The sequence below is a fragment of the Pinus tabuliformis genome, chromosome X, assembly GCF_031772625.1.
Source record: "Pinus tabuliformis cultivar Carrire ecotype Pingquan chromosome X, CPIR1, whole genome shotgun sequence".
In the NCBI taxonomy this organism is placed as follows: domain Eukaryota; kingdom Viridiplantae; phylum Streptophyta; class Pinopsida; order Pinales; family Pinaceae; genus Pinus; species Pinus tabuliformis.
The window spans coordinates 548615575-548687663 of record NC_142308.1 but is presented as its reverse complement, the minus strand read 5'-3'; positions in this window follow the sequence as shown (position 1 = coordinate 548687663).

The window sequence follows — 72089 nt, the reverse complement described above, 5'->3', positions numbered from 1 at the left end:
TTCTCATATCTATTTCTGTCACAACAGGCATCGTAGAAAACATCCATGTTAGAGTAGATTGAAATCTTGAGGAAATCGCAAGCTTCACCTGTCTTTTTAAGGAATTCTATGATGTATTCACTTGGTCTTACCAGGAAATGCCCAACATAGATCCTTCTATTGTCAAGCATGAAATCAAGATATACAAAAATGATAAACCTGTCCGGCAAAGGCTTCGACCAGTCCACCCCCGCAAAATAGCAACCATCAAGATCGAGGTGGAAAATTTGTTACGTGTTGGTTTCATCTACCTCATTCCCTTAACAGAATGGGTTTCCAATCTAGTTCCTGTCAATAAGAGACAAGGAACCATCAGCGTATGTGTCAACTATCGAGACTTGAATTTCACATGTCCAAAGGATAATTATCTGACACCGTTCATCGACCAAATCATCGACGACTGCGCCAATGTGAATCATTCTCATTTATGGATGGTTTCTCAGGTTAAAACCAGATTGCTATAAAACCCAAAGACTAGTACAAAACTACCTTCGTTTTCCCATGGGGAATCTTTGCCTATCGAAAACTCCCATTCAGTTTAAAGAATGCTAGAGAAACATTTTAAAGGGCCATGGACTACGTGTTTCACGATATCAAACATATCATTCAAGCTTACTTGGATGACCTTCCAACCCATTCCAAGAAGCGAGCGCATCACCTAGATCATTTAAGAGCTATCTTTCTTATGTGTCGATTTTATAACATACGTCTGAATCCTCATAAATATGTTTTCTTTGTCGAGTCTGGAAACTTACCTGGATTCATTGTCTCCAAGTACAGGATTAGGGTTGATCTCGATAAGGTAAACCCAATTACTCAATTTCCCAAACCATAATCCATTCTGCAGCTCCAACATTTGCAAGGGAAAGAAAACTTTTTACGAAGGTTCATCATAAACTATGTTGAGTTGACAAAAGGATTTATGCGCCTACTTAAGAAGGGAGTGTTTTTTATGTGGGATGATCAAGCTCAATGATCATTTGATGCCTTGAAAAGGGTGCTTATATCAGCCCCACTCCTTAGCGCTCCCAACTATGGGTGTGACGTTTATCTATACCTGGCAGCCTTGCCATCCTCTCTGGGGTTTGTCTTGATTCAAACTCATAATGACCGGAGTGAACATGTGATATATTATCTATCGAAAGGCCTGGCTAGGCCCGAACTCATATATTAACATGTGGAAAAGTTGTCCTTCACACTTGTCTTTGCTATCAACCGCTTCCGGCATTACATATTACTGTGACAGACTATTGTCATCACCTTGGAGAATACCATGAGACACATTTTGCCTCGTCAAGTAAGTGGAGGGAAATATTCAAAATGGATCATGATCCTCCAACAGTTTGATTTGGTTTTCACTACTTCCAAGGTGAAAAATTCCTTGGTCTTCGCCAAACTTTCGTCGGATCTTCCCATTGTTGATCCTAACAAGATAGCCCACGATCCTCTTTCGGATAAAGCTGTCTATCTTATCGACACTACTAACCCTTGGTATGGTGACATTCGTGTCTACCTCCAAGCACAACGTTTCCACCCTGAGCTATCATCAAGTGATCATTGTCGCATCCACCGCCAAGCGCAACACTATTTAGTGCTTAACGATATGTTATATCACCATGGTGTGGATACAGTTCTTTGACGTTACCTCTCTCATGAAGAGGCGGAACATGTTTTAAATGACTTCCATGCTAGGGCATGTGGCAGTCATCTTTTTGGTATATCTACTGCTCAGAAAATTTTGCACGCAGGCTACTACTGGTCGACCATGTTCAAAGATTGTATCAAGGCTATTCGGCAATCCGAGCCTTGTCAAGTGTTTACAAAGAAAATGCACACTCCTCTGGCCCTACTGCACCTAGTTATCTATGTTGGTCCCTTTGCCAAATGGGGGATAGACTTCGTAACTTGCAACCCCATTTCCTCTGCTAAACACAACTATTTTATTATAGTTGTGGACTATTTCACGAAATGGGCTAAAGCCCTTCCCACCCTTCGAGCCAATGGAGAAACCACGACACTATTCTCGTTTAATTAGGTCATCTGTCGCTTCGGTGTGCCCCGCACGATCTTTATAGACCATGGGTCTCATTTTCATAATCACATTATGTCTGACTTAACACTGCTGCTAGGTTTTCACCAGGATCAATCATCCTCCTACTACCCCCAAGCTAATGGTCAAGTAGAGGCCGTCAATGGTATCTTAAAAACCATGATCCATAGGTTAGTAGGAAATCATAAAACCCATTGGCATCGAATGTTATATCCTGTGCTATGGGCATATCGAACTTCAGTTAAAACTGCTACAGGCTTCACACCTTTTCAACTAGCTTATGGCCTAGAAGCAGTTTTACCAATCGAGTGTCAGATTCCTTCCTTACAAATCACCGTTGAACTCTTGCTTGGCACTATTACTGAATAAGAGCACCTGCTATACCTAAATAAACTGGATGAAACTTGTCGAGATACCAAATTGGCACTCGAATCCCACAAGCATCGGGTCAAATCCTAGTACGACAAAAAGGTCAAACCTTGTTCTTATGAAGAGGGAGATCTTGTTTTAATCTATGATAAAAAAACATGACCTCTTGGGGGCAGGAACACTTCAACCCTTATTGCTCAATCCATATGTCATCAAGAAAGCCCTCCCAAAAGGTGCATATTAACTTCAGGGCTGGGAAGAAGTCCCTCTCACTGAGCCCCAAAATGAGCTCTATCTAAAAAAGTATTATGCCTAGTATTGCACTAGGCATGTGCTTTGTAATTTTATGTACTTATAAGTTTTTCTTCTTTTTTGATGTGACTGTATTTTTTGGTTTTTATTGAAGTATTTGTCTCATACATATTTCTGGTAATGCAGATGTCTTCATTACCCTTAGGATACGTAGGATACATGGATGTTGCCAGTCGTCACAGACGACACATTACATCATCCGCTTGGGTCATTTACACACCCGAGTCAGAACTATTTTGTTCCGGGGGAGTCTTTCTTGGTATTGCCACCAACAATATTGCTGAGTACATGTCCGTAATTTCACTTCTCACTCAAGCATCATCAAGGGACATCTCCAATCTAGTGGTCAGGTTAAACTCTCAGCTTGTTGTTATGCAATTGACAAATCATTATCACGTTCGTAATCCAATCTTGTTACGTCATTATTTAAGGGTACGACTCTTGGAACATCAATTTGAGGTTATCACATATGAACACATTCCTAGAGAATTTAATACAGTTGCTGATTCATTGGCAAACTATTTGTTAGATTGGCATTTGTCTCATTCACTATAGATACATGTATGAAAGTAAATATTTACACAGTGAAATTTTTTACAAAAACACTTAAAAAACATTTACATCATAAATACCAAAATATTTGTAGATATCTATATCTATATATATATATATATATATATATATATATATATATATATATATATATATATATATATCGGATCCAATCTGTTACATCAAAATATTCCAAAACTTGGGTGTTTTAAGTAAAAATTGGCTCCTAAACCTAGCTATAAACACTTGTTGGCTATACAAAAGTGCCTGCTAATAGAGCCTATTTCTCATGAAATGATAACATTACTCTAGCTATCCTTTGAAGAGGAACCAGAAACTGCTCAGGCACACCGACTGTGTGCCACTGCATATGAGTGGGGATCTCCCTGATAGGAAGGGGGGGCACACCCATGCTCAAGCCCTCTAGGTTCCTCAGAACCTCATGACAACTGTCAGCATCACACCCCCCATGACGTAGTTGGCCTGCCCACCTCACTTGGCAAGTTTTTCCTGTAGGTCATACCGGTGCCACATCTGTGTCAAGAAAAAATCTTCATGTCAGTACTTGTTCACCCATAAAACAAAATAAAAACATAACATAAATATTCAAAAGATTAAAGATACTTTAAGTACTCTCAAAATCATTCTTACCTTGAGGCCCCCAATTGGTTCGAGGAGGCAAGTCGGGCTCAGCGGTGAAGTCCATGTCCTCATAGGCATAATCGTCGATCATCACAATGTGGCCACTAAGCCATTTGAAGAAATCTTGTTCGAAAAAGTTTCGGATAGGTCCTCCTCTTGTGTAAGGATCAAGTGATGCCCATCGCCCCCATCTCAATGCCCTTGGATCAAGGGGACCTAAGCTAATCCGCAGGCACATAACAGGTACCCTCTCAGGTATGAATGAGACAATGAGAGTGCCATACCCAAAACTCTGTTGGGTTTGAGTTTTGCATGCGGTCAATTCTGCCTTCAACTGATGAAGCACTACTTTGCACCAATTGAACATCTGAGGCTGGACACAGTCAATTGCAAGCAATAGTTGGGCCTTTGTTGCAATATGGGGACTCTTGGACCCCACTAAACGCACAATCAACCATAAAATGGCCCTCATAGATCTGGACCTAATCCTCTCTATAGGGACTCTGTTGCTGACGAGTCCGTTCTCAGGGATACAGTAGGATTGAACCATCTCTAGGGTGGATCAAGGATCAAGCCTACCCCAGTCAGGTTTGCTTGTGCTCCTCTACATGACAAACCGGTCAAAAGGTATATATGATCTTGGTCAATGGCCAACTCATTATCTCCAATCCTGAACACCTGCTCGTGTTCATCCCAGCACTGAATAATCCAACTCAAAAGGTCCTCCTGACCTTTCATCAAGTCCAACTTAGCATACTTCATCAAACCATAGTAGCGCAATGCAAGTATGCAAGCAGGATCATTTTTCATCAGCAATTCTTGTCGGTCATGGGTCCATTCTTTCCATAGACTCATCATAATGGCTCAAAACCTACACAAATCAACCCAAAAATTTGTGAAAACGGGGAAACATTTCTTATAAAATCACTGCCTGGGGTTTTGGGGTGCACCCTCATGCACAAACTCCCTCCTAGTGACATACAAGGAGGATTAACACCATCTAATAGGTCGTAAAGGGTGTTTAACACTCCCTACATGCCTGCTAGAGGGTGTTAGGCGCAGTTAAGTAACTAGGGCTCCCCAGTTCTACAAAAAATCACAACAAAAGTTGACAAAAAAGGTTTGAATAATGCAAGATCAATGTTTTGTCACCTACCTCACACTGACGGCACGTCGAGCGGTCGCCCGAATCTCCCGCAATCATCCATGGAAAATCTGCTCCTCTTTAGCTCCAAAACACTCTTATAGCTCTCAAATGATGCAAATGGTGAAAGTGGAGGCTCAAGAACTCCCTTATAGTCACTTTGGAGACATGACTTATCTTAATTGAAGTCCTTAAAGTAGAAGTAGTCCATTTCCAATGATAATTATCATGCGTCATGACCCCATATTGGTAGAAATTTCTCATGTTTTAATGAAAGAATTTTCAAGATTGAATGATAGACATGACCATGTGCGATTCTATATGAGAACTTTCTTTTATGGTATGTTTTCTCACTCTAAAACAGAAAAATCTCTGAGTTTTTCATTGTCGGGCTCATTAAACAATTACGACGATGGTCCAAGCAACTCTTTTTCCCTCTTTTTCTAGCTCACTGAACTGAAAAAGATCGATTGAGCATTCTTATTTGGGACTTTTTTTTCACTCATAAAACTGAAAAAACCTCGAGTTCCTTCTTCAAGATCGTTAAAAACTTACAAAGAAGCTTAGAGCATTCTTTTTAGGAACTTTTCCCGCTCGTTAAATCGAAAAAACCCCACATTTTCATCATTGGGCTCATTAACCATTTACGATGACGATATGAGCACTTTCTTTTTTGGGACTATTTCTTTCTCTTAAATCGAAAATCCCCGAGTTTTTCCCTTCTCTGGGCTCATTAAATCTACGAAGAATGAATGAGCAGTTCTTTTACCTCTTTTTCCTCGCTCACTAAACTAAAAAAGATACCTTGAGTTTTTTTCATTTCACTCGTTAAAATTTCACGAGTTGAGTTTGTCATCGTGTGACTCATTAAAATTTGACGAAGAATAACGAGTTTAGTCCATCTCCTCGTACTCATAACAAAATGAGGTAAACATCTATTGAGCATAGGTTTCTCTTTATCTGGACTTAGTAGATTAACTTACGGAAAAGGAACTGTTCCAGGTATACCAACAAACTTTTGTCACACCCAGTTAAAAACTATGACAAAGGGACCACCTTGGAGTCATTCTTTACAATCTCTTCAGACTCTCTAAATATGAAAAGACCACCAAGTTGTCTTGTTTGGAATCATTAAATTACATAGACGAGGTATAGAGTCGCTGTTTTTATGATCCTTTTTAGACTCTTAAAACATGAAAAGATCGACGAGTTTTCCTATCTAGACTCATTAAACTAATCAGATAGGGCATATACTCACTCTTGTTACGGTCCTTTTCAGACTCTTAAAACATGAAAAGACTGATGAGATTACCCATATGGACTCAATAAACTAATCATATGGGGAAAGTGGACATTACAACTGCGTTATGTTTCATATTTTGGAAGAGTTTTTTGGCAGTAGTCACTCCCTTGAACATGGCACTCCCTCAGATAAGCCTTCCTTGTGATGGCCTCTTAATATGAATCTTACAATCCTATGAGTTTAGCCTATATACCCTGATGTTCTTGCTTCTCTATATCCTAACACTCTTTGGCATTCATGAGTCTAGTGCTGCATGTTTAAAACCATTGTCGTGCCTTTTATTGTTTAAGGGAAAACCTTTAACTTCTGTTTCCTCCATCAACCCATCAAGCATATTCTACCATCATGCCCTCTGTTGCTTTGACCCAATGCTAAAAAGATTCCTCAAAAAGCAATCATTCTTGTCCTGTTTCGTGTCGATTCATGTAGGAAACCTTATTTCCTACCTTTCGATAGGTCTCTTCCTATCGTCTTCAACAGTCTATCTAGGAAAAAGACCCAGAAACACTTCAATGCCTTGGTACTTGCAGACATCAGTGGCAGGTCACCTTGTGTTTGATTAGGGGTTTTCATTCTTGGCTCCTGGTTAAATGATTCTATCAGTGTTCGACGACAAAAACATATTTCGCACTCCTTAGATTGTATCGTGCATCTTGGAGACCATCACCATTATCGATGGCCATCCTCGGGTCTGTTAACAGTCTCCATTATTGACTGGTAATCAGATGATTTCATGCATGTTCGACATCAACGCATATATTCACATGTATTGATCTATGCTGTTTGGTGAAGCGGAAATCAAGACCTTGGGTATAGGTTTGCATCACTCAGCCTTGTTTCCTCTCCCAAGTTGCGGTTATTGTTTTTTGGAGACAGCTCACCATAATGATCCTATTATGACACAGGTTCTGCATTGTGCTTATCGGTGGCCAGCATCGTCATATCTCTTTTCTGAGAAAATCACTCTGACATAGCTACTGAGGGTGGGAATTCCCAACTCAGGACATGATTTTAGTTGTTTTATATATATGTGTTGTATCAAGTTTCCCATACCGCCCGAAGCTCCGATCCTCTCTCTTTTTTTTTCCAAATAAAATGACATTTAAATATAAATTATTTTGGCCATCGTCCCAGCCTCTGATCTCACACTTTAGGGGGAATCTGTTATACACGAAAATGACCTCCTCATCAGCTCAAAGGACAAAGACATGATGACTAAAGGACTGACCAAATTCATAGGCCCAGTTGTCAAGCTAACATTGTCTAGACACTATCAAACATCTTTATAAAGCTTCTCAGCAAGCCTAAGGGTGCGTTAGTGCCTAGGGTAACTCTACTTGTCACCTCAGGAACAACGTTAATGACTCTGCATCAGTTTCTATGTGTCAAATGAGTGAATTGATTGAGAAAATATCCCTAGATTCTCTCCTATGTCAGCTCATAAAAGCAGGAAAACATCAGAACTCAACCAATTTGGGGGAATTACTGACTCCTAATGGAGTATGCAAATGGGAAAGAGCACTAAAGCATGGAAATATCACTGCTTTTGCCTAATGGAACTCATGAAGGACTTGGCAACCCTAACCCTACATGCTATATATGTAAGGCTTGGGCCGTTGTGAAAGAGGTTGAACCATTTGAAAGGATAACCTATTTGACTGTCGAGTAGAGGCTCATACTAAGGCATTAGAAGAGGTTAATAAGGGAGAGAGATAGAGGAGCTTGAGGGGTAAGGGAGGGTTGATGCAACTGATGGTTGTAATCACTCTTTCTACATCAATATATAACTGCATTTGTGTTGTCCACTCCATGATGTTGGTAGTATAACTTGTTTATATGCTGATCTAATATCTTCTAGCATGAGTGGCTTAGTTATATGCAACTAGATATCTTTTATATGTTCGTGCATTTTTCTATCAAGGTTTTATGTTGTGATATTACACTTGTCTTTGCTATGTGCAGGTTTTGATCTGGAGCCAGCTCAGGCTTCTTCCGACTAGCTGCATTGCCCTCTCCAGCAACACCACACTAAGACTCGAGGTAATAAGTCCTTATTACTTTGATATTCGTTTGTTAAACAGAGATATGCATGTATCTTTGTGACAGCTGCAACTAATCTGACTATCTTCCAAGGATCTCGGGAAGATCCTTGAGGGTTTTCTACATCACCAAACACCCATGCATTAATCCCTATAACAGATTTTTTTGGAACCAAGTTGGATGTAGGCAAGAGACTTAGATTTCAAAGGACATTTTGTAGAGAAATTAGACTCATTGGTGAACATGTTGTTTATTTATTCTCTAAAATTAAGTTTGCAAGAAGATGAACTTGTGTGGTCCCAAATCCCTAGAAGGGTATATACAATAGGCACTAGTTACAAACGCATGTTCCTAGCAAGAGCCTAAAGGAGAATGGTGACAATGGAAATCATTGTGCAAAATTAAAGCTCCTTTGAAGGCGTGTTATAAGTGTTGATTGTTGGAGTCCCACACCAAATTAGTGGTCTAAGGTCTCTCAGACGTGTAATGTGAGATTACGTAGAGGGAATTTGATAAGCCCACAAAGCAACACATTAAGTGACATGTGATGATCAACTTATGAGTTGTGTAATATACAAGAATCAGTGAAAAGTGTTGCTAGGCCATGTGGTTTCCAATAGGTGGACCCCATCATTGTTTCATAGTTTTAGATAATTGATGTTGGGAGGAAAAGTAAGGAGCATGGGGATTATCATTCATACTCACAGAGAAAGGAGGATATAGATATATCTCATGGAGAAGAATAGAGAGTTCTCATAGTGAAAAGGAGACATAAAGCTAAGCTAAGAAGATTCCTTGTTTATTGTATCCAAGCCAATACTAAGATCGACTAGCACCTTTGAATATATTTTAATGTTTTGAGAAGGTGATAATCTCATGTTTTGTAGCTACTAGTAGCCCATGGAGGCATATATGTAATATTTTGAACCTTTAATTTAATAGAGTAGTTAAATAATCTTTCCAAAACAGAAGCTTTTGAGAAAATCAAATTTTGATGATTCCATCTAGCTGGATATCTTCTTTCGTCTGGCTAGATTTTACAGGTTCAATTTGATCAATGAATTTCCTCAATTTGAATAATTCATTCAATTGGGGTTCTGTAATTATTATTGAGGTTGTTTGTAATCATGGCGAACCACTCGGCCCCTTATCAGTTGCTTAATGCATCGTTTAATCATGATAACGGGGTAGTGCCATAATTGCACTCTTAGTCCATGAAAAAAATTCTTATGTATAATAATTGTGGGGAGTTTTAACCAACGGAAATGGTTCAACAACTCAAATACTTTTAGATGGATGGCAAGTAAGTTTTAAATAAAAAGAAGAAAACAAGACGGTTCATATTGTTACTCTGCAATGAATACATTGCTTATGGGTATGCATTAAGATGACTTCAATAATCAATATTGAAGCTCTACATTGAATTCAGTGAAATATTCTTTGACTATTATTGAATTTTGAACTCCCTCTAATCATCATCCTGTAGGCATTTTTAGGTTTTTTCAACCAAGTACTAGTGTAGTTTAATGTTGTAAACTGTATTTTATGTGATCGAAGGTATCATTGCACTCACTAGTCTGGTGTATATTGTCATGCTATGCTTTTTTTGGTAACTGAGAGGTACTAACTTTATTAATAATAATAATAGCTTAGGCAGTGTGTAGCTTGCCTTATAAAATATGGACATGGCCTCAATATATTTTTAGGTTTACTATGGTCATTCTAGTAGTATGGATATCATCAAAAGTATTTAAAACATACATTAAATTATTGATTGTAGTCATGTCAGTAAGACATTGCACTAAATATTTCACGAGTTGGAGTATGAGACCCTGAATTAATTAGAAATTCTCCCTTCACGTTTTTTATTTTCTAGATATTTCTTCCTTATTTTCCTGACTTCCCTGTGTCTGTTATTGATTGACACCAATGTTGTGAGTTATCCATTGATATGATCCCACCTATGAGTATTTTCCTAGGTCTTGGGTCTTTTCCTCCACCATGCCCATTCCTCAACTATTGAGATATACTTTCCTTGGTTATTTAAACCCAAGGGTTCACCCTTATGTCTAATTATCAGCCTATCTTGTAAGTCCATTGCATTCATTATTGGATCCAATTAGTTATAAAAATTTGATACTTGACCAACTACCTCTTTCCTCCCTTTCCCACCACTTCAGAAACTGTTTTCTTTTAAATTCAGGTCATTGCTTAAACAAAATGTACATACACATTGGAAGAATATGTGTGGAGAGATAAGAAAGATACATTATATTACTTAAATGTTCAATGACATAGAAAAGTGTTGTATGTCTCCCTTCTTCCTCTCTCACCAGCATAGATCCATCTAAAACTCAGAGTTCCCTGAGAGGGATCAAAAGAAACATAGAGTTAATTTTCTTGGCACTTAGAAGATCGTGGGTTAATATGGATTTGTGGAGATTTTTTTTTTTTTAAATATGTCTTATAATTCAGAGAAGTATTTACAAATAGAAGAACGAAAAGTCGAAGGGTATACACAATTAAGACCATATCTTTTTCCACAGAGAAACTATAACAAAAGTGAAATCAAATTATGTTGTGGGCTTAAAGGCCTCAGTTTCTTTGATTAAAAAAGTGTTGTTATGAAAAAAGATGATGGCATATTTCATCAGAGCATGAGGGACAAAAGTCAAATGATGAACTAACTTGATTCTCAAAAATAGATATACAACATATCATTCAATGATAAAGCATAAATCCTCAAGAAATTATAGCCCTAAAATGGAAGAATGGATAAGGGATTGACAATCTTCAAAAATGGTGGCCCTCCAATGAATATGTCCCTGAAGAAGCTCTCAGTACAGATTCTACAAAATTTCCCAACAATTTGGGCAAACCAAGAGTCCTAGAAGATATGTTTCACAGTCTCCAACTGACCACATACTGGGTAAAGGCCATCTGAAAACACACTTTTGATCAAACATGCCTTGAATGGAATCCTTGGGTACATCACTGGCTAGGAAAAAAAGTATAGCTTATATGAAATCTGGATGGACCCAATACTACAATGTATTTGTACCCATTTTTCCTCTATATAATTGAACATTCATCTCACATTGAGTACCAGTGACAAAAAATGATGGTGGTGCAAGAGTGAGTAGAATATCTATGTCATATTGCTGAAGGAGGTGCCTCCATCTTTAGTTCTTCAAAAATATACCTAGCATCCCTATACTCATCTTGAATAACTTGGCCTTCGGGATGAGCTCTCTCAACTCCGTAACTAAGAGGGGATCTGAGGCCATAAAAAAAAAACTCATGATCAAGAATACACTAGTCCCTTAAGGAGTGTGAGATGAAATCCCACATGTTCCCCCCGAAAGAAAATATCCTTTCTACTCAATTTCGAGGTTGAAAATGGGTCATATCAACAAAACATTGACCCAGAACCCTCTAACTCCAAATGAGGTGACTAGCTAAGTTCCAGTTTTCCTTTTTGTCATCCGAAGGCCAATGAACCAAACTAATAATGGCTTTCCAAGCTTCCCTCCCAAGACCAATGAATCGAACTAGTCATGGCTTTCCAAGCTGCCCAAGCTACCCATATACTTTGGAAGATGAATGAGCTTGAAACTTGAAATAAGTGAGGCATGAAAATAATATCACACGAGCCAAATGTGGTAACAAAAGTATGTAGAAACATCAATCAAGCTAATTCCACTACCATATTTAGGCTTGGTGCACACATCGTGAGGAGCCATCAAGGTACTCCTCTCCCCAATATACTTAGATCATATCCATAGTTATGATTGAAGAATTTGCTCCAAGTGTTGAAATTGAATTTTTCTATGAGACCAAAAAATGACATAATAGGCATGTCAAACTATTACACATAGGTTATTTCTCCATATGATATGCATTCTTCATCTTGATTCAAGCCTATTACACTTCAAATTTTATTGGATGTTAAAATCTCTAATCCACAAGGCACAACCCCATAGGGAACTACTATGAATATCACCATTGTCACTTAAGAAACATATCTCCACTGACTAACTCTCCTATGGCTCAATAAGGTTATCCTTAAGTGTCATCTATATTCATTAAGAGCAATTTAAATTTGAATACTTTCAATTTTATCATTTCAAATTTGTTTGGTTCAATTTGGAATTATAATTATTTTTTAAATAAAGTTTTCGCTAAATACAATATATATGATTAATTTATGTTTATTTGGATTTCAAATTCCAAATTTAATTATAACTTTAGTTTTATTATAAAATTGGCTTACACAATCAATTTGAGTTGAAAATTTCTTGAAATTTTGTGAGCATGGCAGGATTTCCATAGAATTCTATTGTGAAAATGTGCATGAGGAAGAATGGAATAAACACTTTATCCTTTGTAGCCTAGGTACAAGCCCCTCTCCTTTAAGCATCTTAGCATTGTTCTCCGTATAAAAATTCCCACAACAACTTCATGTATTCACATTTATTAGTTATATTAGACTTTTCATGCGTGAGAAGCACAAGCAAACTAATGGAAAGTTATTAAAATCCATAAGGTTATTATGTTTTTGCCTGATTTATGCTTATGTTTTTGTTTTTAAAGTGAAAAAAACTCTTTTCAAAAATATATGATATTGTAATAATAAGGGTATATAATCATAATTATATAAATAATATAAGTAGGTTTGAAAAGTGATTGATCATTCAAGGACATCAGAGGAGGACCATTACATCATCATGGGTCACAATTCTATTGATTTTTAATGTAACTCTTAGTTCAGGAGATGAGTAGCTCAATTTTTTTGGAGTAAATTTAATGAGTTTTATTATATTAATCTTATTGAATTTGATTATGAATCTTTTAAATGTGGGAAAGAAAATTTATTACATTTGAATGCTTCTAATTGAATATACATAATGATTGAATCATGATGCCACTTGCTACCTCAGTTGAGTCATTATCATGTGAATGAGAGGAAATACTTGCCTTTGTTTGGTATAAACCAATTCCATAACAATTGCCAAATGTAGTAGACAAATTTATTGTTTTGGTTATAGATGATTTTTGGAAGATCAAATCCTAATAATGATTTTTTGTTAATAATGATGTTTTGGTTAATAATTATTTTTGGGTTGTTGATATCATCAATTAAAAGGGCTTTGGTATCCTACTCTAGATTCATAGTCCTTTCTACGATTTAAAGACCAAATTTGTTGATCTTGATTATTCAAATTTACCATACTTGTGGTAGAGTATGGTAACTTGAGATTTTCAACATCTTTGAGTTCAAAAGTTCAAATTTTGGCTTCAACTTGATCTTCTTATAATTCATTCAAAATCATTCAATGCAGGTCACTATGATCCAATCCAAAAACTAATCAAAAAGAGAATGATACAAATGTTGCTAGAGTTTTAATTGGGAGAACAATGTAAATGGATGGGAATGGAACCTAAGAGAGTTATATCAATTGCAAGAAATCTTGAATCCCAAATAAAATTGGCATATAGAAATAGGGTGTGTATAAATTCCAACCATTCAAGTAGGCAAATACTTCAAAAAAAAGTGTTTTCAGTGCAAATACATATGGATGTTTAACCAAAAGACCAAATCAATGTATCCTGGTTAATAATTGCTAAGGATAGAGATCTTTGTTATCTCTATAGTGCATTCTTTGGCAACTACACTAAATAACCAAAAAGAGTGAACTTGATACCGTGGACACTCTTGTCATGTCAATGATGTGATTCCTAAGACCTCCTCTTTAACTAAGATCCAAAATTTCACTTGAACTCTTTGGCAACTACACTAAATAAAAAAAAAAGGAGATAACCTGATACCGTGGATACTCATGTCATGTCAATGATGTAATTCATGAGACCCCATTCTTTAACTAAGACCCAAAATTCCACTTAAACTCTTTGGCAACAAATGGTGACACTTTCCTTGTTTATCATGGAAGAATAAAAATTTAATGTTACTCTTTCCTACACTACTGTGTTCCGGTGTTTCCTTTGCAACATCTGGTGCAATTTATTGTTTATAAACATCCTAGATAGATCTTATCTCTGGATCTTAAATCTTTCCCTTGAGGTGCAGACCTGTTTTACAACAAAAAGAGATTTGATCCCTCTCGGGTTTGGTAGATCTGGAGTTAACATGGATATAGGCTAGTTTAATTATTAGTCTTTAAATAGGCCACATTAGAGAAAAATACCGTGGGGAAAAGCCAAGGGTTAAGAATACCATGGGTTGAAGAATTTTATGTTTTTTTTACTTTATTATATATATATATATATATATATATATATATATATATATATACTATATATCAGTGAAAATGTTAAACATTACAACATCGTGCCCATACTGGGTTAGAAAGCACCTCTGGGTGCAATAATTAAATATTAATTAATTTATTGTAGTTAATCAGCATAAATATAAATTTAATAATATTATTATAAATAATTATAAATGATTGAATTTATTAATTATAATAAATTATTAATTAATTAATAATATTCTACACTCCAAAAAGAATATCTCAATGGATTTGATCCCTCTGGTCGCATTATACATATGGAACTAAATGGATATAGCCTAGTTTTACACCATATTCAAATTCATGTGGGAGTACTTCTTAACGAATTGTTATTTTTAGATGTTTACATTGCCTCTAATGAGTTATTAGAGTGTAACATTAACTTGAACCAATTGTTGTTAATTGAGAAAGATGAAATATGGAAAAACTTATACATCTCCTTCACACGTAGCAATACACCATTAAAATATTTTATCCATAAAAAAATCAATTTTATTTTTATGTGATATTGAAATATTTTACATAAAGAGGGCACGAAAATATTTTATTTATTGTGGAGAAGGAAATAATGTTTTATTAATATTTTTTAAATTATAAATGTCAATACCAATTAAGGATAAATATAGAATAAATTACACATATTTTATAATAAGATGTAGGAAACACCTATTTATAAAATCAGATTTTTTTTACTTTTAATTACTTTTTTAGATATAAAACTAGTATATATGTTTTTTTTAGCCATGGTGAATCCATGATTAGTTGGAGTAATTTGGAATAGACTTACGAACAAACTTACCATCTCCTACTGTAACACCAAGACTGGGGGAGGTTACTCCTTGAACCTTATCACAATGGGCCCATGATGTCCCGAGGTGGGATTTAAAACCAAGTGGAGGGGATAACATCCCATTGTACCAAGAAACACACACATATATTGTTAGGCCAAGAGTAACTCCTAAAAATGAAATTTATTTATTCACTTAGAATGCTCATAGTTATATGCATGAGGGAGTGATTCTTGGGTTTCATCTCCCGATGACTCTTCCTTTTCCATTATTTATTATTTACACTATTTACAATTGTTCACCCAATCCCGTGATTAGGTGTCAACATTCCCCCCCTTAATCTGAAGGGATGTTGGTGAGTCCAAGCATCGTTCTAAATCTTTCAAGATTTTCTCTTCCAAGTGTTTTGGTGAAGATGTATGCAATCTACTCATTAGTGGAACAATGGCATAGATGGATTGTCTTAGCCTCAACGTGATGTCGAATCAGATGGTATTTTGTATTGGTGTGCTTTGTTCGATCATGCAACTTTGGGTTCTTGGCCAACTTTATTGCAGAGGTGTTGTCAATCATGAGTGGAGTCGAATGTACTTGTTTTACTTGGAAATCTTCCAATGTTTTCTTGAACCACACAATTTCTTTTGTTGCCTCAGGTGCTGCCACATATTCAACCTCTGTTGTGGAATCTTCTAGAACTGATTGTTTGCGTGGTCTCTAGGAGATAGCTCCTGATCCAAGACAAATAACATAACCAGAAGTAGATACCCCAGTTTCTTTGTCTCCATCGAAGTTTGAATCAGAGTATCCAATCAAGCTGAAGTCACCCACCTATGTATACATGAGTCCAAAGTCTTGAGTTCCCTTCAAGTACTTTAGAGCTATTTTTACAGCAGACCAATGTCCCACACGACGATTTTTCATAAACCTTGAGAGTATTCCAACAAAAAATGAAATGTCTAGTCTAGTAGTAGTCAGGTATTTGAGACTTCCTACAAGCTTTCTATACTTGGTTACATCTTCAAATTATTTTCCTTCAATGGATGTGAGCTTTAAGTTTTGTTCCATTGGAGTAGATAGAGGATTGCATTCAGTCATGCCAAACCTATTCAACATATCTCCAATGTACTTCTTTTGAGAAAGGAATATAGAATTCGGATGTTGAGTTACTTCAATACCAAGATAGTAATGAACATATCCCAAATCAGTCATTTCAAAACCTTTCCTCAATTCCTTCTTTACTGATGCAATGTAGCTCTCATTATTCCTTTTCATCAAAAGATCATCTACATATACCCAAAGATATACAACTGTTTTTCCAACTTTCTTGAAAAACAAGGTTGCATCATCAAGATCATAATGTTTGAAATTGAGTTTTGGAAGATGGTCAGTTAATTTTTCATACCAGGCTTGCGGTGATTGCTTGAGGCCATACAAGGATTTCACAAGTTTGCATGCTTTATGTTCATGTCCTTTCACAGCAAATCCTTCAGGCTAGGACATAGAAAAACTCTCTTTTAGATCTCCATTCAAGAAAGTAGTTTTTACATCCATTTGATGGACTTTCCAACTATTTTGAGCTGCTAGGGCAAAGAGTGTCTAGATGGTAGCCCATTTTGGTGTGGGGCCAAAAGTCTCCTCATAATCGACCCCTTCCTTCTATGCAAAATTGATCTAGATTTAACAGGAACGTAACAAATTACAGAGATAACCATGAATATAGAGATGCAATAGAAATAATACTTCATTTCATTAATGTAAAATATTGGAATGTTCTTACAAATAGAAATGGAAATAAACTAGCTCGGGCGATGGTAGCTTATCTCTGAGGAGAGATGTGGTGGCTACATGCCTCTGAAATGTCTTACAATGAGGCTTGAAGGCCTATTTATTGTTGAGAAATAGTGAAAAACCCTAAACATACAAAAACCTAACCCTAGGAAATGAAGCGCCAAACTATGGGCCCCATTTGGATAAATTGGTACATCAACTACCTGGGGTTGTAACATTGCAATACGATCTCCATTTGACGCGCACAATACCTCATTGGAAAGATCTATCTGAGGACTACAACTTTGGGATGAGAAACATCAATCCATGGTCACATGCTATTTCCAATTTTCCCAAAAGAAGTCGTTTAGGGCCTCAAAATAGTTGCAGAAGTTCAAGACCCGAAAAACTGCTAAAAATAGTAAACTATGCTACAATTAAGGAAACTGAAAAACTAAAAGAAACAATGGTGGAGGGTCCAAGTGGAATTGGCGGGTGGCCACCAATATCCACCTGGATTATTCCTCCCCCCTTAGGAAGCAATGGTCCCCATTGCGTTGAGTCCCTCCATGAGATGAGGAAACTTCTGCTAAACTTTGTCCCTAGTGAGCCACATGCCCTGGTGAAGGAGTTGGCCTGCTTTGACAACTCGATACAATTGTATCTTCTTCTGGCGAGTGTTATTGTTCTGCGTGTCCATGATCTGATCAGTTGCATCTTGTTCCATGCAATCTAGATTTAACTCTGTTGGTGTGAGTTGTTCTGCAACATCGGATGTGTCTAGTAATGGTGGAATGTATAGCTGAAGGCGATCCACATTGAACACTAGGCACAGGCCAAGGAATGGAAGAATGTTGAGCTCAAATGCATTGTCTCCCACAACCTTGGTAATGGTGTAAGGACCATATCAGGGTGGTCTGAGTTTTTGATAGGCTCCGGTAAGGCGTTCCTTTTGCAAATGCAACCAGACTTTGTCGCCCACCTGAGACTTGTGTGGCACCCAATGTTGATCAAGTCACTACTTGTACTTGGCATTTGATTTGTCCAGAATGTCGTGGACTTGCTGGTGGATATGTTGGATGTGCTTAATGAAGTTGTTTTCCTTATCTGTTTTGGACTGGACATGAGCTGAATCTGCCTGAGTAGCTGCAAATGGCATGGCAACATTAATGGGACATAGTGGCTGGAATCCTAAGCCCACCTGAAAAGGGTTGTGGCCAATTGAGTTGTGGAGAGTCCGGTTATAGCTATGATGAACATAGGGGAGGCTCTTATCCTATGTGCGTGGATGCTTTGTGTAGTATATCTAGGGGGACTAATATGGGGTATAGAGGGAGGTACCCAAGGGAATAATGTAATAATGCGATGGGCCATAGTAATAAATAAGGTGGTTAACTTGTATCATGGAAGGGACCACAAGTAGTTATCAATAATGTAATGGGCCCATGGTATTAGATAGATGGTATTGAGGGAACCATGGTAATGACCCATGGTATTGTATGTATGAGGCCTATATAGAGGCTAGAGACTCCCCATTGAGAGATGTCAAGGATTATTGTATGAACAGGCATATGGCTTGTGGAGTGTTCTCTTTCCTTAAGGAGTGAATGTATGGTGTTGCCCTACCTTAAGGGTTTGATCAATAAAGAAGCATTTCTATCTATATTCAGATCTTGTTATTTCTTGGGTTTATTTCTATTATCATATATTTTTAGATCAGATCTATAACAAGTGGTATCAGAGCACTTTCTTGGGCAAAGCAAAGTTTTTTTTTTCAATTTTTGCAGGAACTTTTTGGGGTGGCGAGTTTGAAGATCAGATCTGTATTTTATGGTGAAAATTTTTTAGAATATAATTGCATAACTAGGTTCCTTGCACAAAAATACCCAATTAAAAAAAAAAAAAATTGTCCGAATCAGAGTCTGGATGAAGAAGATATCGCTGATTTAAAAATCAGTGGTGTTACAGACATTTTTCGGGGCTGCGAGTTTGCAGATCAGATCTATAAGATTTGTGGAAAAATATGTAGAATCTAATTGTAGATATGGGTTTTTGGTGAAAAAATACCCAATTTGAAAAAAAAATCCGCTGAATCAAAGTTCGGATGAGGGAGATATTGCTGATTTAAACAAATCAGTTGGGTTGCAGAAATTTTTCGGGGAGGTGAGTTTGCGGATCAGATATGTACGTTTTGGTGAAAAATATGTAGAATATAATTGCAGATCTAGGTTTTTTGTGAAAATATACCCAATTTCAAAAAAAAAAATCAGTTGAATCGGAGTCCGGATGAGGGAGATACCACTGATTTAAAATCAGCTCCTTTTTTAGAATTTTTTGTGAGGGCGGGACAGCTGAAGCGTGAATATGACATTCCAGTGCAAGAAGCACAAATTTGATGGCTCTGAACTGGAAATATGGCTGGCACAAATGGAGCAATATTTCAAATTGAATCACATCAGAGATGATGCGACTCAGCTAAGTGTGGGAAGCATGTACTTGGACCACGAAAGATGGCAATGCTGGCAGTGTCATAAAAAATGCTATCTAAGGACAACTACTTGGCAGATGTTCGCAAAATATATTTGTGACCACTTTGACCATAAATCTAATTTTGTGGGTCCTCTTACTAAGCTCACACAAACAGGCACACAACCTAGCAAAGATTTTATTTTTACAAGAAAGAAGGGAACCAAGAAACCTAAAGGGTTATTTTCTGCTGGTATCTCCTTATTGCAGGTTCATGGATTGATTCAGAAGGAGAAGATCATTGTGTGTATAAATTATAGTTGCAAGTATAATTTTATCAATGTTAATTTGGCAAAAAAATTGCAAGTTCCAGCAAAACACATTGAAAACACACATGTTGATAATGAGGATGTTCAAGTTTATAAAGATTTGAATTCTTCTATGGATAAGTATGTGTTGCATTGTGATTTTTATACTTTAGATATGGATAACATGGATGTTGTTTTGGGATATCCTTGGATGGAATCTATGGGTAAGGTCAATATTAATGTGCAGAAGAAATTCCTGAAGCTTTGGTATAAAAAGAAGAAAATTACATTGCAGGATATTTCCATCAAGACCGGAGCAGAGACTATGGAGGCTGAAGCAAAAGATGTTCCAGGGATTGACGCATCAGATGATGAGCCCTTGATGGTCGAAAACCAAACAAAAACATCAAACTAGGTACAAGAAAAACAAGTAGATTCCAAGGAGGCTGAAGCAGAAACTGTTACACGTAAGGATACATGAGATGAGGACTCAGTGGTTGAAGTAATGTTGAAAGATAAGAAACAACAGCAGGGACAAAAACACGTACCAGCTACCAATCAGGCTCCATTAGGTGATGAATTAAAGAAAAAGACATCATGGGTTAAAACATCAGCATATTACCACCCACATCACCCCGCAAAAAGACAACCAACAAGATGGCAACGAATTAGCCACAAGGACAACAACCCCCGTATGACAGATAGAGAGGAGTGATGATCCACCTAGTACACATCAACACATAAGAGTTTCCAGGGTCAACTTCCATCTCAAGTGAGTGAGGCACGAGCTATATCAAGGGTTCACCTATCTCGTAGATGGCTAGATGCACATGCATGGTACCAGTGGACTACTCTTTTGAGTAGATCTTATTATTTCTTTTCTTCGTATGTTTCGGGGATGAAACATGTTAAGGGGGGTGGAATGTAGTATACCTAGGGGGGATAATATGGGGTACAGAGGGAGGCACCCAAGGGAATAATGTAATAATGGGATGGGCCATAGTAATAAATAAGGTGCTTAACCTGTAGCATATAAGTGACCACAAGTAGTTAGCAATAATGTAATGATCCCATGGCATTAGATAGATGGTATTGAGGGAACCATGGTAATGACCCATGGTATTGTATGTGTGAGGCCTATATAGAGGCTAGAGACTCCCCATTGAGAGATGTCAAGGATTATTGTATGAAAAGGCATATGGCTTGTGGAGTGTTCTCCTTCCTTAAGGAGTGAATGTATGGTGTTTCCCTACCTTAAGGGTTTGATCAATAAAGAAGCATTTATATATTCAGATCTTGTTGGGTTTATTTCTATTATCATATATTTTCAGGTCAAATCTATAACAAGTGGTATCAGAGCTATAACAAGCAGTATCGGAGCTATAACACTTTGAGTTGTACATGCACAAAATGTGTAAAATCATGTTGTTGACAACCTCTATCTGGCCATCAGTTTGGAGATGGAAGGTTGTGAGCTTAGTGAGTTTGGTTTCCAGCATCGACCAGAGACTAGACCAAAATGTACTGAGGAACCTGTTGTCTTGATCTGAGATGATAGATTGTGGGATCCCAAAGTATACCCACACTCATTCAAAGAAGACTTTAGCAGTGGCTTCCACTATGATATTCTTCTTGCAGGCCGCATAATGGCCATCTTTGATAACCTGTCGACGACCACAAAAACACAGTCGTTTCCATGCTTAGCAGAAGGAAGATCTGACATGTAATCCATGGAGATGGATTCCCAACATCAACTAGGGTTAGTCAATGGAGTATAGAGGCCTTGCTTCTTGATGGTTGGTTTGGCAATGGTGCAAGCAGTGTAGGACTTGATGTACTTCCTGACATCTTGTTGAATATTCGACAAATAGAAATACTTCTGCAGTACTGCCACCGTTTTCTTGACCCCAAAATGCCTAGCAGCCGGCCTGTAGTGTGCTTCGAAATCATCTTGGCATGCTCGCTTGAAGGAACATAAAGGTGACCCAGGTGGCATAATAGGGCATCCTGGAGGTGAAAATCTTGAACATGCTGACCCTCCAAGAGTGTCTAGTATCTGTAACGGAATTCTGGGTCACTTTTGAAGAAAAGTGGCCAATCAAAAGTCTTGTGCCCACAAGAGTTGAGCACAGTGATTAATGCCATGATCGGTGGTTGACTAAGGCAATTTGCAACATTATTGGTGTTGGCCTTCTTATACTTGACATTCAAATGGAAATGTTGTAGGTATGTGGGCCACTTCTGATGGCGATCATTCTACAACTTCCCTTGGGTCTGTATGAGCTATAGGGGTCGGTGGTCCATGTGGATGACTGTTTCCTTCCCCAAAATGTAATTCTTCCATTATCGACAGGCCTGCATGATGGAATACATCTCTTTGTCATAAGTGGGATACTTCCAGACTGTGTCTGAAAGTGTCTCACTGTGATATGCCACTGGATGCCCGTGTTAAGTAAGGACTGCCCCAATGGCATAGTCAGAGGCATCTGTCTCGATCTTAAATGGTTGTTGCAAGTTTGGTAATGCAAGCACTGGTGCTGAGCAAAGGCGATGTTTCAACTTTATGAATGCCTTATGTTGAGATTCATACAAAAAGAATTTTGCTTTCGCTCCTCCCTTGGTGACTTGACTCAAGGGCCAAGTGATATGAGAAAATCCCAACATGAATCGGCAGTAGAAGTTGGCAAGGCCCAAAAAGCTGCAGAGCTCTTTCAGAGTGGTTGGAGATGGCTAATCCTGAATGACTTGGGTCTTGGCTAGATCCACATGCACCCCTTGTTCATCAATAATGTATTTCAAATACTAAGCTTGGGTCATGCCAAAAGTGCATTTATCCAAATTGGCACATAACTTGTGTTGTTGCAGTGTTTGGAGAACCTGTCAGATGCGGTGGAGGTTCTCTTCCCAACTCTCGCTGAATATCAGGATGTCATCTAAGTATACCACTACAAATGAGTTGATGAACGGCCGCAAGATGTCATCCATTAGCCTCATGAAGGTTGTAGGAGCATTCGTTATCCCGAAAGGAATAACCAACCATTCGAAAAGGCCCTCCTTGGCTTTGAAGGTAGTCTTCCACATCGGAGGGTTCGATTGGTACCTGGTGATATCCTGAATTAAAATCGATCTTGTTGAAATATTTTTCCCCCTTTAGTTGGTCCAGAAGGTCATCATTCTATGGGATTGGGTACCTATTCCAGATAGTGACCTTCTTAAGTGCTCGATAGTCAATACCGAGTCTCCAAGCCCTAACCTCCTTCTGTACCAACACGGTCGGGCTCCCACAAGGCATTGAACTTGGTCGGATGTGACCTTTCTGCAGCAACTCTTGAATCTGCCTCTTCATTTCATCGTTCTCCAGAATGGAGCATCAATAGATTGGTCCATTGGGAAGTGGTGCGCCTGGGGTTATATCGATGGAGTGCTTGACTTGACAATGCAGAGTAACCCTTGCGAGGGAGGTGAAGATGTCCTCGTACACCTCCACAACCTTGTCCATCTGTAGTTGTCATTCGAAGGGACCCTATCTGGAGGTTATGGCCACCATCTTTTTCTTTCCTTGAGGGCGTATCATTAGGACAAAAAAATTCCTTGTTTTGGAAATGAGCTTACTACATTGTTTTACAGTAATAAAAGAGATGGCGGTAGGCGCTGCTATGTACGGTATCCTGTACAACTTATTTCCCAAAGTAACAATAACAGCATGAGGCCTTGACTCATACACAGCATGTTGCTTCCACAAGTATGGTTGTCCTAATAATACATCACAAACACTAAGGGGAGCAACGTCACACAATACCTCATCTATGAAGGGCTTGATGTTGTATGGAAGGCGACACAGTTGGCTCACGCGAAGATCCCATCCTTGGTGAAGCCACCCGATGGTGTACAATTGTGGATGCGTTGTGGTCGTTAATCCTATCTGCTTCACGACCTCTACCAAATTGAGGTTCTTTTAGCTCCCGTTGTCGACAATGAACTGTAGCAGGGAGCCCTTTACCCGCATCTAGGAGTGGAAGAGGCACTCCTCCTCCTCTAGATCTTCGGGTTCCTCCTTCTAGATCTTCATGGTAGCAATGGTGGTGTTGGGCTCCGCATCGATAATCTGCTTCCCTTTTTTATTCCCCTTATTGGGTTCTGACTTAGAGTCGGAACATGCATTTGATTTTGAAGACTTTAGTTCGGCCACCAGTGACTGCTTGGCCCGACACTCACTTTTGTTGTGAGTGGAGCTCTTATGGAGCTCACACCACTTTCCCATGTCCTTCTTCAGCTTCACGGTGTTGTTCTTTGCTTGTGGATTTGGCAGGTTGTTCTGGGCCACCTTGCCTTGGCTTTGTCCTTTATTCAGCGGTTTGGTGGCGCCTTGCCCTTGCTTCAGATTTGCATATCCAAAGTCTCTCTTCTTCTGTTTAAACTTTTGCTCGATCTTGACAGCGTATCAGTACACTGTGCTGAGCGAGGAGATGTCCAGGAACTCCATCTCATCCTAGATGTACCTATGTAGGCAGCCACGGTATTTGAGTACCAAATGCAGCTTAGAATCCTTGATACCCAACTTTTTGCGAATGGTATGAAAAATATTGGTAAACTCTTAACACATCTTGGTCCCTTCCCTAGCACAGCGTGTTCCACTTTATGTATTTCTCCTCATAGCTTTTGACAGGGTAGTACTACTCCTTGATGGCATTCTAGAATGAATTCCAAGTGAGTGCAGCTGAAAAACAATGAGGTCGTACTTTCATCCTTCTACTCACAGTATGTTTCCCACCAGTCCTTATCATGGGGGGCGACTTTGAGAAGAGTGAAAGTAATCTTTTCCCGGACGGAAAAATCATGAACAAAAAAATACCCTTCTAGCAGATTTAACCATTTATCTACATCGTCCACATATATTTGACCATTAAATATGGGAATGTCAAAGTTAACTTGTACCTTAAAGGGTGTGGCACTTCTAGAGTAGTTGCTAGAAGTAGATGTGTCGCCCTTGGGTAGCCGCTGAAGGATCTGGGCAAAGTTGTTCATCATCATGTTCCTTTGTCGCTCGAGTGCCTCTTCGAGCAATATTTTGATAGGATCTCCTACCCCCTCGTATTTCTTTTAATCCACCATGGGAGGCCATCGAGATTTGTGAGGCTGGTCTTGCAAAGGTTCGACTAGTTCAAGCCCTAACTATTTATATTCCGACCTCGTTGGGGACATGGAAACAAAAATAGAGAAAGAGAAGGCCGCTCTGATACCATTGATCCAGATTTAGACAATAACACAACAAATTACAGAGATAACCATGAATACAGATATGTAGCAGAAATAATACTTGATTTCTTTAATGTAAAATACTGAAATATTCTTACAGACATAAATGGAAATAAACTAGCTGGGGCGATGGTAGCTTATCTTTGAGGACAGATGTGGTGGCTACATGCCTCTGAACTATCGTACAGTGAGGCTCAAAGGCCTATTTATTCTTGAGAAACAATGAAAAACCCTAAACATCCAAAAACCTAACCCTAGGAGATGAAGCATCAAACTATGGGCCCTGTTTGGGTAAATTGGTACATCAAATTCCCAGGTCATAACTTTGGCATATGATCTTCGTTTGACGCGCAAAATACCCCATTAGAAAGATCTATCTAAGGACTACGAATTTGGGATGAGAAACATCAGTCCATTGACCCATGCTTCTCCCCATTTTCCCAAAAAAACCTCGTTTAGGGCTTCAAAATGGTTGCGGAAGTTTAAGACTCGAAAAACTGCTAAAAATAGTAAATTGTGCTACAATTAAGGAAACTGAAAAACTGAAAGAAACAATGGTGGGGGTCCAAGTGGAATTGGCGAGTGGCCACCAATATCCACTTGGATCAAAAACCTTTTGCCACAAGCCTGTCGTTGTGCTTGTCAAGTGAGCCATTAGCTTTATACTTGTTCTTGTAGACCCACTTGCAGCCAATTGGTTTGATTCCCAATGGAGGATCAACCAGCTTCCAAGTGCCATTCTTTATTAAGGCCTCATACTCCTTTTGCATCGCTTCTTTCCATTCATCATGAGAAGCGGCTCGTTTGAAGGAATTTGGTTCAAAAGCGACAAATTCAATTCACAATCATAAGAAGCATCTATATCAACAGGTGAATTGGAGTCATCTACATCACCTCCATTTTGTCGGGTTCAATTTCTTGTTCCTATATTTCCAACCTCATTAGGATGAACACTTTCGAGTGTCTTTGTCGGCCACTTTTGGGGACCTTTCTGAGATGGTCCAGGCTATTTAGTTGATTGATTTGGGACTGAATCAAGATTGAGTATCCCAATTCTACCAATCACATCACTCAAAGTATCATAAATGTTTAGAGTTTCATTCGAGGGAGAGAGTGCTTCAGAAGAAGATTCCAAAGGTTGATCCAATATAGGAATCTCCCCTTGAAGATGTGGAATCTGATTATCGAATTCTTGAAATGAATTTTCATTTGCGAATCTGTCCAAGAGATCAAGTTTTTGCTCAACAACATCGCCAGCTTTGGAAGATTCAAGAAATATTACATCTCTACATACAACAAACTTTTTATTAACTTCATCATAGAGGTCGTATGCTTTGGAGGTGTTTGAATACCCCAAGAAGATACACTTATGAATCCTTGCACCAAGTTTGTTTCTATGTACTTTTGGTATCAAGGCATAATAGGTGGAACCAAAGACCATGAGATGCTTTACCAAAGGAATGTGACCATACCACATTTCATAAGGAGTCTTGTTTCTAATAGCATTAGATGGACATCTATTCTTTACATATACAACACATAGAACTTCATCAGCCCAAAACATCAATTTTACATTCTTGAAAAATATCATGGAGCATACCATATTTAAGATTGTCCTATTCATTCTTTTAGCTACTCTGTTTTGTTGGGGATTATAAGGCACAGTTGTTTGATCTTTGATCCCATGTTGGCAAAGATTTCAAATTCATTTGAAGCATATTATTTTCCATTATCAGTGCGAATAGAGCCAACATGAGATTGTGGATCATTTTCAATCCATGTATGAAAGTTCTTGAACATTTGAAAAGCATCAGATTTGTTCTTCAATAAATAAACCCAACACATTCTGGTGTAGTCATAAATGTCATGATATATTTATTTCCATTTGCAGAAGGAACATGCATTGGACCACATAAATCTGAATGAATGAGTTCAATTTTTCTATGTTCTCTAGAATGTGAATCATGAAAAGACTATTTTCTATGCTTTCCTAGAATGCAAGCATCACATTTCTTAAGTTTCCTAGGAATTGTAGGAAAACTAGTAACACCATTTTTCTTCAACAAGCAGAGGGTGTCATAGTTGAAGTGTCCAAATCTATCATGCCATAATAAACTTGATGGAAATGTACCTTCATCATAATGATAATTGGATGAGAAATTTTGTGCACAAGCAAAGGTACGTTGGAGCTTGAGAAGCCTTTCTTCTACTATCCCCATCATGACAAGTGAGTGATCTGATGCTTTTCTCACCTCAACCTTGCCATCAAACATATGAATGGAGTGTCCTTGCTGGTGGATGTGGACCAAGGACAAAAAGTTTCTCCTAAGATGTGGGAAATATAAAACATCATGCAGAAGAAAGTCTGGAAGACCAAGGAATTTAATCATGATTGTGCCAAGCCCTAAAGGCTTGAGTTTTGATTTTTATGCAAATTATACTACTCCATCAACATTGTCAGTAAATTCTTCAAAAAAATCTCTTCTAAAGGTCATGTGCAAGTTTCTCCTGAATCAAGAAACCAATCGTTTTTCTAAGAAGCAAGTGAAGCATTAAATAAGTTTTCATTTACTCCAATATTACAATGTGGCACAAAATAATGAGCAGATTCAGGTTCTTTGCCTTTCTATTTTTCATTAGTTTTACCTTTGGGTTGATTTCTTTCTTGCTCAATTCTGTCCCAAGGAAACTTGCATGTGGATGCATCATGTGATCTCTCTATTGTAATGTATGCAATGCAAATTTGATTTTTCACCTTGAGAGTGTCTGCCTCCTCTACCTCTGAAATTTCTTCTTCCTCTTCCTCTTCCACCACCTGTTCCTCTGGATGAATCTTGAGCAAGATTTTTTTCTCTATGTGCAAGACACACAACCTCTTTAGAAGGCTGAGGAGTTGTCTTCTTCCCAAAATCTTTCTCTCTTTGAGCAAATTTATTCACAAGGGAGTCAAAGGTAATTTCTTTGAGGTTTCCATTTTCTTGCAATGAATCAAGATAATTTGAGTAAGTGGGATAAAGTGCCTTGACAAAGGCTATAAGAGGAATGTCCAATTCAACATTAGTGACATTGATATCATGCATAATAGATTTTACTTCTGATGCAAGAGCAAGAGGATCATTATTTTGTAATTCAAGGTTGAACAATTTAATCATGAGTTGAACAACTTCAAGTGCAGAGTGTGAGTCATAGAGTTCCTTCATTTTTTGTAAGGCTTCAAAAGCCTTTTAAAATGATGAAATATGACAACTCATCTCTTCATTTACTGATGCTGCAATCAAGGCATAAGCCTTGCTGTTTTTATTTTCCCAAATGGAAAATTCCTTGTTTGAGGTAGGATTTTCTGGTTCTTTGTCTCCTCCAACACACACTCCTTTCCACAGCTCATTAAAAATGAGAGTGTGTTTGATTTTCCGCAACCATTATGGATGGTTCTCCTTCCCAGTGAGAACCACTCCCACAATAGAGATCAATGAATGCATTGTAAAATCTATACTGTGGGAAAAAAAATACTTCTGCTACAAAATTTTACTCCTAATAGAAAAAAATATATGATTATGATATATGAAAACGGAGGTATTATATGAGGGAGGCCCCCAGTTATGACTGTCGGGACAACTCCCACAATAGAGATCAATAAAATTTACAATTATTTAGATGAATTAAATTTATTAAAAGGTGATTTTTATTATTTAATTTTATATGATATATTAATGCCTTTATCTTAAATGATAAAAAATGTGCATTTCAAAAATTTGATTATATATTTAACAAATTTGAATTTAACATAAATAGAAATTAATTTAAATATCACGAAATATATCTATAATAATATCTATGGTATATTAGGCTATAAAACATCATACTATATTTTCATATATATCTATATATATATATATATATATGGATAGCCAAAATATGAATAAACACTATTGTCCTCCTTGTTCACTAATATCACTTGAAAAATGAAAATAAAATATGTAAAGATATTTTTTGATGGGCCTATAAACTAGGTAAATCATAAGGCTGACAGTCCACTTCTAGGCACATAAAATAATGTTTTGACCCTACATTTTTCATTTAATGGTATATTTTCCTAGCTGAATGGGTTCCTAAAAGATTCATGTGTTTTTAATGCTTTATGTGCCTTAATATGTTTATTGTGAAAGATTTATAAATATTTTGGGTAGTTTTTGAAGAACCTAACATTGGATAGATTCTCAAGAGTAGCTCCCTACTCCAAGAAGATTCAAATCCGAATGGCTTAGGTGATTTATTGCCTCCTCCTATCGCTACAAGTTAGATATTGGGTAAAATCCCTTCTTTTTATGATTTCTAGGGGAAATGTATCTCTCCCCTCTGGGAGGTTTCCCACCCACCTCATGTACAAATAAAAGATTCGTGTTTCCCTTGAGACATAGGAAAATATAGAATAGAAAGATCTTAGGCTTTGAATACTTATGAGCTTGTTTTGTAGCATTATATTTCCTGATGTAAGATAAACTTTAAGTTAATGGATGTAGTTCCTTATTTTAGTTTCTAGCTTGACTCCTCCTCAAGGACTCTGAGCATCCTTGGTCTAGGCCCACCCCAGGAGCTTTAGAGCCCTCTTGTATTTTTGTTACTACCATTTTAATGCTTTGCTTAGTTTTTGAATCAACATTTTTGGATATTACAACTTGATATCTTTATGCTTGGTCAAGTAGGTAGTTTTATGGTAACTTTCTTTACAGGTCATTTATGCAATTTGTTAACATATTAGATCACTCATATTGCTTATCGTTACATTTTCAAGTCTATTTCTATTTCATTTCATCTATTGTTACACTTTCTGCAATTTGTTTTAACTGTGTAGCCAAGGTTATGATTACACATGGTGAAAAAAACATGGTTTCATAGTGCTAAAGCTTAGAATTAGTTGTTTTATGATTTTACCAACTGAATAATATCATTTCCCATCATTCCTAGCCCCTTCTCTCATCTTATATTTTGATTTTAGCAATTTTTCTAGCTTGTTGCTTTACCCTCTAGTAAAATAGGGAATCTTGTAGTAGCCAACAAACAACCCATTTCTTTATCCAAATCAACAATAAACTCTTGTTTTAGTTTCCTTATCATATTGGAACATGCTTAGGGTGTTCATGATGCAATTTGGAAGAGTATATATCTCTTGAATTTTCCCTTCGATGCTTTTATTGTATGCTTTTTGAGTGTTGTTTTATAACACACCCTCCCACACCCTTAAGTTAATCTTGAGATGTGGAAAGGGTTACCTTAAAAATCAACCAGATCTTAAAGTTCTATTATGAACATGGGGTGACAAAAATCCTCTTTCTTCAACCTCCTTGAAATTAAAAAGAAAATCCATCATCGCGTTAGGCTCATTGGGATCTTTCTAGCAATATAAATTTTATATGAATCTGACTCCTACATTAGAAATTATTCCCACATAAAGATTTGATCATTTAACCTAACCATATTATCAAGAATGGCCATGTGGCACTTCAAGTGGCCTATGTGGTTCTTCCATGTTTCAAAAATCTTACATGGCCTTGCCACATTATAGTTCCATTACGCTAGTGCTCCATATGCCATTCCTTTGAAATTTACCCCATTCAAACCTTTGTAGCATGACAAGAACTTTCCTATCACCTTTTGCTAAATTCCCTATGATGTTCTCTCAGTTAATTGTTCCATTACACCAAGGGTATCATGCTTCAATCCTTGGCGGTGCACTAGGATAAAAATATTTATGTTATGTAACAGAGAGGTTCCTGTTTCATGACTTCCATCCACCACAACTCACTGCAAATAAGAACTACAAAATACCACCAAGATTATAAGGTACACAATGACATATCACACAACCACATCAACTTCCACATTAGTTCCATGTGGTATTACCCAATCCAAGTAGTGCTACAAAACTAATGTCACATGTCTCCTAGGTGCCACATTTCCCTGATGTAATATCCATATTCCTAAAAACTACCCTTGAGTAAATAATGTAAAATATTATGGTAAATAATACATTAATGTGCCCCAAAATGGTTGATACCAAAATCTAGCTGAGAATTAGTTTATAACTAATATCATGAGTTATCTTCCTAGAAAAATAAATAAAAAGGACGTTGCTAGCCTTTCGAATTACCTCAAAACCTTTATGATTGAAAGAAATACATGACATGAAAATATGCTACCAAGTTAGAAGTTGAAATGAAGATAGAAATCTATTTAGATCTTGATATGGTTGAAGTCAATTTTCCCTTACAACCTATCTTCTATGTACAAAAAGGAATACACACATGGTAATATGCATATATGGTTGTAATAACTGTTAGGATTCTTGAAAGAGAAACATGTGTTTGTATGTATGGAAGAATAACTACTATGTTATATCCTTTTAGAACATGAATATGTTTTTGCATGCATGAAAATAATGGCTATTACAATAGATTTATTTTGGAAAATGAATCTTTTCATGAAAGTATAACAACTATTATGTCAGTTTGTTTGGAAAATATTATGTTTTCATGCTATAATAATAGCTATTATGTTAATTTATTTTAGGAAAGACTATGTATTTGCCTTGTGTATATGCACATAAGAATAATAGCTATGGTGCTAAATCCCTTGAATATGAATATAAGTGTGTATTTTTGATAGATTCCTTGAGGAAGAGAAAGGTACTGCATGCACAAAAGGAAAAAGTTATTGTGTTATATTTCTTGAAAGATTACCTATAAAATCTGGTGCATAAAAAAATGATAAAGTAAAAGCTATTTCTTGAAAGCCTACATATGAATTTGGGCATGAAGTGGTACGAATCATGGTTTTTTCTTAAAGGTTGCATATGAAACTTGAGAATACAAGAAAAATAAATCATGCTAGCATTCTGGAAAATATTATGTGTTGGTATAACAAAAGTAATGGATATATGTTAGAAATAACACATATTCATATGCACATAAACCATAATTGTTGTGTTAGATTTTTTGGAAAATAAATATGTAGAAAAACAATAATTGTTAGTTGGAAAAGAAACACATATTGCATATAGGAAAAGAATATTATTGTGTAAAATTTGTTGGAATAGAGCATCTATTTGCATATACAATAGCTATTGTGAATATCTCTCCCTCGGAAATGATGCTTTTAGAAAAGAACATGCATTTTCATGCATAAGAATAATATCTATTGTGTTATTTCTTTTGGAAAAGAATAGATAATTTTCATGTATAAGAATAATATCTATTGCGTTAGTTCTTTTGGAAAAGAATACATAATTTACATGCACAAAATATAATAATTGAGTGGCTAATTACTTTTGAATAAAGTTTATATAATTGCGTGTAGGGGAAGAACAAATATTATGTTTGAATTCTTGAAAATAATAAGTGAATACATAATTGCATGATATTATGTTTGACTTCTTGGAAAAAAAATGTAAGTGAATGTGTATTTTCATGTGCAAGAAGAACAACTATTTTCTTGGAAGATAATGCTTGTGTACATGATAATAGCTAATGGGTTAGGTCCTTTTGGATAAAGTTTATGTAATTTCATATAAGGAATATGGATATTTGTAGTGATTTTCTTTTGGAGAAGAATGTGTTCTTGTGCGAGGGAATAATAGTTAATGTGGTATTTATCTTGGAAATACTTCCCTCCCTTCTTATGCTAAGAGATGGAAATAACCATAGAGGTTGTTTAATAATATCGTGTTTCTATGGATAGAAGTAGAAAGTAACTATTGTTCCTTCTAAATACATGTGAAATAGGGATAATTGAGTATCCCTTGGTAATATCTATTAATTTCACCTTAAGCATGTGAGTTATGAATGGGCCAACATGTGTCATAACCATACAGATGTAAAGATAAATATGCCAAGTTTTTAAAAGTTATGTACTTTTAATTAATGCACATGCAATGTTGTTAACAAAGGCATGTCACTATATTTTTTTCACATTTTATGTGTGCACATGAATAGATGTTTGAAGCATCACTGATAAATATTTATTATTGGTTTTATTAATATTTTATCTAATCATGATATCAAAGTTGATGATAGTAGAAATTGCAAGAAGGATTGTGATGTATGTGAAAGATAGATTGTGTTTAACATTGTGGTAGAAAAGGAAATAGTCATTCAGGCATATTAAAGGAGTGTCAACTGTGGGATAATCCACTAATGGGAAGAACTGGGCCACAAAGACATAATATTTGAGGATTTATGGGTAAATGATATCATGATTATTGTAATAGCTTCTAGCTAGTTATGCTATGTTTACAGTGATATTCTTTAAATTATTTCATGACAATGGTCATGGGATAGACTCTATTATAGCCACTGGGTGAGGGGTGATCACCCTCACGAGTGTTTAAAAAAAAATTAAATGTTTGATGGTTTTCACCCTACAGGGTTTCTAGGGTATATCGGTATTCGATGATGGTTTTCCTATTGTGCAATTCTAATGATGTTGATTCATTACATGATGTGACATCTACATTATCAAGTATGTGATTAACTAACCTAGTTGAAAATAATCATGAAAATGATGCAAGGTTACATCAAGATGCTTATGTTAATATGCCACAATAGTGGTTGTTAATGGTTATGTAATTACTATTCCATTCCTAGACTTACTTTATATAATGATGCTGATTTTATCTAATGTTCAATTAAGGAATATGGAATAAGTAAATTTGGATTACTACCTGCTAGCAAATTTTGTGAAATCTTTCCAATCCTATGTGTTTTTACATGAGGTTACCAGGGGATGTTACAGGTCCTATCAAAGTGAAAGGTTGTGGCATTGGCACATTTTGTGAATTGGTAAGTGGAAAATAAGTAGAGGTACGATGTTAGTGGGTACCAACTCAGATATGATTAAAAAAAACTACATAATGATATACAAAATAGACTACATTTAACATGAGATGCATGATGCATGTTAATAATCGCATTATGTAATAGTAAGTGATAATGTTTTCCTTAAAACTATGCTCATACCATTTGAATATTTATGTGGATAAAAGACAATAAAACCTCTATTTCATTTATGAAAAATCATGAGCACTCACTAGTGATAGTGTGGATTCACTACCAACCTTTGCATGCATACTATTACATAATGATTATGGTGCATTTAAAGAACTTGACTATAGTTATAATGCATTGTTTATAAAGAATGAACACATGTACCATTATGCGCGTTAAAGAAATAACGAAAAGGTGGCGGTTGTCCTTGAAGAGTGCAATAATATGTTTTGAAAGACATTGAAAGAACCCACTTTCGATGTTAAAAATAAACAATGAGTCAACTGGGAAGAATTGACTTTAATGGATAGTTCACAATTGAGTCTTCTCATGGATTTTTGTTTGAATTTAAGATGGTTGGCAGCATTGATTATTTTTGGACTAACTATTAAACTTATGTCCATGAATCTATTTTGAATGAATATTATTACAAGTTGTAAACAAAGTGATTGTGGTAGCTTACTTCATGTTGGTGGTAATAATACATTGTTGAAATTGGGTTGCTTGGACTGTTACAAACTAGTTGTAAGTGAATTACATTCCATCCAACCATAGGCTCGTTCTACAATGGGACACCCACAAGCTAAGTATTTGAGTCAAGTGCGATAAATTCCTTATAGCTATCTCTAATCTTGTCGCATAGTCCAATTTTCCTTAGAATTCATAAGTTGTAAACTCACACATCAATTACAATCCACAAGTTATCTTTCCCTTCCAATTTATGAAACATAAGAAATGAAATCACCTTCTTCACTAGGTAGTTTCTTAATCCATCCTACTTTCCTCGAGGGCCCCAACACATGTTAACTAGGATACCTCTCTATTATGGACTCTAGAAATTTTGAGTTATAATGGAGTTTTGTTGATGGAAATAATTCCTAATTCACATGGCATAATTCTCACATAGCACTCAAAAAAATCATGCACCTACTATTGTAGGACACTATGGCATAGGCCCTGCCCCACAATCTTGAGAAGGTATGAAATGGAAAAACCCGCCCACCATAACAAAAATTGAAGGATTACATTTTCATGTCCTAAACTCACCAAATTTCTTCCTAAGAATCCCAAATTCCCCACTTGGAAATTAATCCCAAGGTTAATATAACTTATGGTAATATAAGATAATAACTTAGGATAAGGACTAAATTATGATTATTTTCCTTTGGCCCTCTTTTGAGCCCCTAAGTCCCCTTTCATTCATCTCTTGTCGAATCATATCCCCCCATGTTTTGTACTTGTCCATCTATAGGCTATGATATATCTTATTATTATTCAATGCTCGCTTGTTTGTTACATTGTTCAACTCTCAACCTTTGATCATATATGAGTATACATTTCTATTGTGGGGATCAAACTAGAGGTATTACATTCCCATATCTTTAGGTTTTGCACCATCCTTGATGCACATCACCATTATACACAAAAAATTTACATCAAAATCTTAAAACCATTGTGAATATTCTTTCCACATTGTACCATTTCGCTCCCATGATTCTTTTTCATGTTGTAGCACATCCATTAGACCTTTATCCTAAGTGTCATAATATTCTTGTCTAGTATACATATTGGTTGTAACTAGTAGTCTCCTTCTATTTCCATACAATATGTTGATATGTGTATTTTATTATTTTCCCCTTTAAGGTAATACCATCCTTGGTGTTCCTTTTTTTTCTTTAAGTACTCAATGCATATATTCATTATTTAGTTTTTACTATAACAATCATCAAGAAATATAGTCTTGTTATAGTTATTTCTATGCAACAATTATCTATTTCACGGGAAATTTCAAGTCCATGAGTCTATAATCTAAGCATGTATTCAAAGATGTTATTTCCCTAAATATTTAAGATTAAGAAACCATTTTTTTGTATAAATATATAATATTAAGTGACATATTATGAGACGTCATTTTTGACTCTATTGTTGTTTAACATTTTCTTTTCTTGCATTTTTTTATGATGTAGGTCTACTTAGAAGTATGCAGAGTGGGTAATTTTTGGATGTGGAATTAAATTTTTCATCCAATAGGTATTTACACTTGAAATTTGAGTAAACCTATAAGGAGATAAGCCAAAAATAATTTTCTTATTCTCCCTCCAAAATATTACCCCTAGGGAAGACATCATCATCTTGAATCCTATTGGTTCTTTTAAAGTTCAATTTTTTAGCACATTTTTTGTTTTTAGTGCATTTTTTACCTCAAAATTCCCCTAATGAGCAATTAAATAAGAGTCTTTTTATCTCACTGAAAATATCAATATTAATTAATTACATAATTATACCCATCCTAGCAGCCATAAAAAATCATCTTGGGAGAATCCCAAATTTCATGATATTCTTGATATTAAATGTTATTTCCCATACAATAATGCATGAATGTGCTTACAGAGGAAAATAATTAGTAGGTCAAAGGCTCATACAATTTCTTAGAAAATGATAACCTAGAAGGGGGAACCAAATGTTACCCCTTTATAATATCTAGAAACATGATTTTCTTCTTTTCTTAGAGCTTCGAAATTTTTGATACTAATTATATCTATTCGTTTATATTTACAAGGAAAAAAGTTCCCAAACATTAAATTCCTAATACTATAATTTGTAGTATCAATGGTGAAGCCATTCATCAAGAGTTGAAGTTGGTCATATGGAAAGAAATGATACTAATCCTTTTAAGAATGAAGGGATATATATGTTGATCCATGGCATATTTGTTATATATGAGGAAACGATTATGGATGAGATCTAATGATCATATTTGTGGTGTACCTCTTATTCATAGGGCAGAAAGGCTACCTCTTATTCATAGGGCAGAAAGGCCATTATACAAAGACTCAAAGATACATACATTCTCTATGTTATTTTATTGTTGGTCAGCTAGAAGGTATTGGATGATATTTCAAACATGTTATGACATAGATATTAAGATATCCAAGATAGTTATTTATAGAAATATGATTTTTTCTATTTTTTATGATCAATTGTGATTAAGATCTACTATTAAATATATTAAGTAAAAAAATTCTTGTATATTTTAAGGTGATATTTAGATAACATTGTCAAACATTTCATCTTGTGCATGCCAATATTTGTGTTCCCTTATGAAATATAGAGGAATAGAGTATCAAAATATTCATCCATGTCCTAACTATCATATTATATATTATTTATAGGATGCAATAAAATTGCAATGCTCTGAATGTGGAATTAGTAAATATTTAAATGATTAAGTAACAAGTAAGATGACTCACAAGGTTCACAATCATATTGGCAAAACCCATGTTTTCAATAATTGTTTAGATGAAAAGTCATAGCATGGTTTATGGATGACCATGCATGGAAGACAAGTGCAAATAGTTCTACGAAAATGTTTTTAGGTGATCCTATAGTTAGGGACATTGAGAAAAGACATACCATTTTTAAATAATAATCTTGTAATATATTTTCATTAGCAATTCATGGAGTCATTAGATTTTGACAACTTGGTTCAAATTATTCATTTTGGTTACTGTCTATTATAAATGATCACATTCATCCTTAGGTTTCAACAAATAAGGAGCATACAATGTGGGCTTTAATTGTTGAGGAATGTATATAACATGCCAATTCATATTTATTGTTTACTACAAATTCTCTAAGTGTCCATAAGTAATTATTTGTGTTTCCAAATTATAACTGTCAATTTAGATATATAGATGTCCATATCGACCCTCTTATTAATGAAACTTTAAATTTATGGGTTGACATCACTATATGTGATATCTCGAAAGCAATATGATAGAAACAATACAATTCCATGGAATACTTAAATGGACAATAAATGATGCCTTTGAGCTAACACATTTTTGTGGTGTGCAAAATGATATTTAACTCAATGTATCCTTTATTCATGCATTTCTTTAAATATATTGATATTTTATTAACATCATTCTATATCATGGAAACCTTCGATCAAAGGCTAAATTTGCATGTCCAATATGTTGTCTTAAAACAATACATAAATGTTAAACAATTTTATGAAAAGAGGTATACGATGAGTACATGCATCTCTTCCCTGGGAATCATGGGTATAAGAAAAGCATATTTTTAATGAGTAGGAAGCAAGTGAATAATGATAGCTCTGTTATGGAGAAAGCCTTTGATAAGGTTCATAGTGGTTGTATTCACATCCATACATGTAAGTAAAGAGTTATAATTTGAATATTACTTGGGAAACTAGTTGACATTTGATTTAATTGCATTATGTAATATATGTTGATACAAGTGATTTTCATGTATCCTAGGTGGGTGCCATCTAAAGAAATAGATCAATAAGATAATGGATATTGAGATATAGAAATATTCATACTATAACCTGTGAAATGAAAAAGTGTTTAACTCCACATATTCTTAATGCATATAAACACTATATCATACACCTAGTTCAGAAGATTAGATTATGTGGACTCATATACAAAAGGTTAATTTGTTGGTGGAGAGGCATTTGAAGGAATTAAATGCACTTGTTAGAAAAATATCACATCTAAAAGACTTAATGGTTGATGGATATGTGTTATATGCTTCCACATTTATATTAGTGAGTATCCACCCAAACTAATAGATGATATTAACATGGCTCTCCTTTGGGATGCCTATTCCATTAACAAGTTATGTACCTAAATCAATTTTTCTTTCCTCATCCAAATAATGAAGAGTGGGAGGCACTAAAGGTATGGATAGAAAAACATAAAAAAAAAATTCGTAGTTTATCATCAAGTGGCACAATAAACATGATCAAAAGAGTTTATATGGATAAAGAAATATAACACAAGGAAATTTATATAGCATATGGTGCAAAAAGTAAAGATGTAAGAGCTACTGTTTTATATTTACTTTTTATTATCCATTTATGTGTTTTGTTTTTTTCCATTAATTTAACTCATACACATATTTTAAAATTTATAGTTCATTTTTAACATGTCAAGCAACTTGTCAAAGTTATGTGGTGGAATGGTTGGGAAATATTGGGCCAAATTTTTGAATGATTTAAAGATAACATTTTTTGGGTTAGGCATGTGGGACTACCCATGTTTTCAACTAGTAATGTTAACATCAAGGAATTCCTTAAAATTACGCACAATCACCATATATTCAAAGCCTCATGGGCATGATGAAAATAAAATTTTTGAAAGTAGCATAAACACAATTTTCTACGTTACATATATTTCGCTTAGAATGCCAAACATATGACCGCATATAGTTTCATATACGATGACTATATAGAATAAATGGTAGAGAATTAAAATCCTTCGAGGTAGCTCTCTATAGGGTGATGTGGTACAAATGTTTACCACAAGGATTACCATGATAATAGATTTATGATGATTAATATTACGAGACATAAATTGAATTTAGAACTCTATGTCCTTCTAATTTAGTATGAGTAGTTATATTATTCATAAGTGTAGGGTAGATCAAGTTGTTTATTTGTTGTTAGATTTGATCCAAGAAGATGGCTTCTCAAATGTGACATTAGGAAAAAAAATTAATGATATTAGAAAAGCCATCACGTGTACCATTTTCCAATTTGTGCAATAGAAGTTTCAAGAAATGTTGCTAAAATGCTATACTATAGCATTGAAATGGAATTTAAGTAAGTTATTATGCAAATGTAAGTTCTTTCAACAATAAAATTTGATGAAAGGATATCAATTTCTTGACCAAGGATCCCGTGCGACAACTCATGGGAATTTAGTTTATTGGTTTAACAATTTTCTTAGGAATTTATCAATGATTTCAAGTAGATGAAGTTAGCCAAGTATTTTATACAAATGATAATTACATAGATTCGTATCAATATGTAAGAGCTTATTAAAATGGGTGTTCAAAGCGAGTGCTTATAAGAAAGTTCTTTATTCAAATGGTGACTCAATAAGTGCTTAACTAAGTTCTTATCCAAATGAAAATGAAGTGCTTTTGATGATAAAATTCAATCAGATGTGTTCTATCCATTATAACACATCACTAATATACTCCCAATTTATATTTATTTATAAACCTTATATCCATTAAGGATGGAACATGGTTTAAGGGAACTGATTTGTTGTCTTCCTCTTTCTAAGGGATTTCTTAGATTCTGTAACCATCTATACTAAAGAGTTAAATGTACTGGACTTTATCTGGTCACTAACATCCAAGGATTCAACATTGTGAGAGTATGTAGTATGGAGGGACTTAATGAAGGATATGAGAGGCAAATATATATTTACGTCATGGCATATATGTCATGTATGATGGATTTGATACTAGAAGCCAAGGCCATGGGCTCATCATCCTTCAACTCTAGGCTGAAGAGTTTTACTAGTAGTCGTACAAGCTCTAATTATAAAAGTGAGTCATACAAATATGTTAACTTCCTTAGATAAACATAATAAACTCTTATGGAAAAAATATGATGGTTCACTTATACACTTATTGTTGTAGTAATCAAGGCATAGGCTTTATTTTATATATTCTTCCATATAGATAGTTTTTTGTCTCATGTAGGCTTATTAGGTTCATTTTCCTCCTCTCATTCACATATTTCATCCAATAAATTATTGAAAATGAGTGTGCATTTTAGATTTTTGGACCATAAAATATAGTTATCCTTCCCATTCAACAACACGTCAATGATGGAGATGAGAGAATGCATTGTCACCAGTAGTTGCTCATTGTAGCACCAATTCCTTCTTCACGTTCTGTATCTCTAAGTGCAATATAGCTCTTTTCTTGAGAATTTTTTCACACAAACAAAAGAATGAAAAATTAACAAGACCTAAATATCCTCTCATGCAAAAAGTTTAGAATTCTATATGATTTTTTTGTATGTTTGTGTCTTCTCAAGGTAACTCCTTACAAACCATACCAAGTCTACCTAGCCATTCACCTTCTGGAGCATAGTACAAACCAATTGCATCCCATAAGAGAAGAGAGTACATGGATATTTAATCATCCTGCTCCTCTTATTCGATATCTACTAGTCACATAAGTTATATATGACTTTGGCTGGCCATTGATATTTCCTCAATTTATTAGGAGGTAATTCAAACCAATTTAGGGATATAATTTTAGTAGGGAAATAGATAAATCCAGTGTGGAAAAAAAAAAAAATATTGAAAACCAAGCTACACAAGAATATTAATTTTAAGTTCAAAGCTCATCTAGTTATGGAGGAGTTGATAATGCTTGAGAAGAAACTATCTGGAGAGTCATGGATCATATGTGAAGAGGAGAATAGTTTCTAGGTAGAATGATGAACTAATAGTAATTTCAGTAGGCACCAATACATAGTAAAAAGGTGATTCATGAGAGACCCAAACCATGGATGGGATTAGAAAGGTTTTATTAGTGGAGATGACCACTAGACAAAAAAAAATGCAAGTGTGGCTAGTGTTTTTCTAAGAGAAGAATTTAAGGCTAATAATGGACAGAGAACAAGATTTACAAAGAAATTTTGTGGAATAGGGTCGACTTCCAATGGATGCTTCTAAGTGTGTTAGGAATGTATACTATGCATGGTATAGGAATGGAAGGCCTACAGGATAGGCCTAGTCGCTAAAAACCAAGCGACTAGTAAGTAGAGGGAAGAATGCCAAAAATAAATAATAAGATCTAATATCATTGTAATTTTGAGGGAATAACTTCACTTTATGAATTTCTATTAATGGGAAACCTTATTTAATACAATCTGGTGACTCTTGGTTTAATCTTCTAAGGGGTCCATTGATATTTTGTATTCCCCTATATCTAATATTTATAATTTTATTTAGAAGGAAAAAAATACCTTAGGATTATGTGCCCAATAGGCAGAATATACTGAATAATCTTATATTTTTCTCAATTTTGGGTTTGCAAAGTAAAATATCCATGTTAAATGTGTGTGTGCATGATCCATTACATCTTATCGATTTTTATAAATAATTTCTTTATGACAATTAAGTATAAAGGGTTAAAACTCTCTCTCTCTCTCTCTCTCACACACACACACAAATATATACATGTAACTATTTTTAATTTATTTTTGTCATGACATTTATGGAAATCTTAAAATATGTATGTCTTTTGTTTCTCCTATATCCTTTTTTCACCTTACTTGCTTAAAAAAATATAGATTGCACCAATACATTCTATGATATATAATCACTCAATCCCTCAAACCATGCACTAATGAAAAACTTCATAATTTAAATGCTATAAAAACTTTTATAATTTACGAAAAAATAATTCAAAATAGTATTTTCCACAAAATTAATGGTTTTTTTTTTAAATAATTTGTTGTTTTAAAATAAATACCATAATTTAGTTTCTCAACACATGCAATAATAGGAACATTTGCATCACATTTTGAAGGAAAAATAGTGTACCATTGTTAGAAAGTCTCAAATTTAACATATTCATGCAAACTATCAATAAATAAAAAATTATTTTGTTGAAGGCAATTTAATTTCCTACATATATTTCTACATTATTTTAAGTTCATTTTGAAAGTACCAAGAATCATCCCTAAAACTTAATAATAATTTTTATTTTTTATCATGTATATTATTTTCATTGTCATAATGTTGAATATTATGTTTTCATTGATGTCAAAACTAAGGGGAGATTACTGGAAATATTGTTGGAGCATAGGATATTCCAATACCTTTCCAATGGTATATGACATTCCCTCTAACTTCATAAGAATGAGGAGATATGAAATATTCTATTAAGTTATCCCAGTCAAAATGTATAAGTTGACTCAGCTAGTTCTATAAGTTAGCCCCATAAGTGTGTTAGAAAATTATATATTATGGAGTAATGGAACACATAAAATATTGCAGAAATATAAACACAGAAAGCGCATAAAACAAGAGAGACACAGATATACGTGGTTCACCCAGTTTGGGCTACGTCCACCCCGAACAGCCAGTCCTTCCTTTCTATTATCCAGCAAAATGAAGAGACACAACCTATAGCAAATCCGCTATAATATCCTCTGTTTTCTCTCACAGTCTCACCTCTCTGTTTCTCGCTCACTGAATACACATCTATTACATAGCCTCAAATACAATGCCCTCATACAAAGAGAGGGGTTTCCTTCTAGGGCAAAAAACCTTAAACTAAACATAAGTTCTACCGTCAGATCATCCGCCTAATGAACGGCCCAGATTGACTAGAAATTACTATACTTTTACAAGGCAATTTTACAGCTGTTTTTAGCTTCAGGGGCGCTGCCTCCGAAACCCCCTGCCAGGGGGGGTTCCCAAAGGTCGCAGTTGCCCCCCTGGACCCCCCCTGCAGTGAATATTTTACGGGCGGCGTTGCCGCCCCCATTTTGAACTGGGGTCCAATGTGGCGATACCTTTGAATATAGAAGATAATCAGGCTCCACACCCAACAAAGTGAAGAGAAATGCACTATAAATGAGGGATATTTGAGTGCATTTGAAGATCATCTAAGAAATAAGAGATCAATGGTGTGCAACAAAAGTTGGAGAATATTTTTGGGGTCTTAATTTCAGAGAAAACATGTGATTTGTGAAATGAACTTTTCATCATGAAATTTTCACTGTAATGTTTCTTCTTGGATGTTTCAGATCGTGAAACTTGAAAATAGAGGAGATATATTTAGGTATATGAAATATAAATTTAACTCTTTGTTACACTGCAATTTTATAGATATGGTCTAAGAATCTTAGGGTTCGTGAATTCTCCTTAAATCTACTTCAAATGGGTTAACTTGACATTTTCACTATAATTATTCTTATAGGATGTTTTAGACCTTGAAACTTAGAGTATATAGAGGAGATATATTCATGTACATTTTGTATAAATTTTAGACTATGTTTCTCTATAATTTCAAAGATATGATTTGAGGAATTTATTTTTCTTGAATCTTCCTACAACCGTCTTCAAACATGGCATCTTAGAAGTTTTGTTATAAATTTTTTCCTCAGATATTTCAGACTATGAAATATTAAGGAGATAAAGACAAGGTCTTTAGGCACATATGGTACAAATTTTAAACTTTGGTTCAATCTAATTTCAAAGATATTCCCTATGGAAGTTAGTGTTATTGAATAGTCCTAAAATCAAATTCCAACACATTAGTCATGAATTTTTGTTATAACTTACTTCTTGGGACTTTTTAGACTATGAAAATTTTAAAGATCTAAGGAGACATTCAAAAGTGCCTCAAGTAAAAATTTCATAATCATATTTTCAAAATTGACACGTCGCATGTTGTAAGAGATTTTTCTTGAGAATATCCTAAAAGTAAGAGTTTTGAGAGAAGCATATCTGGTGAAGGAAGAGGCGACAAACAAACTTGGTGAAGGCAGAAGCAACAAGTAGACCTCACGAAGTAGAAGAGGCTAACATACCTAGTGAAGGTAGAAGTAACTAACAAAATTGGTGAAGGTAGAAGTAGAAAGAAGTATCAATGATATAGTTTGGTTCTTACGAATATTTGTACCCGAGAAGATTAGTCCCTCCTATAGGTTGGAGCATGTACATCTTAAAATAGAGGGTATTGCTGCCTCTTGTATGTTGGTTATTATAATTATTGTACCGAAGGGGTATTGGTATTTGTTGTAGTTTGGCTGACACAAATATTTTACTAGGGAGGGTTGGTGTCTCATTTAGTTTGGTGCCCACAAATTTTATAACAATATGGTGTTTCCTGCAAAGTTTGTATCAGTGGGTTGGTGTCTCCAAAGAATTGTTAATAAATAAATTTTCATTTTTATCTTTTGTTCCATATGTGAGAATGTTTGTTTATGATCCATGAATGTTTAAATAAGAAATAAATTTTCTTTTATTGGTTCACCACCCTCCAGGAATAATTGTGAACCCAACACATCATCCAGCATAAGATACCTGCCTACATTTCATCTTTTAATATAGTTTCAAATTCATTGTGAAGGTATCCATATTCATCCCCCTAAATCAACATGCTATTTTTTTCCCATATTTACAGTGTCATTAATGTGTCCAACAAAAGATAAGAGACCTTTATCAACTTATACTAACCCATTAAGATTATTCGTTATCTATAAACTTTTTCCCATATGATTTGTTTAGATTTTAATTGAAATTTTCCTAATTTACTTATTTTATTTGATATCTATATTAATTTTTTCCTTCCTCTTTAAAATTTTATCTCCCTTTACACTCATTAATCAAAAGACTTATCCAATCCTTGACTTTTAACTAGATTTAATAGATATATAACACATATCATTTTTTTGTTACAATTAATTAATTTAACATGCCTCTAAATAGATAAGGTTTCCATAAATTGAAGTTACCCTCTTAATAGGTATCATCAATTAATGAAATACCTATGTGTTCAATGACTTAAAATTAGTTAAAGCATCCATTAATTGAAAGGTCACAGCCCTCAGTATTACAACAACACTGTTGCAACTCCTGAGAGTCATAACTCTAATTATCAACCATGGGTTCGTAAAAAGGTAAGAAGGATCGACACTATATGTGTATCAGGAACTATCTCTTTCCTTTTCTAATTCTCGTGCATGTGACAGATGTTGTAGTGTAGGACATATGAATGGAAATATAGTCAAGTTTCCAAGATAATTATGCTATATGAAAATGAAATTTCATAAATAACTTGTAGAAAAGAAACAACACACACATTTTTTGATTGCAAGAAATGAAAAACACACTTTCCTTGAAAATAAAATACATGGAAAGTAAACCTAAAATTTATGTTGCAAAAGCTAAAAATAACACTCAAAAAGCATATAGTAAAAACATCTAAGGGAAACTTTAAGAGATATATGTTCTTCCAAACTCCATGCTCAACACCCCACACACATTCTAATATGATAAGGAAACTAAATCAAGATTTTATTGTTGAATTGGAAGAAGAAAATAGGTTGTTTGTTGGTTACTATAGGATTCCCTGTTTTGCTACACGAAAAACCAACAAGCCATAAAAATTGTTAAAATGCATATCTAAGATGAGAGAAGGGGGTAAAAATTATGGGGAATTTTATTATTAGTTGGTAGAAGCATATAAAAACTACTTCTAAGCTTCAACACTATGAAACCAAGTTATGTTCACCTTTTTTTATCATAATCTTGGTTGCACAATAAAACAAAAAATTGTAGAAATTGTAACAACAAATGAAATGAAATGGAAAGAGACTTTAAAATGTAATGATAAGAAATATGTATGATCTAAGATGTTGATAGATTATATTAATGACTTGCAAATAAAGTTAACTCATAAAACTACCTAGTTAACCAAGCATAAATCTATCAAACTATAATTTCTAGAAATGTTGATTCAAGAGCCAAAAAAAGCAAAATAAAAGCATTAAAATGAAAATAATAGAAATAGAAGAGGGCTCTGAGGCTCTTGGCATGGACTTAGTCCAATGATTCTTAGAGTACTTTAGGAGGAACCAAGCTAGAAACTAAAATGAGGAACCACTTCCATTAACTTAAAATATATCTTACATAAGGAAAGACAATGCTACAAAACTTACATAGAAATATTCAAATCCTAATCTCTTTCAAATCTATCTTTTCCTATGCCTCAAGAGCCAACTCAAATTTTTTATGTATACATCAAGTGGAGGAGTAGCCTCCTTAATGGGAGGGTTATGTTCCCTCCCAAAGATCCTAAAAATGTATCTTTGCCTAGATCTAACATGCAACAACATGAGGAGGGGTTTAATTTGTCCTTGAATTAAATTGGGTATAAAATTGTAATTACACATCTCATGACAACTTGTAATTGTTAAATATGTTAAGTTGACTTAGTTGTCTCAGTTAATTTGAGTTAGACAACTTCATGAATATTTGTGGAGCTTCAAATGTGCCCTTGCAGATTGATGGAGCTCTAGTTCAAGGTAGATCTAGAAGACCCTATGTGCAAACTTCCTAATGGAGCTAGAAGGCTGCTAGTGGGAAGATGAGTGAGCCAATTTTTAGTGGAAGAAGAGGGAGTTGTGATCATTGATATTGGTAGATTGAGGAACAAAGATATTTCCTATAAAGATATCGAAACTCATAAGGAGTCTAGTTTCAGAGGGAGAAACCCTATGGAAGCTAGTACTTCAGGATCTCGGGAGATTGGACTCATTATTGTAGTGGTTGTAGCAAAAGTGTGGAAGTAGCAACAGAGTAGTAGAAACAACAATATTAGTAGATCAGATTTAACTCATGCATGCACAACCTTGAGGAGAAAGGAAGGGATTAGAGATGTCGTGGTTGACAGGGAGCATGCTTTAACTCTTAAAAGGAAGCCTCATCCAGTTAGAAGTTGGGCTGACCAAGAGGATGATGATGAAGAGGACTAGTCAAAGACCTCTAGTAGGAGGAGAGTTTGACCCAAGTGATTAGAGGGAGCACATCCAACTATACATCTAGGAGCGAGGTGGAGTGATGTAGACTCTTAGTCCAAGAGTTGCAGAAAATTTGGCAGGGTCCATTGGGGTGTGGTTGTCTCATGGATCATTACCTTGCTATGAGGAGCCCACAATATTTAGTAGTAGGAAGATTAGTGTTAGTCAGATTTTGAGGGGTGCAGAGCAGTGTTGACAGTGGAGTAGGAGGCTCAGTAGAAGATTCAGCAGTGACACCACTTTTCCTTGTAGACAGTTGCAATTCAATTTATTTTCTTTAGATTCTTTTTTGGTTGTAGATTCTACAGCAGCAATAGAAATAGTGACAAACATTTCATGCAGAACATTCCAAAGGTACGCGATCATGATAGAGTTGAATTCGTTTCTTGTTGAGACGGAGTGTTGAAAATAACAACGAGAAATGTTAAAAATAACATCAAGAAAAATCCTAATTTAATTTGTCCTTGAATTAAATTGGGAATAAAATTGTAATTCCACATCTCATGACAACTTGTAAGAGTTAACTAAGTTACTTTGACTTAGATGGCTTAGTTAATTTTAGTTTAGGGTCTAACTAGAGTCATGTAGAGTGTCTCTTACAATTAGGAGCACTAGTTGAGTTTATTTCGAGCTGTAATTATTCAAGTCAATCTAACTGAGTGAAAGTCAGTTAAAGTAGTTCGAAATGATGGAGGAATTAGGGTGAGCTCCAATACTCGGGTGTAAGATGCAGTAGTGGGGTGTAACCTACAATAGTGGGGTGTAACCTGTTGTAGTGGGGTGCAACTTGCAGTAGTTGGGTGTTGTCTATTGAACAATGGGGTGCTTCCTGAAGTACAGTGTGGTACTTCCTGTAGTAATCAACCAGTAAGCCAAAGATTCACTCATAATTAACTCATGCATGTCAGATCATAGAAAGAACCAGTTGAGGTAGGAGTTAAGAGACTATGTACTATCAGTTGTAAAATCATCTAAATTAAACCGATGGTGCATGCAGTCAGAGGAAGGCCTATGAGGATTACATAATTCATAATTGAGAAATTTTCCCTATTAAATAGGGACTAATTCCTAAGGGAATAGAGAAATGAATTAGGAGCTGTGAGGCTTGGAAATTTGGCTAAGTATTGGCTAGAGGCAATCAGTCATGCAAGGGATAGATAATACTTGTGTAGGTTGAGCTCAAGGTTGAGCAAAGTATATTGTATTCATCTAGATTCTTTGACTAATGCAATATACAAATAGCAGGGGTTTTTAGCTGTGGATTTCCCTAGGAAATCATTGTTTTATGTGAGATTGAAATCTTTGTCTAATATGCCTCATGATTTCATAGATCGTTTATTGTTTCCGTTAATGAGTAAAGTAGATTCAAGTCAATTGTTTTAGCATATTACAATCTATAATTTGAATCTACAAAGAATTTATGTAGGTATTAGAGAAGTCATACTCCTAGCCTACCAAAATTTGAGCCACTAATTTTTGTGGCTCTTTTGTGCATGTTAGTCCTGCACCTTCATCCATAATACTGAAATAGAAAAAATTTGCGTCATAGGTTTACAAATTCAAACATTTTCTATCAGCCTGCATTACCAAAAATTGTCATATGCTCTGTTGAAAATGGTAAGGTTTTTTCCATATGTTGTTGGTTCGTATGTGCCTTCCTTACATGTCTATTAATGCAACACCATATTTGGAATCCTTGCCATAATGTATACACCTGATCTTACCATAATGTCAACATTGTAGTAAGTTGTCATAAGGTTTCAGCTAAAGAACTCCATCAAACACCTGTTCCAATCAACATATTTCTTTCTTTTTTCATTTGTCGAATTGCATCTCTGTACATTGAATTTTCTTGAATCCTATGCAATTCTTTGTGTTGGTCAGCCACTTTGACTTGTGCATTGTGTTGGCTTATATATTCTAGTGAATTATTAAATTCCAAATACCATGGGTTGGTTAATTTTTGTGTTGTATTGCATACCAAAACACTAATTCGTTGGTCAATTGACTACTCTTGCATTTAAGCAGTGTGCATGTTGGTCACTCTGTGCATATTGTTCCTCTCTCCTAGTACTGAATAGTATCATTCCTCCAAGTGGTATATAGTTACTTACTTCTCAAGTCGCACACATTCATGAGTTCATTCCTAACAATAGTTTAGTATTGAGAGTTGATTATTAATCGAGCAGCTACAATGTTGAACATTAATGCTAAAAGGTTGGATTGTGGCTACTAAAATAATTAAAGGTATACGTCATAGTGGAACCTTCTCTTGGTGAAAGATGATGGAGTCTTGTGACTACAAAACTGCATGTCTAAGGTAATTTCCATTTTTAGTAGTGATTCTTTCTAGAGACTTGTTTTCCAAGACTAGTTGATAGACAACACAATTAATGGCATGCATGAAGTTGTGAATGCCAATGCGGTTGAAAATGTGGGTATTGCACCTGGTGGATTGTGAATTATTATTCTCTAAGAATACATAAATATGTTGGATACCATGTAGCTTGGATATAGCCACTATAGAATAAGCGATCAAAGTCTCAATTCCTCTTATATTTAGAGCCTTGAGGAAGACAAGAAATGCACTCTACAGAAGTGGTGTATGCGATGTCAATTTAAATGAAGAGTTTGGATCAAAAGGAGATAGTCTAGACTGTCATGGTGAGCTTGGTCATTTTTCATGAGAATGTGTTTTTTGTATCGGTATTGGATGGTTAAGAAGTGGTCACCATCGGACTCGCGTTTTTTGATATAGGCATACTGTAAGTTATGGGAATACTCCTCATAGGAGTTGCATTCTAATATATGGATTCAACACACATAAATGTGGATAGAGTATTAGATATATTTCTTATCTATGAATGATTTGCGTTAATCCAATTTCATTTGATCTGCGGGTGTTTGGAGTTTTATTATTCTAACTTCGAAGCTTTTTGTTTTCAATACTGTTTTGCGCAGATCTTTAAAGGCCTGGTCTAAAGAATGAAGTACATTAAGCACTTTCAACTTTATCAAGTCACATCTCTTGTGTATAGGAACTTGTTTATTAGGAATATGTTGTGCAATTGAAGAATATTATGTTCATTTCCACAAGATTCAGGAAAATATATCTTTGATTAAAATCACTAATGAACTTCAAATTTTCAATTGAACATTACATATGAGTATTGAAAGAAATAAAAGTTGTTAGTATTAGTTGCATGGCAGTATGAAATTCAACCTTCAAACAACTTTTCTGAATTCTGAAAAGTTCTTTAAAAAAGTGTGTCAGAGCTAAAGTATAGTGAGAAGGATGCCAATCTTTATATTCAAAGTTGTAGTAATGTAGCATTGTTAGCCATCTCCCTTTGCAATTACATTTTTTGGTCATTTGTTGACTTGAGTTGTTTGAATAATGGAGAAAATTCATGGATTATTAGAGTTATTAAGAACTCTAATCCTATCTATTGTTGATAGCATAGTCCAAATCAATAAAGACACTCTCTCTGGCATGCAAACCTGTCTATAAAATGCACAAGAAAAGTTCTATTTTTTGCAGCTCAAATCACAACTACAAAGAGATGAGTTGCATTAGCAAAAACGTCACTGTGAACTTATTTTTGTTCACAAAAATCCTCTTTTTGAAGTTAAGACAGGCTCCTATCAATAGCAAGAAACAAATTAAATCTGTAAGGTTGAGGTTGATTCAAAACTGAAGCCCAATGCAAGCGGAGATTTGCATGTAGATGTAGAAGTTTAGTATGCACTTCACAAGCCCATCATTATACCTTGGGAAGAAATTTTTCATAAGAAGCACAAAGTTAGTGTTGGATATGAGAAGGATGAGTCCTTTCATATTCCATATTATTCAGAATCCATCAAGTTTCAAAGTGCTTGATTTCTTCAATCCAAATCATCTTCACATGCTCCTCTTCCTCCCATTAGAGGAAATTTCAGCCTAAAGGTGGCCTCCTAAGGAGAAATAATAAAATAAGATTTATATATTTTGGTGGTAAATGAAAAAACCACATTTTTAATCGTATTTTTGGCTTATTTCCTTATATGTTTACTCAAATTTCATGTGTATACACTTGTCGAATGCATAATGAAATTATGTATCCAACGAGTACTTGTTATGCATACTTTTGAGAAGCCCCACATTGATAAAAGTTGAAGATACATTAAAAAAACATGTTTAGCACGTTTTTCTAATGTATCTTTAATTTTTGTCAATGTGAGTATTTTAAAAAATATGTACAATGGGTACTCATTGGGTGTGCAATTTAATTTTGCATCCAAGAAGTGTTTACACTTGAAATTTGAGTAAACCTATAAGGAGATAAGCCAAAAATACAATTAAAAAAAGAAGTTTTTTTGAATGTTCCCTCCAAAATATTTACATGTACCTCTTTTTTAATTTAATGGATTTTTATTGGTTTACATATTATGCACATGAAGATTTAATGGGAACTTTTAGGTTGAAATTTCCTCTAATGTCTACAACAGATTGTCAAATGCCAACATTGTGACAAAATTGGCCATGCAAAAGATCATTGTTTTTATCTTCACCTACGTAATCACTATCATAAGCGCACTCATCATTTAAACAGATGCGTCAGAAAAAAGCCTCCTACAAGAACAAAGATTCACCTAGGATAGATCACTTCTTGGCAATGGGATTCAACAAAAAAGAATATATTTTGTTCATACCACATTATTTGTTCTCGAGTATTAAAAAGTCTTGCATTTGAGTTGTCTTCATTGTCTTACCTTGTATTTGATAGGGGGTAATTGATAGTCATCTACAATTTTGAAAGATAAATCAAGTGAGTTAGAGCCACAACTTGAACCTACTTCGTGAACCTAGAGCTAGAGTTAGCCTTACCAAGATTCAAAGTTGTAGCCATAGAAAAAGAAGCCCATGAGAAAGCCTTTGGTTTGTGGCCTTCCTTAAACCACAATAGGATGAGACTTACCTTTTCAAGTTGAGGTTCTCCCTTTTTCCGTAGGTTGAGATCTTCCTTTTCCAGGTTGATGGTCTCCTTTTTCAGAATAGTAGGGACAGTTCATCGAGCAAAAGACTAACAACTTCGTGCAAGATTTGGTATTGTTATGGGAGATGCAATAAGCATTCCAGGTTGAGACCTCAATGGTATCTCCCTCTTCAAGACATTATGGAAACTTCCTCTAGAAAAAGACTAACAACTTTTTACTAGATTTGGAACTATTCCAGGAATTCCACTAACCATTCTAGTGTTGGTGGTCATCCTTAAATCACTACTAGTTGAGAGATCGAGTTATCCCACCTTATACCATCATCTTAGAGAGCTCATTCATCTAATTGTTGTCATGTATTATTCAATTTTTGTATTTCATCTCTCTTCTAGGAATCATATATACCCCTTCGAATTAAAGGAGGATGTTGGACATGTAACCCACTAAGGGTTTTGGGTGTGGAATATGAATAGTCATTGGAGACCAAGATATGTTGGAAGATGAATACATCAGTCATGGAAATTTTATTAATATGTATATCATTGTGAATAGAAAGCATTCAACATTTTATCTTTCATATCTCATCTATTATCTTGTGTTGTTTAACAATCTCTCAATGGTCTAGTGAAGACTAGGCATCCTTATGCAATCCCCATTTGAGATGAAGGTGGCGGTTTTAACTAGAGTTAGACAATATTTTAGGAAACCTCGTCTTTCACATTGTTTAACTTATTTTTTGGATCAAATTATCATGATCTTTCTCGATTAGTTGTTGTAATATTCATGGATTTAATTATAAAAGGTATATAAATTGGTTTATCATTTCTTCCTTTTCAAAAGTATTAACAATATTTCAATGATTTAATTAAAGGCTTCACCCTTAAGATACCACATATTGCATGTATAATTAATCTATGAGGTATAAATTAATTGGTTTGTGTGTGGTTTGATTTCGATTAGGTATAGATTCAAATCTCATGAAAGGGTATTTAGAGATCCAAAAGGATACCACAATACTAAAAATCTCACACAATCTTATTATTGAATAAATCATCATTTTTTCATTAAACATATAAATTAACCTTATCTTAAACATCCTAAACATGATTATATATAAGCGCTATAATATAAATGAAATGACTAGTAAAAATATATTGTTAAAAGTTACAAATTTCATATAAATAAAATAAATTATTATTTTCATTTTATACATTAAAAAAATACATGTAACCAAATTTTTAATTTGGAGATCTATCTCATTTTACTATAAAGATTATTAATTTTAAATAAACTTTGTTACAGTATCATAATTACTAATACCAATTGCCAAAAAAAACTATAACTCATATCTATATCTCTCTCTCTCTCTCTCTCTCTCTCTCTCTCTCTCTCTCTCTCTCTATATATATCTATATATATATATCTATATATATATATATATATATATATATATATCTCTCTCTATATATATATATATATATATATATATATATATATATATATATATATATATATATATATATATATATAGATAGATATATATATATATATATATATATATATATATATATATATATATATATATATATATATATATATATATATATATATATAGAGAGAGAGAGAGAGAGAGAGAGAGAGAGAGATGATATGATATGATATTTTTTAATGAATTAATTTAATAAAATAGATAAAAGATATATAATTATTTTTTTAAATAAATTCCACATTCAAAGATATTCTAAAATATTTTGTAAAGATTAAATTTTTAATATCTACTTATTAATTATTAATAATTAAATTGAAATTTTAAAATAAACTTAATAACCTAACATCAATAACATAACCTTGGATTTAATGCCAATATTCGCATGGAAAAGCTCGACAATTGCAAGACCACACTGATTTTTCTATGTTGTTCTTTTGAAATAGTAATTTTTGTTTTGTCATTTAGTCCATGTTCCACACCAATAAGATTGTGGGAATATTCCCACTATCTTAGCCACATTTTGGTCACCGAGGTAATAGTGGGTCTCTTGCGTGTTCGACAAATCGTGACGACATTAGGCTTACGTTCATCTCACTCTTTGGTTGATTCATCATATATCACTTGCTCACGACCATTGTGTGTGGTAAAGTATCAGAAGACCATATAACATTGACCGGGTGGAAAGCTTCCGAGTCGCATTATGATGAGAGAAGGGAAAAGAAATACTTGCACTTTAATTTAAAGGAGTAGTCTAACAAGGCGGAGGAATTGCCTAGTTTTGGTCCCTGCCTGGAAGAATGTCTCGCTCCAGCCATCGAAAATTCCTTCGCCCTCCACCACCTTTTGCCAGCTCTGCCACCCTCCGCCACTATTCCACATTAAATGGTGATGGGATCTTGTCTGACATAATTTCTAGATTTCGCTAGATTCTCGCCGCTCTGAGATAATGCTCCTTTCAATTTGAATTTAGTCCAAACTGCGGGCTCTGCAGCTCCCCTCACCAACTCGACTCGGCACAAAAACTCCATCCCCACACTTTGCAACTCACCAACTCACCAATTGACTCTGAGGGAAAAATCCATCCCACGCTCTGCAGCTCACCACCCAGGTGATAGATAGGTAGCAAACCAAGCTTCCCATCACTAGGCAATAGACAGAGGCAGGTTCATTCATCTGGTTCATTTTTTAATGCTCTTCAATCTTTCATTTCCAAACTAAAATCAAATACCATGAAATGAAATTGAACTCTTCTCACCTTCCCACCGCTCCTGTTTCTTCATTGTGTTTGCTCAAAATTCGTGCACCCTCGGCTGTGCTCACCTTCTGGGCAACTTGTTTCACCTCGTAATTCCCAGGTAGTGTAATAGCTACCTTTTGCAGGCTAGGCGGACACTAGAATGAGGCACACGTAAACAAACATCATGCAAGTGAAGCACTTGGTCACCATGGCAGTGTTTCTGGAAATGCGCAGCAAATTAAAGAAGTCGGGGGTGAATTTTGCTTTCAGGGAACCCTAATTTACAACATAGTAGCATTCACTGGATGAAATTTGTTTTCCTCCTTCGTATAATCCAAGATTTAATTTGATGAGGGGCTGAAACCAGATAGCTATCGCCGTTCAGGGCGATCATTCAATTCTGAGGCAGTGAAATAGCTTCCTTTCACATCCAATCCAAACTAAAATCAAATATTTGCTCAAAATTCCTGCACTCTTGGCTGTGCTCACCTTCTCGGCAACTTGTTTCACCATATTTGGTTTAAAAACATTAACATTCTAAATTCTCAAAATAGAGTACATTATAGTGTCCCAAAATTTATTGAAATTCACTAAAGGGGAAACTATATATGGAATTTGATTGACAAATTGTTTGTTACTACATGATTTTCTAGTTAAATATAGCCAAAAATCATCAACGTTTTTGTTAAAATGATGAAAATGGTCTCTAAATTGTTACAAAAACCTTCAATTTTAACCAGTATTTCAGATTTGAAATTCCTGCTGGTTTGATTTATGCTTGAGTTTAGTTTTGATAATAAGAATTTAAATTTCAAATTTTAAATAAGAATTTACATTTGAAATAAAATAGGTGGACAATTCCAAGATGTAGCTGAATACATAAGAGATTATATTCTCATGCAAGCTAGTCTTTCTACTTAAGGGAACTCTTCTCCCATTGTACAATCAACTAGAGCTCATCGAGAAAAAAATCTTCATTTCTCAAGAGCAAGTTCTTTTGTATCCTTAGCTCACCTAGGTTTGTTCAAATCTTCTCATCTCCATCTACCTTTGGCCCAAATCCTATTTCCAAATTAACCGAGAACAAAATATCTCCATTGCATTGGTTGGTATGTCTGCTAGGCACAATTCATGCTTTTGGTTTATTTTCTCATTCGAAACCAATGCTCCGAGTCAACATCTCAGCTACTTTGACGAGACAAGGAAATATTTTATGACCCACAATTGATTTTTCTCTTAATTTCCTAATATGGAATAAGTTTCCTGTGCATGCTTTTCTTCTCATCCAATCGTTGATTATATGTACATCAACAATTTAGTATTTCACTCATTTACATGGGTTGGTTCAATAGATGGATTCAATTTTCTCTTCTCATCCACCTTAAGGAAAACCTCTTGTCTCAACATTTTACATTTTACCAATGAAAATATAAGGCCCAGAATGAAAAGTGTGCTTCCTACTATGATCCCAACAATCACCCTAGTGCCTCTCATCTCACAGTAAGAGAAAGAGAGTAAAGAAAAGTCATTGGAAAAGTTTCATTATGGTCCTCATCATCATTTGCTTAAACTCTACACTTAGAGACATCATGAGACACGTGCCATCCCTCTCTGGAAACAACTTTCACCATTGAATGTCATCCTCAAACTCCTTAATTCCCAAAATTGAAAGGGTAAAGCAATGGTATCATTCATTCTCCTGATAAGATTAGCAGGTTGCTAAGGACTTTAGGCCTAAAACAAAGAAGTTCTTCGACTCTTTCATCAGATTGTACATTCTATGGTAAAGCTTGATGATATCACATGCATTGGTGTTATTTCTGCTTGCACTCATGCAGGTCTTATGGAAGAAGGGCATCGATACTTTGAATCTATCGCTCGAGATCATTGTATCATCCCCAAAATAGACCACTAAGCCTACATGATTGACCTTCTTGGCTGTTCTGGGTGCTTGGGTGAGGCCGAGAAAGGAGGCCATGAAGCTTTTGTATTGTGGGGACCTTCAGGTAGGGTATGTCACCTATGCCAGTCTCTTGCAGGGATGTGTTGACAAAAAAGCCTTGGCAGAGGGTAAGTGGATCCATACCCATATGATAAAAGGTGGGTTAGAGCCAAATGTATTTGTAGAAAACAATCTCATCAACATGTATGCTAAATGTGGAAGTGTCAATGATGTGTGCCAAGTGTTTGACAAAATGTATGAGAAGAATGTTATTTCATGGAATACCATGATTACAGGATATGTTAAACAGGGTACAATTGAGTTTGCTTGCCAAATGTTTGATGAAATGCCTAGGCAGGACTTGGTTTCCTGGAATTCAATCATTGTAGGATATGCAAACACTGGGGATGGGGAGAAGGCACTTGGTTATTTTTTCCGAATGCTAAGGGTGGGGATGAGGCCAGACCAGATCAGTTTCACTAGTGCTCTTGGTGTTTGTGTTGGTATTGAAGATAGAGGAGGTAAGAAGGTACATGCCCATATTGTTAGAATTGGATTTGAGTCTTGTATATTTGTGGGGAGTGCCCTTCTTGACATGTATGCCAAGTTTGGAAGCATGGAGGAAGCAAACAGAGTGTTTGACAATATGCCAGAAAGGAATGTGGTGTCATGGACTGCCATGATTTTGGGGTATGCCCAGAATGGTCATGGTGAGGACACGGTGAGGAGTCCTTGAGGTACAAAGATTAATTAGATGGCAGGGTCATGTTTGTGGGAATAGGCTTCAAAACACATTGTAAACAAACTAGATTGTCAAGTCTGGAATACCTATTAGAAATAAAAACATTAAAGAGTATTCAACATTAATATCAAAACCTAAACAATTCACTTGGCATCCATCTACATGAATATAACCAGTAAGGAATGTGCCATCATCTCTAACATTTTCAGCCTTTTCTCACCTCTAAGACAGAAGTCAAGGACACTGCTGTTCAATATATTTTTAGATCTGCCTTGATTAGATTTGAATGTAAAATGATATTGTTGTGGAACAACGGAAAAAAAAGGCATTTTTTTAAATATTTGCACATGTTTCATGTATATATGGCAGCACACTAGTGGAATGGATATGAATTTAATAAGATGAAATTGTGTTGTTCCTAAATGAAGACAGTGAAAGCTTGAGTTGATGATTTTGTACTTTATAGAAACAGTAAGAAAAGGTAATGGAAAAGAATATGTATAGAGCTGGAAATAACCTTCTATTGTCTTTAAAAGCCGCCTATTTTATCCTTACTTTGGGGAGATTTTGTCATTAAATAAAATTCTACGTTGGATTGTAACATAAGGGCAAGAAACCTACCCTTTTATTTGTTTACTTTCAGCAACACCAATTGGAAACTATGATGAGAGATTGTGTCAACCAAGAAAAGCTCAAAGGAAACTAGAAGAGAGGGATAAACAACAAAAGAGAATAGTTGTTTTCAAATCATGCACAATTTTGAGCCTTTCCTCACTTGAACAAGCAAGGGGTTTCTTCTATATATGCTTATTTGGAGCAGCAATAAAAAATCTAGACAAATTCATTTTATAGACTTTGGTAGGAGTAGACAGCTCCTCACTTTTCCATTCTCTAGTTCTCAAATCATTACCACCACGCAAGCAAAGGTACTCATGGTAACCTATTGCTAGGATACATTATGGTGCAACCAATTTATGTACTTTTTTGGGACTCCCATTTTTCTCGAACATTAATATGGGTTTTAGTTAGAATGTTCCAAATAAAGAATTTTAAATCAGAGAAACTACTCAAATAATTAAAAGGTGTCATGAGGCTATCTTAAAGTGCACTATATACCCCATATCATCATCAAACATCATATATTGCACTAATTTATCTTTCTGAGCATGCAGGAACTTTTTAAGACCGGTGGACTTAAGAAATTATACTGTTTTGAAAATTATTCTTGCAAGCTCTGAAATTGAATTTCTAGCTCCACCTTATAACTACTAGTAGGAAATATGACATTGTAATAGTATAGGGATACTTATATCTAACAATATCGAAAGCATTCAATTTGGTTATGATACTCCAACAAAATTTGTTAGTCAGTCTTACATTGAATTCATGAAAAGAATTATCTACTTTTTTGAATTATATATGATTGAAAAACATGTTGAGTATTAGGAAATAGATAATTTTCTACTTTTTTAACATGAATTTATTGTTATCTTATTTTTTAGGTTTTTGAAGTGTAAAAAGTGGTGCAAAAGTGGTGTTTATGCATTGAAGTGTCCTGCTTTCCAAATCTAGGTTGAGCAGTTGTTAAATTCGTCCTTTACAATATGGAAACAAATCATTTATTTCATAGAAAAAGAGAAGTGCTAGAAATGAAGAAAAACAATGAGGCATATTACATTTCCCTTGTTGAAGGGCTAAAAGAGGCAAAACAACATGATGCCAATGATATTGAAGTCTTCACCAACTCGAAGTTGATATGTCATCAGATGAAAGACATCTATCGGGTTCAGAAGGACAATTTAAAACCTCTTCATAAGGAAGCAATAAATTGGAGTTGTCAATTTGAACATTTTACCATCAATCGCTCTGTAGATATTGAAAATATGTCCACTGATATAATGTCGAGAGCATTTTTAAGCACATACGTAGATGTCAAATATGACATAGGATCACCATGAACTGCAACAGAAATCATTGATCACCATCAATATAGATCCCCACTGTGCGAATGGGTTGTTGTTATCATTTTTTCAGGGTCTATCATAGCATGGTTCTTTCACTAAAGAACCTGTTAATGTTTTATTTTTCCCCAACACGCAACGATTATGGGTTTTTGTATGGGAGACAAATATATGGACAAATGTAATATATTCCATGTACATGGAGAAATGTATTTTGAGAAAAGTAACTGGTTCATGGTTTTTTTATTATCATTAATACATTATGGTGTTGTCTAATCCTTCCAAACACCTTCTCAGATCTTTGTTTCTGGAAAGATATTGATACGCTATGTGATTTGTTCGTTGGTTGTTGATGAGTGATGAAAGGTTTGTTTACTATGTTTATAAGGAATTTATTCTTAATAACACTATTATTTCTCAATCACCCAGTCACTCTTCCTGTCTCCACTTTGGATTTCATCCCAATAGTTTTCCCAGATCACACCTCTATTTTGGATTGACTTCTCTGTATTTCAAATCTTGTGCTTGTGGAATTATCATGATAGTAAGGACCTAGTATTTTTAAATCAAAGCAAATCTTGCTCATGCTCAGTGCGTTATAAGTTAGGAAATTTCAGTATTTCTCCAATAAATCACATCCATCATGATGGTCTACTATGCTAAATCTCCCATGTGACCACTCCACTTCCTCCAAATCTTGACTAGTTTTTCCTCTACAAAGGGATTCTTAGATAAAAACTAGAATATTTATGAAAGGGTGACCATAGTATCATGCCCTAATTTAACAAAGTTTAGAATTGCATCTTACACTTTTTATTTTTATTTTTTTAAATGTATACTTATAGATTCTCCTCAGAAAAGCAATATTGACAACATATCAAATTTTACCTTACCTTTATATGCATTAATGAGATTTATGGGGTTTTTTATGATGGAATAAGAAAAAATAGTCCAAAAATGATATCTGAATCAATATGGATAGACATAGCCAAATTTGAGACTAGACCAGGATCTGAGTTTTGCAAGAAATTGAATTGTAGAGTGTGGGAAGAGTACTGATAAGAGGAACTCATTAATGTAAGCTTCTATGGAAAGTGAATCATGTAGAATAATCATTTTCTAATGCACCCAAAACTATACCTAGAAAGCCTGCTACACGAACAACATGGCAATGAACATCCCAAAAAGTTCTCCATCTACCCTAGTAAACCTATTGATAATTGAGCATGCACCCAGAATGGCCAGCAAAACCAACAAGAATGCAGTCCAAACACATACCCTATGTATAATGAGCAGAGTACTTGTAGTTATTTAATGTGAAAGCACACCTACTTGCATAAATCTCTATTGGTGTTGATAAAAAAACTACAGAAATACAACGTACTGTAGGTATCAAACATTCTACAATTGAAATTTCGAATAAATTTGAAACTTGATACAAGGTGATCAAATTTGAAGTGCATGACTCTAGACTCTAAACATAGACTGATTCTTTTGAAATCTTTAGGTCAATGATATCTACTTTATTAAAACATTTTATCATACCCAACTACATCAAAAGAAGCATAGGTGAAACATGATCCCTCAAGGAATAAGTACATTCTGTTGGACAACAATTGCAAGTTTTGCAATGCACTGAGCCAAGCAGTGTAACATTAAATAGGCTAAATGCATAAAATATATGTTGTTGCAATGGCACAATGATTTACCATCACAACAATGCTAACAGCATCGTGCTTTTACGGTGATCCAACCTAGGTCATATTCCCCCCTTGCCTTCATTGGCAAGTTTGGTAACTCATAAAAATCAGCTTATCCTAAATTTCTCACACAGTTGGAAAAATGATTTACCATCACAACCATGTGAAGAACATTTCCCCTTGCAGTTATCCAACCTAGGTCAGATTTTCTCACTTTTATTCATTGGAAATCTATAAAAGAGGGAAGGTTCCACCAACTTATCTTGAATTTCTCACACATCTGCCCAAAGAGTAATATTGTTTTTTGAAATGAATTATTTGGCTAAAAGAAAGTTTATTAATCAAGACACAAATTAGAGGTCTTGTTGTTTACCTACTTACATGTGCAGGTTATCAATTTTAAAAGAACAAAGAGTTAGAAAGATGGAAGAGATCAACTTAAGAAGCCCAGTTAGGAGCTCATCACATTAGCAAAACGAAATTACACTAATGTCCTACAAGGAAGACAAATGTATCATCCTATTGAAGGATTTTCTTGAGACACATGTATTCCGATAGATTAAATCGGCCAATGTTTTGAAATAATAAGTTTCAAACCTGCTTATAGTCTAACAATCAATAGTTCCAGAATAACATTGGCCAAATTGACATATCCTAACATAGACCTATATTCAACACTATATATCATCTAACCCGAAACCAATGCAGCAATATCTGTAGTAAAAAACAAAAGCGTAATTATTTTGACTTTGTTAAATGAAATTATCTAGCTGCTTAGTTGAAGGAGTCTCTCCCTCCCTAAATGTCTTGAACTGAACCACCAAAAGTTCAGAGGTCACCCAACCAATGGGGAAGGAATATGGAAAAAGGAAAGACAAACATAATACATAGCAAAGATGGGACCATTGATAACCATTTTAGTAGTGTGCAAGTTTTGGCATTTTTTATGATATTGACACTTCTGAAAAACTGTAGTGTTCCAAAATATGGAATCTGATACTTTTGGCATTTTCTTCTTAAAGGGAAAATTTAAACATCCAGAAATAGTATTGGCCTTAATAGCAGATTATAGTACTAATAGCAGAAGGGAAAACAACACTGGTGGCTAGTAACAACATTTGATTGCTAAAAAATCCTCAGTATATACAATCTGAAACTATCCTGAGATGTTGTGGATGCCAACTAAGGGAAAATCCAAGGCAGTATGAACCAATGAACATTGTTCTTAGCATAAATAGTGTCTTCCAGATTAATTGCAACATCTCCCGAAAAGCCAGCCTTTATAATGACAAAAAGCCTCTTTATAACGAAAATTCACACTTTTTTTAGTAACAGAACATAATTGGTGAAAAATCCTCAGCAATACAATCAGAAACTATCCCAATGAGGTGTGGATACCAACTCAGGGTAAATCCAAGGTAGTATGAACGTTGATCTTGGCCCAAATAGTCAATTCCAGACTACTTGCAATAGCATTTTTCCCATAAACCATACCATTATAATGCCTAAAAGGCTACTCATAATGAAAACTCCTAGTTTTTAAAATTAGACTATTGACACTGACTAACTAGCCATTTTTGTAAACTCCCACGTTTCTCTATACTGATTCACATAATTAAGCTAATTAGCCTTGTTGGATTTCCTGACTGCCTTTTTCACTGATTCCCATCATTAGACTGATATGTTTGTCTTTTGAGTAATGGATACCAATAACTAATGCTAAAGTTGATCATCCTCAGGTATTGTAATACTCCCCCCAACTTGAATTGCTTTGCCCCAAAAGAAATGGTAGCGATGGGTGTTGTAGGACATCTCGTCTTCTTGTGTTACCTCATTTGCTCGTAGAACATTCCTCGAACTGGTGGAAGTCCATGGGGTAGTTCTTGGAAGACATATACAAATTTTCCCAAGCAACATGATTTAAAAATCTAAACTATCTTTCTATTGCAGAATCCCTGTAGAAGCGGGTTTGATCGAGAGCTTGCTAGTCAATAACTCTATTATCAGAAATAACAAATATCAAGTACCAACTCGGATTCATTTCTCAAATAGGAACATGCCTTAGACAATCCAACCAATCATCATTAAAGCATCTGTTGCATATAAATAAGGTTTTTTTCTCATGAATAACTCATTCCTTCAAATCCAGTAGTGACTTTGTATCCATAACGGTGCAATAACTTGTCAGCTCATATTATTGCAGACAGTTGTTCAGCATTGAATATTTTATTGTGCTTTTGATAAGATCTACTCCTATATTGAACAATAAATCTATGCTTTCCAAGGAGACTCTCCAAAGCATATTAACATTCACCCCATTCTTGCTTAAAATTGAAAAAGAAGCCATATAAGGTTGGCAGTCAGTGTACACCAATGCATGTGAAAGGCATTAAATTTGGTCGATTTTTGAGTTGATTACTACTTTTGTAGCTGCCACCTATCCATGAAGCCATGGTTCTATAATAGCATCCTCATAGGATGGTTGAGATACCCCTTGTTTACAAATGGTCTAACAGTGATGGTTAGCTTCTTGAGCAACAAGAGTTGTTCCAAAATCTCTAAACAAATTTTGGTTGACATCTGAACTCATTGAAAGAATTAATAGCTTAATCATTATGTTGAACAGGGACCAATCATCATTAAAGAATTTGTGGCATATAAATAAGGTTGTTTTCTCATGAATAACTCATTCCTTCAAATCCAGTAGTGACTTTGTATCTAGAACGACGCAATAACTTTTCAGCTCATATTATTGCAGACAGTTGTTCAACATTTTGGTTGACATATGAACTCATTGAAATAATTAATAGCTTAATCATTATGTTGAACATGAACCAATCATCAATAAAGCATTTGTGGCATATAAATAAGGTTGTTTTCTCATGAATAACTCATTCCTTCAAATCCAATAGTGACTTTGTATCCAGAACGGCGTAATAACTTGTTAGCTCATATTATTGCAGACACTTGTTCAACATTTAATATTTTATTGTGCTTTTGATAAGATCTACTCCTATATTGAACAATAATTATATGTTTTCCAAGGAGACTGTCCAAAGCATAGTAACATTCACTCCATTCTTGCTTAAAATTCAAAAAGAAGCCATATAAGGTTAACAGTCAGTGTACACCAATGCATGTGAAAAAACATTAAATTTTGTCGATTTCTGAGTTGATTACTACCTTTCTAGCTGTTGCCTATCCATGAAGACATGGTTCTAGAAGAGCATCCTCATAGGCTAGTTGAGATACCCCTTGTTTGCAAATGGTCTAACAGTGATGGTTAGCTTCTTGAGCGACAAGAGTTGTTCCAGAATCTCTAAACAAATTTTGGTTGACATCTGAACTCATTAAAAGAATTAATAGCTTAATCATTATGTTGAACAGGGACCTACCTGCCGCCCTCCCCTCCCTAAAAAAAAAAGGTTACCTGTTGTTCTGGAATTTCAGGCACTTGGGGAACCCTAGTAAATGTACACAAACTACTGAGAACTTCATCAAGGACTCGGGGACATGCTGGCCATTTCAGGGATGTTCTAGGTAGATTTCATGGATATTCCAGGCATGTAGTTTTAGTTTTGAGTCTTGGAAATGTACATGAATAATTAAATACCATTATCATTTTCTCCGTCAATTTCTTTTTGTATTACACTGAATCTAAATCTGTTGTACAAAATGCAGCTTAAAAGATGGATTTAGTATGATGGATTTGTATTTGGATCCTACAACTAGCATGCTGTAAATGACCAGAAAATATGCCTATAAAAGGGTAAAAGCATAGAATAGTTAGACTCTGCTTTTATTAAGTGGCTAAGAGTTTTACAATTCTGGAAGTGATTAGATCATAGGATCCATATATTTGGGAATTATACTTGTCTTTTGTGCACTATGGGCATGGCAAAGTTTATAAATTTTGTTAGAACCAATGCCATTTATGGGCCTAAGCCATGTCAAATTCATGACAATGCAGAGATGTCTATGATTTCCCCGGGACTCATTATTCTAGGGAAGATGGATTCATTTGGATTCAGAATGAATCCAACATAAATGTCACATTCTTTGGTACTCCAGAATATAAAAAAATGATGAAGAAAGCTCATTAAATATACCTTTTGTGGAATTCTAGAACCTAAAACTCTGTTTCAAATAATTGAACCCAATCGATATTTTTAAATGTTGTCAAATTTTATAAATTTTGTTAAGGGAAATGAGCAAGAACAAAAATTCTTGGAACATATATAAAGTGTAATGTAACATGGGATTTTATAGTTCCTAGAAAATGCCTAAACGATTTCAACTATCAAGGGTAGGTGGGTATAGGAATACTATCATTACTATATGCATCACAGAGCCATTTGATCAACAACGAAAATATGGTGAAGGGAGCAGATTTCAAAGAATGAATCAGTGTTTTCATTAGCATGTTCGAGGAACATAGATGGAATAGAGTGGACACTTGCAAGGATCTTCCTTATTAGCTTAAATTGGTCAATTAATAATTTAAAGGGGTTACCATTGGAATGATAAGTACATTGATTGCAACACATCTATTTCACTGACATAAAAAGGAAGATACCAAAATGGAGTGGAGATGAACATCAAAAGTTTGGAAATATAACAGATTTCTAGCAAGAAATTCACTGCAATGGATTTCATTATATTCAATTTATTACAAAATGCTAGAACTGTTTCCTCAAGACTGTGGAAACTGCCACAGTATTGAATAATACTTCCCTCGTGCTTCCAGAGCATCATTTCATGTAATGATGCTTACACAAAAGGTAAATTAATCTATCATAGCTTTATCACTTGTTGTACAACTAGAAGTTGGAAAACCATGGACTAGATAAAATACAAGCCTTCCACCATGACCATCACTTCCATGATGCCTTTTACAACAAAAAATATTTGTATAGATAAACATTGTGTGCTTGGCGAAAGACCACATTGTGTTCTTGGATGAGAATTGCATGCTTGGAAAAAGACCACATTGTGTGCTTGGCTGAGAATTTATGTCTTCCACATTGAGGTTCAATGCATGGACAATCCTGGTTGGAAGCAGAACTGTAGAACAACCTGAAAAAAAAGAGCATCCATGTTAAAATTTTTAAAATTAATCAACATCTTCATTATCCTAGCATACCATAAACTATATGTAGGAACTTCAACGCGCATATATACACAAGCACACAAGATCAAAATAAACACTTTCACCAAACACACAACTAAAAGATAGCAACCGATGTTGATTTGGGCAATTGGAAAATTAACACTTTATCACAGGCATAAAAGGACAGATCATCGTTCAGTGAACATCAACAAATCATGAAGAGGGCATGTTCAAAATAACATAACAATCTACTACGCTATCATATACTATTCCATGAAGGAAAAATCAGCTTGATGAAGTCATGAAAATCCAACAAGATCTCTGACTAGAGGAAAGGAATAAAAAATCCAACAACAAAAAACGCAATGATAAGATTCAACCTCATTGGCCTTTGACCATCTAACCATAACTTTATAAAGATGTATAACATAAAGATATATAAATCTAATAAACACCGAACCATGAACATAGGTATGAGAACATAGTAACTACATGTTTAAGTATAAATATCAAACATGTTGCATGAGCATAAATAAGTAAAGAGATTCTATTTGACAACTAGCATGATGGATAGGGAAAAAATAACAGCATGGGCAATGAACCCCATATGATGGTCCTTCTCCTCAACCATGAACAAGCATAAAAAGGCATGTAAAGCCCATGAATTTGGCATAGGAAATACAATTAACACCTTAGTGGGGGAAAGGTGTTTAGGACTGAACTTTGTTTCAGTGAGAAATGCATGGGAAGAAACATAAGCACTAATAATGATCACATTTTGCAATCCTAATTTTTTAGTGACCATGAACAGATTATGAAAAAGGTATTTTCATAACAACATAACAATAGGAAAACATAAATATACTTATCATATGAAAAAGGGAAACCCACCTAACAAGTCCATGAAAACCTAGCTTATCTATTCTTTGTGCATACCTCATTAATTCCCACTAGAGTTGTATTCCTTCCATAGATGATTAGTCATGGTAGAAGATGATGCTTCTCCACTTATTCTATAGTTACCTAGAAAAGTATCAAACATTATCGCAAAGAAATTTGCTAGAGCATCAAGGTATATGTGCACACACAATGAAAGAGTGTCAAATGTACCTGGCATGACAGGTAAGGTTCAATGGTCTTGCATCTCCCTTTGGTCTTGCATTATCGCCATGGTTAGGTATTGTTGCATTGCTATAGAAATAAACATACCACATGTTAAAGAATGGTAATGATTAAATACTTAAATCTAAAACTATGACTCTATTCAACACATGAAACTAACCTGGAACCATAGACAGGGCATTATTTGATTGATGGCATCCTCGCTTATCGAGGTATTGAAACTCAAATGGTTCATATTCTGATGGATCAACATTTAAATCAATTTCCAAACCATTGTTTTTTATGTTGCTTCTTATTTTCTTTGTGGGGCTAAAGAAACTCTTCTGCTTCTTCAAAGATGGATCAAGAGAACGCAATCCAGGTGTGAAGTCAAAATCAGTAATGTGAAAATTATTGGTTTCATCCAACATTTTTTTAAGCATACTAGTCAACTGGATTGTCTTCGTCAAAGTAGTAGGAGGGTTATCTAAAATGAGATGTGTATAGCTAAACAACTCCTCCCTTGCCAAATGAAGTGCCTCGACATCTGCATCAACAATATTTGTGGCCATAAGAATAGCATCGACATCTACATCATGGTTTTGAGGATCTATATTGATCTCAAGTGGGTCATTGCATATGTTATCCTCTGCATGTTGATGAAGCAATGGATTTGAATTATCCGAGTGGAAATACAACCAATTAACCTTTATGGAATGCTTGCAAATGTTTCCATGGATAGACCATGGACATTCACACGTTATAAAATCAGTACGATACCAGGTAACAAGGTTATGCTCTCATGAGGACAACAATCAGTATCTAGAATTTTTCTTGCTCGTTCCACTAATGATTCTAGCTGCTTTTCTATCTTGTAGTTGTTTAGAAATCCTTCTTATTTTAAGATTTCCTTGCACTGATAATAAGGTTCAACTATTCTTAGTAGCATATGCAATAAACAATCCATCCTTCGGGCACATTTTTTCCTTCTAACAAGTAGAAATGTTGTTTTTAGGTAACAGTGGTATGACTCAACAACATTATTGGTCCCGTGATTTGCATGAGGAAACTCCCGACAACCTTTCACCGACATACCTAATTGCAAATAGAACGATGTCAGTCTCACTATATCACCTTTATAGAAGAAAAAAATGCATATAATACGAATTTTTTTTTACTTACGAATCTTATCTCCAGTGATCCAATTCTTGTTGAAATAATCTAAGAACTTCTCTTCATCTGCATATTTGATAAAAAAATTGATTGATTGCATCTTCCACTTCATAATTGAGAGTGTATTTCATGATGAAACCTCACTCACTGAACATCTCATTGGCTTTTATGGAACTAGTAGCCAGCCAATTGACATTTTTTAACCAAGCCCTCCGTACATGGCAAACACATAAGATCACATCACAACCTGTGATCCTCCTGCCATATTCAATGCATTTTAGTGTGGTATTTTTAGAAAAAATGCAAGTTTGGTTATATCATCACAATGTTAAAGTTACCTCAAGGCCCTGATTTCAGCCAGTGCATCATCAACCATGAAAGAATTGACTTTCCAATTAGGACAGGTTTGGAAACACTTGCGCATGAGCTGCTCCAGTGATATTGCAATATCATCTTATGTGTTTCGTGATGCCACGACCATGTAACAGGCACCCTACTTTGTTGTTCATCAAATGCCACGAGTATATACAACTGATACTATCATTTTCAACATTACATAAAGTCAAATACAAGTTATTAATCATTCTGAATGTATACAACTTAAATAAATATATTCAATCAATCATTGGTATCTGACTTACCCCGTATTTATTTGTGTTAAATGTTGAATCCATGGCTGTTAAGCTATTGTGCGATTGCTTAACCATTGTCTCCAACATCCACTTTGTTTGAATCCATATTATAAAAGGGACCTCCACAACATTGGGCTTTTGGTAAAAGAACAAATCTTCTCGATGCTTTCGATACCAAAGGTTTACACTCATTTCATCCTTTTTGTGAAGTTGATAATTTCACTTCGCCAACCTATTATAAATATTTACAATATCTTTCTTGCATAAGAAGAAATCTCTATCTCGAGTTTCCACATCGATGTCAACATGTCTCTTAATGCGGTTTCTATACACTACATCAACAGGCGCTCCCAAAAAGAAACAACGCTCTACATATGCAACAACGTCCCTTGAAAGCTTTGGATTATGCAAGGTCCTGGTCTCACCTGAAGTGTCACATTGACCTTAACAAGCCCAACCTTCCCCATATTCATGTTCATACATATTGAAAGTTAATATTGCTCTATCAAGAATTTCATGCATAACTTTCACAATAAAGTGGCATTGGCAGCCCCTCTTCTGCACAAATGAGTGATCCATGTGGATATTGGTGGCCACCTGCCAAGTCCACCTGGACCCCCACCATTGTCTTTCTCAGCATTTTCGGTTTCCTTAATTGTAGCACAACTTACTATTTTTAGCAGTTTTTCGGGTCCTGAACTTCCGGAGCCGTTTTGAGGCCCTAAACGACGTTTTTTGGGGAATCCGAGGGCAACATGGGTCCATGGAATGGACCGATGTTGCCCATTCCAACAATGATAGTGCTCGGATAGATCTTTCTAATGAGCTATTGTACGCATCAAACGGAGATCATATGCCAAAGTTACGACCCCGGGAAGTTGATGTACCAATTTACCCCAAAACGGGGCCCACAGTTTGGGGTTTCATCTCCTAGGGTTAGGTTTTGGAATGTTAAGGGTTTTCCATTGTTTCTCAACAATAAATAGGCCTTCGAGCCTCATTGTAACACAGTTCAGAGGCATGTAGCCATCACATCTCTTCTCAGAGATAAGCTACCATCGCCCTAGCTTGTTTATTTCCATTTCTGGTTGTAAGCATATTTCAGTATTTTCCATTAATGAAATGAAGTATTATTTCCGCTGCATCTTTGTGTATATGGTTATCTCTGTAATTTGTTGCGTTCCTGTTTAAATCCGGATCAGTGGTATCAGAGCGGTCTGCTTTTTCTCTGTTTTTCTTTGCATGTCCCCAACAAGGTCGGGATATAAGGAGTTAGGGCTTGAACTGGTTGAACCTTTGCAAGACCAGCCTCGCAAATCCCGACGGCCTCCCATGGCGGACGAGAAGAAAGACGAGGGGGCAGGAGATCCCATCAAAATCTTGCTCGAAGAAGCCCTCGAGCGACAACGGAACGCGATGATGGACAGTTTTGCCCAGATCCTTCAGCGGCTACCCAGAAGCGACGCATCATCTTCCGGCAGCTACTCTGGAAACGCCACACCCTTTAAGGTACAAGTTAATTTTGAAATCCCCATATTCGAGGGTCAGATAGACGCAGATGCCGTAGATAAATGGTTAAATCTGCTAGAGGGTTATTTTTCTGTTCATGAATTTTCGAGTCGGGAAAAGATTGTTTTTTCTCTTCTCAAAGCAGCCCCCCACGTCAAGGACTGGTGGGAAACCTACTGCGAGCAGAAGGATGAAAGTACTGGCTCACTATTTTCAGCCGCACCCACCTGGAATTCGTTCCGGCATGCCGTCAAGGAGCAGTACTACCCTGTCGAAAGCTATGAGGATGAATACATAAAGTGGACCATGCTGCGGCAGGGAAGGGACCAAGACGTGCCGGAGTTCACCAATATCTTCCATACCCTTCGCACAAAGTTGGGTATCAAGGATTCGGAGCAACATTTGATACTCAAATACCGTGGCTACCTGCACAAGTACATCCAGGAAGAAATACAATTCCTAAACATCCCCTCGCTCGACGCAGCATACCAATATGCCGTCAAGGTCGAGCAGAAGTTTAAAAAAAAGAAGCGAGACTTTGGATCTGCGAATCCAAAGCAGGGGAAAGGTGCCCCTAAACCACAGAACAAAGGACAAAGCCAAGGCGGGACAGCCCAAGACAACCAGCCGAAGCTGCAAGCAAAGAACAGCGCCGCGAAGCCGAGAAAGGACACTGGAAAATGGTGCGAGTTCCATAAGAGCTCCACTCACAACACAAGTGAGTGTCGGGCCAAGCAGTCACTGGTGGCTGAGCTA